A 72,089-nucleotide genomic window follows, 5' to 3' on the forward strand; every position below is an offset into this window, starting at 1 on the left:
CAGATGAGGGAGAGGAGGACGATGGACCTTCTGGACTCCCCCCGAGACCAACTGCAACGATTTTCATTGATATGGGCCCATTTCACTATGCCTCTGAGAATGAAAGCTTCAAAAGCGCAGTCAATGAAGTACATGCAATGCCTGGGGTACATTATTTAGGAGTGGGTGTCTGGGATGTTTTTCACAACACCAGCCAAGCAGTTAGTCAGAATACACCACGTGCCCCATCTGCTTCCTGAAGGTCAGTCTACGCTGTCTGCAGACGTGCTACAATTGGCACAACTTGTTCCCCCACCACCCACCTTAGCTCTTGCAGAGTCAGCGATTGAGGGGATACAGTGAACACAATCCGGTTATGTTGAGCCACCTGTATATGATGTGGGCTAGAGGTGGATTTATGAGAGATCTCCACTCCTGCTTGTATCGCTGCCGTTCTAGCCCATGTGCGCAGTCACCAGCACTATTTTTCTTTTTTTAGTGCACTTTTTTTTTCTTCAAAAAGATTTATGCTCTTGGTTGGATTCTCATAGCACCCTATGAGAATCTTTGTCATGAATACCATCACTGTTTGTTTTTTGTTGCAATTTTCTTTTTGTTCGTTTTTCTGGGTACCACTCTAAGGGGCACATTTGCTAATGTTTCATGCAGCACGGAAGATCAAGGGAACTTGCAGTGCTGTGTTGTGTGAAAGGGAGAGAACAGAAATGCACTATACTTTTCAATGGAGCACAGCGCTCTGCCTTGTGCTAAAGCAGGCATACCTGCACTACAGTGCAAGGCTGCCTGTTTTATGGGCAGCATTATTATGTGCCAGAAGGGGCACCTTCATGAACAAAACAATCTTTAAAGGCATATTTCTCATTCTAGCCACTGCACAATACAGCACTCATGGAAAGTGTAGGAAGCTGACTTTTTATCTAGTGTACCAAAATGAGGTACATTATGAAGAAAGTCCAGACGGCCATTATTGGTTTACAGGGCTTAAATTAATAATCCCAAATGCTCTCTTTTGTGGTAGTGTGGGCGAACAGTTTATGCTTATAAGTGAGTAGTGTTAAACATTTGTTGAATAAACAGAGTCAAAAAATGAAACTCATACTCAAGAAGAATCTCAAGACCAATTAAGAAAAATAACAGGTATTTTTATATAATTTTTAACACCAAGAATAATTGGGTAAGTACTTTTCAAGTTATCAATTTTCACAGTTAAGCAGACATGTCACACAAATGCGTTATTATGCCGTAATGCTTTCATATGGAGAAAGAAACATATACTGCGTACAGGTATTTGCAAACCCATTTCAGGGTCCCCTTAAAGGCTTAAGGTGCAAGAGGGTCAACATCACAAGATCTGTCAGCAGTTCATGTTTTCTGCCCTGGGCTGTCCAGGTGCAGAGGTGCTGGATGGGTTGGTAGCCTTTCCCGCTACACCCTAGGCAAAGATGGTGGGCTGCCTAGAAAGAGGCTGCAGAGGGTGACTTGGGCACAGGTTTGGGAGCTCCATGGGGGGGCTCAGTTCCTAGGGGAGGGAGGCAAAGTCAGTGACAGTGGACCCAGGTTCAGGTGAAGATGGTTTTTGGATGGCTGGGCCTGTGCATCAAAGGCACTCACAGTTCTAGGTTAGACCTGCAAAGGGGGAGAAAACAGGACAGCTGGGCCAGTCTCATTGCTGGTCCCTGCAATGCTGACATCCCTCTTCGGCTGGTCAGTCTTTTCGGCTTTGCAGTCCAGATTGGACTTCAAACAAGCGTTGGTTGCTGCAAGGGTTCAAGTACCATGGTTATTAGCCTAGGCAGGTCTTGAGGGTCCTGGCATATCCAAATTTGGTGTGGAGATGAATCTGACTTCTGGAAGCATGGCGACCACCTCCTGGCCGGCTGCTGCATGGGTAAACCCGGTGGTTAACAGTTCAGTGAACTGGACGTTGTGGTCAGTGCCTGCAGGTTTGCGAGAAGTGGCTCCTCCACTTCAAGGAAGATGCTGATGGCTTGGCTAAGTGCTGGTGGCCCTCTGAAGCTTTTGGAGGATGCAGAGGTGCAGAAAGAGTTGGGTTGTCACAATTGTCGGGACAGGAGCAGAAAGGCAGGGTATGGTGCCAAAAGTCCACAGTTCTTGCTTCTTAGTCTTTCTTCTTTTGTCAGGTGAATCTGACTTCCTGGTGTTAGGAGGGGCAACTAAATACTAGATTTAGGGGTGATAAGGTGAGTAAAGGGCAGGAGCCAACCTTGGGGCCAGTTCACCCCCTACATGACCCCTTCCTGTGGGGAGTGGGGATAACCCTGTCCCAGAGTTCCTAATTCCACCAAAATCAAGATGGTGGAATCCTTCCTTCGCAGAGCACATCAGGCAGTCCACCCTAGGGTTGTGTGATTAGCCTGTTGGTGCAACACGCCTACTTGCATATTTCATTTACCTGCTCCCCAGGTGCCAGATGGGCTTCAGGGCAGGGGTTGGCATTTCCCAGTCTGGGGGGAGCTGGGGTTGCATATCAAAGATGGCAGAGGCTTTGAAGCCTCTGACCTTGGCATGCAGATTCACTAGCCATCCTGCTGGAGGAGGTGTAAACAGCTTTTGCCAGAGCATGGCCTATAAGAGAGCCAGCTCTCACATCCAGGGGGTCAGAAATTCATCTGTGATGGATGGCTTGAAGATACCAGGCAGGCAGCACACTAAGAGGCTGATAGGTTCTCAGTGGGCCCTTCTAAAGTGCCCTCTGGGTGCATTATTTAATAACCAAGCAACACAGGTTTCAGTGAAGCCATCATGTAGCTGAGGAGCTCGTAATGACCCTGCCCAGTACACGTACTTAAGATGGCTTCCCTGTTCACTTGTATTATCTAGCAAGTGAACTACACAGCACAGGCCACGTCTGCTCATACAGATATGTGCTCGCATGTAATGCACCCTGCCATAGGCTATAAGGCCTGCTTTAGGGATGACTTACTTATATTACATGCAGTGTCTTTGGGCATGGCACCCAGGGTGTTTACCATCTCGTGCTTTCACATTTGTCTGTACAATTTCACACAGCCTGTAATAGCAGTCTTTGGGTCTCTTAGGGTTTCACAATACATGGGCAACCCTTAGGGACCCTCTTTAGTACACATGCCCTTGATACCAGGAGTACCATTTACTAGGGCATTATAGAGGTGCTAAGGGTCTTGCCAATTGAGGTAAAATTAAACAGTTACCTTGTTTTGGGGAAGGAACACTGGCACTAGGGACCTGGTTAGCAGGAACCTCATGCACTTCATGCAAAATTGCATCAAATCAAGTGCAAAAATGGGGGCGACCATGTCAAAATGGCGCCCTTTCCTACAGAAAGCAAAAGTAGCAAGGAGATATAAAAATATTTCTCCTCAGTAGACCTCTGTCGGGTAGGCGCACCTCTTTGTGCAAACCCAGATTAACAAGTCTTTTTAAATTTGGGTTTCTGTCTGTTAGTAATAGGGGTCTCTAGTTGGCAATGGTTTGCACCTTTGTCCAAGTAGAGACCCTTCTTTCTAGTCACTGTAAGGGGAATAAACTTCTAAAATAACCCCTGCTCACCCCCTTGGTAGCTTGGCATGAGCAGACAGGCTTATCTCAGAGGCAGTGTGTATAGCATTTTTACACACATACACTAATACAGTGAAAACACTACAAATGGACACCACAACAGTTTAGAAAAATAATAAAACTTTATCTAAACCAAACAAGACCAAAACCACAAAAATCAACAACACAGTAATAAAAATATGACTTTCAAAAGGTATCAACATTTCTTTCAATAGCAAACTATAGATGCGACACTTTCAACACAAAGTACCTTGGGTGCGTCAAAATCATAAACAAAAACAGCTGCAGGGAAGGTTATGTGTCGGTTCCTTATCCCAGGGGAGGTGATGCATCAGTTCCTTACTGCCACGCACGGGACGTGAGGTGTCGGTTCCTTACTAAAGGGGAGGTGATGCATCGGTGTCTTACTGTGCAAGGATGTGATGCATCAATTTCTTACTGCGGCCCCATCGTTGATGTCAACTTGGCACCCCGGTGTGATGCGTGAGGATCGGGGATGCGTCAGTTCTTGATGTGGCGGCGGCAATGGCGTTGCTTTGATTTCTTCAGCCGCGGTCTCACGATGCGTTGGTTCTTGCAGCCGCACAGCAGGGCCTGCTTCAGAATCAGGGCGGTGATCTCGGCCTTCGTAGACTGGTGCACTCAATGCGGCTTGCGGCAATTTCTCCAGCCACAGGAAGCCATTGCGTCAGTTTCTTCAGTGATGCGTCGGAAACAGGTGCAGATGTATCGTGCTTCTCCTCATTGCGTTACTTTTCCAGCTCCCAACAACAGGAACAACCTCCAGAGGCCCAGAACAAATACAGGCACCTCTTGGCAGTTCAGAACTCTCAGCTAGGGAGTTCAGAGGAGCTGGGGGTGAAGTCTTTGTGTCACTGAAACCTCAGAACAGGAGGAAAGCTCTACTTCAAGCCCTCGGAGATCTTCCTCAAGCAGGGGACACAGCACACAGTAAAGTCCTTGTCCTTTCCTTGGCAGAAACAGCAACTGCAGGCCAACCCCAGACGCCACACATCAAAGAGGTAGTATTTCTCCTCAGTTTCTCCAGCTCTTCTCCTTGCCAAAGGATCCTCTTGAATCCCAGAAGTAATCTAAAAATGTGGGTCTCAGCCCCACTTTTTATAGCACAAAAACGTTTGTTCTCTGGTGGTAGAGAAGGTCTTTGCCAAGCCAAAAACTGTTCTGTCCTCTCTGATGCAGCTTCCCGGCAGGAGGTGGAGACAGGATTTTCAAAAGCAGACCAGACCCATTCAGGTATGAAAGGAATCTCCTCCTCCTACTCTGACTCACCCTGGAAAGGGAGGACACACCTCACTCCCCGCCCAAGTGGCTGTCTTAACAGAATGCACATCCCCAGCCCCTGTTACTCTAAAGCCAGACAGTCAATACAGAAACCTAGCAGAGGCACACAGGATGGCTAAGCAAGAAAATGCCTACTTTCTAAGGGTGGTATTTTCGAACACAGAATGTAAAAATCATCCACCCTAAAAGATGCATCTTTATATTTTGAGTTTGGACATACTAAACTTTAACTTCCTATCTTGTCCCAATGGGAAGTTATATTTATCAGATGTTATAAATGAACTCCCATTCTATCCTATGGGACAGATTGCCTTTCACTAGTGAAAAACGAAATTGGCAGTGTTTCCATATCAGAACATGCCACAAACATCGGGGCATGTCCTACCATTCACATACACTGCACCCTGCCCACAGAAGTACCTTGGGCCTACCTTAGGGGTGACTCACATGTAAGGAAAGGGAAGGTTAGGGTCTGGCAAGTGGGTGCACTTGCCAGGTCGACATGGCAGCACCTAACTCTGCACAGACACTGCAGTGGGAGGTCTGAATTACATTTACAGGCTGCTTATGTGGGTGGCACAGTCAGTGCTGCAGGTTCACTAGCAGCATTTGATTTACAGGCCCTGGGCACACACAGAGTACTGTACTAGGGACTGACTAGTAATTCAAATATACCAATCATGAAATCACCTATCCATCTAGACAATTTACAGAGAGCACTTGCACTTTGGCACTGAAAAGCAGTGGCAAAGTGCCCAAAGCATCTAGACCAGCAAAAACAAAGTCCAACACAAAGCAAAATAACAGGAGGCAAAGGCATAAACACAGGGGAAACTCAGACCCATGATGCCTGGTCTAACAGTGTCAAAATGCATGGGTGGATGCATTGGAACGCCCATGTGCCACCCATGTAAAGTCTATCGGAACAAAAGTAATGCAAGGCAGCACAATTTGTTCATTTGTATTTATTTTACCCCACAAGGCTACACAAAGTGGCTTTGCATGGCTAAGTAGCTTGGTAAATGCCAAAAATAATTTTGCATTGCAAGTGACGCAACCCAACACAAAATCATAGTAAATCTGAGCCATAGTCTTTTTTTCTCTGGAATTCCAAACAGTCCTTTTCAGAGCCATGAAATCAGCTGATCTTAGCATGTTGATGCACATCTTCTTGAATCTCTTATATTTTGAAATATACTTTGTCACTTTCCTTTATTTCCTTTTCCTTCTTTCACTAACTCTGTATTTGAAAAAAAAATGTTTTACTTTCTCTAGTCGTGACGCTAAGTATCGCTGCATTTTATCGTTTGTACATCCCTGAGTATGTCTGTAAGTTTACGGGACTGTGAGTTTTATATGCAGATTGTATTATGTGCATATTACCTCTGTATACATGAAAAAGTTATGCTCTCCTTCACATACTTTACGTGAGTTGAAAAATGGTAATGCAAGACCTTGATTGTGATAATTTTTTTATATCAACGAACATGTGAGTGAAAGGCAATATGATGCTGCTGATATGTTCATCTCTAAGTTTGACACTTTTTATGCCTACATACCCTTGCCAGAAAGTTTGACTGATTGCCAAAATATTAATAAAAATACCATACTGTGACTATAAATATGTAATGTTAGATATATAAATCTGCTTATAAGTCAAAACCACTCTGTACATGATTTTCATGACAATGCCTTCATTACTCTTAAATACCTATAGTTTCTGTGAATGCATATAACTGAGTATGTCTTAGAAAGTATCCCCATATGCTTACTTTAGTGCTAGTGTAAGTCATAAGTAATATGCAGATGGTCTTCATTACTGCCTTGTCAATGGAGGTCTGCTTCTAGAACAGGAACCTATTAGGCGATGGTACAAAAGCACTGAAACACAATCACTTCATAATGTTAATTCTCTGAGACACCTACTTAATAGACAACTGTATAGTAATGGCTTGTTTAATTAGCAGCCTTATACAGGAGGCATTTTTCTTGAATTCTAATTGGTTCTTCCCTCCTAAAAATGGTTCACAAAATGATTATTATAAATATGTACTACAACTTAACTTTGAATAAACACTTACTATGTGATTGCACCAGTTGAATATGAGAACCCTTTTTGAAAAAGATCACTGTTGCTCAGCTAAATGAACGGGAAACAGTTAAAATTGAAGATACAAAAACATAAATGCATGTCTCTTTGTGTTAAAAAATGTCTTTGACTAAAAGGTGTCATCACTTGCCCTGTGATACAATTGTTGTGTGACTAGGCAAGTAACGTTCCACATTGTGACGTCTCCCAGTATGCCTCTGAAAGTGTCACTATGCAGTCACAAGCCCCTGAGAGTGCCCCAGGGTGCACCACTCTGGCTTTCACTCCATTGGTGTGTCACTGAGTCAATGAAGGTCCGATCCCTCAATGTGTGTCTGAGCCAGTGTTGATGAGAGAACTCATTGCTCTGTTTGTGACTCTATGTTTAAGAATTTAGATTATTATTTGGGGTGGGTAAATATCCAACTCATGAAATTTTCACAACCTTTGTTGAGGGGAGCCCTGAAAGTCACTACCTGAGCTCAAGCGCCTAGAAGTTAGAGTATACTTAGGGCAATGTGTAAAGTATGTATGCAGTACCAAAACAGCAAAAAACCTTAAAGCCAATCAATAAAAATCCAAAACCAAATTACAAAAAAGAGTCGAATGTAATAAACAAAAGGGCACCATGATGATTGCAATCCAATAAGGAGAACCAGAAATAAGTATTGTTAAAGTTTTAAGTAGAAATAATGCCAAAAAGCTCAAAGTGCCAATTGATGTCAATGGTCGCAGAAGACCAAGACCTAGGCACAGTTTTAGGCCAACAGTGATGGGGTGCAGGTGGGTATACCAGCCAGGTTCCTCCTGGTCAAAGAATATTAATTATTTTCAGAGCTTTATATAGCGCAAACTTGATCAGAAGGTTTCAGGTATCAGAGTGCTATACATGAGCACCAGTTGTGTCACACAAGGACACATTCATTTTTGTTAGGCACGAGGAGATTAAGTGATTTGCCCAGAATCACAGGATGTTGAGCGTCACTGCTGAGAGTCAAACCCGGTTCCCCAGCGTCGAGGTTAGCCGCTCTAGAAATGAGGCCACATACTCTCCCCAAACCTTCTGACTTAGACCTGATTTATAGTTTGGCGGATGGGTAGTGCATTTTATCCATTGGCACTTGTACTATGGTGGGCGTGATATCTGTCACCTTTATGACAAAGTAACCCATCTGCCGAACTCTTAATCAGGTCCCCAGTCTTCTAAGCCCCAAACAATCACCGGAGTACACTCCAAACACCTCCAGGATCTCAGATGAGACACTTAGTGACTCACATGGTGTCAGCAGAGGCAAACAGCAGGTTCCAGCCCAGGTCCAGATGTCAATGCTCAGCTGGATACTTCTAAGAAAAGGTCTTTTGCAGCTTGCTGTTTCCCTGTAGCCATAAAGTAGGCCAGCCAACTGACACTTGGAGTCGACATCTTTGTCCTAAGTACAAGAGGGAGCAATTCTAGTCTTCAGGGCTCCTCTCAAGTTACCAAGAGCAGATCCAGCCCTCTTCTGATCTTCTGCAGGTCCAGAGAGTGTTCTGAAGTGTTCTGAAGAGGGTGCCTGGAGATGCTACATTCATGAATGCCACTCGCTACTGGGTGGCAGTGAATTCTGTCCACTCCCAGCCAATGAGATAAAAGTTCCCGGGCCCTGCTCTACCTACTTTTGCAGTAGTCGCTGTTTGCCTTACTGCACACAGGTTCAAGTATAATTCGCTGTGGCATATCCAAGAAAGCAAAGGTCTTCAACCATACAAAATTTGGGATCTCCTGCTATGGTTGTGAGTGGGGAGTGTGTTATGGTAATCCTAGTGGCTGCCCATATCTCACAATAATATCTAGTTTGAAGAAGGCATTGTACGCTCAATACACCCAGAGACAAATGTCTGGTAGGACAAATGCAGTCTCCTTCAGCAACTTCACAGGCGATCCACATGAATTGGCATCCTGTTGTCTCCCTTTAAATGGTGCCCAAAGTGTTACATGTGGCTCGAAAGACTTGTCAAGCAGGATTTGACACATGCTGTCAAAAGGAGGGCACCAGCCGATACCCTGCATATTTTGTTGAGCTCAGAGGAGTCATATCTGCCCATTGTGTTCAGCCTATTGTTTATCCTGGGAAGCATTTCACACCTTTCAAGGCTAAACGCAGGCTGAGAGCTGGCAGATGCTAATGCAAACTAACCTTCTGACAGTTCAGGCAGCTAAAGGATATCTTTTTGAAAGTTAGTTTTCCTTCATATTTATAAAATTTCTGTTTCCATTGTTATCCTGCTTTCTGCAGTCAGACACCCTCAGAACTGGTAGTAAGTGCTTGGGTAGGACTGGTTTTATATGCAGGCAATGGGGCTAATTTCACCAACTTTCTAGTACTCTCCCTTTGCTATCAGGACAAGTAAACAAAGACTTAGACAGGCTTGATCATTTGCTCATCGGGGCCATCAATGAGAAATTACCTCTGATTATGGATAGCCAGAAGAACCAGGTGTAATCTAACCCTTGGTTTTCTCCATCATTGGACCATGAGGAGCAGGGTCAAGACTGATTTGCATATGGCTGGGTCCAAACTGGGATGGAATGGTGAGAAAAAAACAATGTATTGAGATGGGGCCTGAGTGTTTGTCAATGGCTGAGGTTAATTGAAGCATTCCATCCATCACCTTCTTGTTTTTTCATTTGCCGCCCTAAGTGCACTAGGTAAGCCCACTGACTGACTATCCTCATAACTCTTAGTATGAGCACAGTGACAGGATGGTTCTATTAAGTCGCTGAAAGGACATCCTCCCATTTTGTTCAATATGCTTTTTTTGTTGCACAAATTAAGCACTGCTCGTTAGCTCTCCTGGGGTGCCCTGATGGAGCCTGGTGCCTATAGCGGTCCTGCTGGCATCATGGGGGTGTCACTGCCCTCCCCCCCTTCTCTGCAACCATGTGTGCAGCCAGATCAACCTGCTGTGGGGAGAAATGCTGACAGAGGCCCCAATGATACAGTAACTCCATGACTTCCCCTGCCTGAACCTGACACCTATGAGGCCTTGATTTGCTGCTGGTGCAGTGCAGGGAGCGGGCAACATATTCTCAGTTGGGTTGTGACCCCACCTCCCTTGAAGTGCAGTGAGTGATGGTGAATGTTTTTGGTCCCTAGTAAGGAGTCTTTCGGACACCACTCTCTTTCTCAAACCTTCTTCCACCTGAAAAGACCGCTATTGTGGAGGGGGCCACTGGATTGAGAAGGGCGAATGCTGAAGGTAATGCCCTGGCTTCTGATGTCTTTAGTTCACCTATGGTGCTTGGACTAGGGTGATGGTGCCCTTCTAGAGGGAAAAAACAGCTTGGGTCTGGTTGAACGGGGCAGTGGGGAGCTGGTCTGGCCCCAAGACTGTCTGTCCTCCAGTGTACCCGGCACTGCAGGAGCTTAAGACCTCCTGTCTCTGGGCACAAGACACACCAGGTAGGTACAGACTGCATTGCCCTCTGCTTCCAGTGTTGAACTGGGGTACTACAAAGAGCAACCTTGAACTTCCCTCCTGCTGGACCCAACCATTGGCAAGGATAGAGCTCCCCACGGACCCCAACAAGCAAAAATGGATCAGTATACTGACATTGGCCCAATTTGGGTGCAGTCAATTGCACAAGGTGGAGATATCCAGGTACCCTAGGACCCTACTGTCACACAGATACTGGTGGCTCTGGAGACCTCCAGTGCAAACGCCCAAGCCAAAATAGACTCTGTCATCCTGGATGTGAACCTCCTGAGGGCAGACCTCCGTAAGGTTGCAAATAGATCTAAGGTGACAGAACAATAAGTTGTCGTGATCCAGGCGGAACTGTCCTTTAAGCCACAGTGGCAACTCTTAAGAGATATATGCAGAGCATGGAGGCACCTACCAAGGATGCCGAGGGTTGAGCCCAGAGATGCAACCTGCGATTTGTGGGATTCCCGAAAGAGGTGGAAGGCACTACTCCAAAATTGTTTCAGAAACAGTGGCTCAGTGAGAAGATCCCAGAGACTGCCTTGTCCTCGGTGTTTGTGGTGGACAGGGCATATTGCTCTTTGATATCACCTTCTCCAGTGGTGGTCTGCACCAGAAAAGACACAGACCTCTACTGCCTCATATATGAGTAGTAGTCCAGTTGGCATGCTTTTTTATGCTCTTGGAGGGCGGTGGGGTGGGTGGCGGGTAAGGTGTTAAATTGGAGAATTGTTTGAGGGTTCAGTTAGATTTAGTTCATCTAAGGGAGAGGGGACACACGGGTACACCACACATGGGTACACCACACAGCACCACACCTGCCTTTAGGTCGGAGGTGGCAGATGGCATTGCCATAGTATGACACAGGGTGAGATACCAGAGGCCCCACAGCACACCGTAATATCCTAGAATGCCAACAGATTTGATAAATAAGGTGAAGTGAGGCTTGGTTATACGCAACATACGACATCTGCGACCGGATGTCATACTACTTCAAGAGACCCTCCTGTGGGAAACTCAGTGTCACTTTATGGGTAGAAGGACCTACACAGTCCTCGCACACTCGGATACAACTCTGGTTCAAGGATGTTAGCGATAATTGTGAAAAAACACCCCCCGTTACAGGTGTCTAGAACGTGGACAGACCAGGGCAGAAGATATATGGGAGTTCAGGGACACTGGGGTAAGACGTCCCCAATATTGGTGAATTTCTACGCACCGGCATGCCTACAACAGCCAGTACCTGACTAGGTGGCAGAGATAGTTTTAGAGGCTGAATCGACTTTCCATGTGGTGGAAGGGGATTTTAACGATGGCATGATCCCAACAATGGATTGCTTATGTGTGGCAACTGCCCCGATGCGAGTCACACCTTTGGGGAAATCGGTACACTCCCTAGCCTTTGTGATTTATGGAGACAATAGCATCCTGGTGTCAGCGACTACTCCTACTTTTCCGGGGTGCACAATGTTTTCTCCAGACTGGACAACATTTTTCTGCCAATGGGAGAGGCACTGCCTGTCGTCCGAACGGAATATGTAGCCCGAGGCTTGTTGGACCACCACCCTCCATGGATTACAACTATGGGCAGAGGCTGTCCTTGGAGAATGGAGTGGCTGTTAAATGTGAGGGGTCTACGTGACTTGTAGGTTGTCAATGAGCTGAGAATAGACACTGAGCTTTTTGGAGTCAGCGGTGGTCCTATGGGAGGCCTATAAGGCTGTGCTGTGAGTCAAGGCCAAATATATCCTGGCCCTTAAAAAACTGAGGAAAGTCACAGAAATAGAGCGCCTTGAAAATGAAAAGTGGGTCCTGGCCCTTGAGGGCTCCCCATAAGCTAGTACTGATCCCCAGGCCTTGCTCTTCCTTGCGATACTTCGGCAAGAGTACCAAGACTTGTCTGAGAGTGAGGTCCGGTGTCAACTATTGGCAACACAACATCACCTTTACAATAGAGGAGACAAAGCGGGCATTTTGCTGGCATGGCTTGGTAAGTGAGAAGTGGCGTGCAGATGGATTCACACGATCATAAATGGTGGGTGGCCTCCTACTCAACCGACATTGAAATCGTGGAGGCATTTGTTAGCCGTTACACCTCAGTTTACAAGGCCTTCCAGTTGCCCCTTATATAGCAGAACACCTAGCTGTGGTGGACCTGCCGGTGGTACACTCCATGGTTCGAGTAGCACTCAATACTGACATTACCGTAGAAGGAGACACAGCCGCCATTGCCAAACTGAAAACGGGAAAGATAACGGGATGAAATGGCCTACCGGCAGAGTTCTTTGAAAGATACTCAAACTTACTGGCCCCCCCATAGCTTAACCTGTTTAGAGAGGCGGGGGACAGTGGAGCACTGCCTCCAGATTTACAATGTGCAACCACTGTTGTGATTTACAAGCAGGGTAAGCCTGAAATTGACTGAGGCTCCTATTGGTCCATCACACTCCTAAACATTGAGGTGAAGGTATTGGCCACTATTCTTGCCACATGACTTCTGACAGTGATTATCCTGCTTATCCACTGAGACCAGCCTGGCTTTATACCAGGTAGGTCTACGAGGCTCAACCTTCGATGCCTCCACAACTGGATCTCAGAAGTGGCTCTGAGGGTAGGATATTTTCCTACTATTGGACGCAGAAAAGGCATTTGATGCCATACATTGGCCTTTTCTCCACCAAATGCGTTGCAGGTTTGACTTCGACCCCCGCTTTTGACAATGGATCACCCTATTGTACCAGGCCCCCATTGTCATGGTCCGAGTGAATAGTGGTCAGTCCTTGGCATTTTCCATAGAACGTGGCACCCGACAGGGATGCCCTCTGTCCCCCATGTTGTTTGCATTCACCATCGAGCATTTGGTAGTGATGTTTCTGTCCCACCTGGCTATCCGGGGATTGAAGATCACAGCGTTGGCTAGGGAGGAGGATAAGATCTCTATCTAAGCCAATGACATTCTATCGTATGCCACTGAACCTGAGACCAACATACCTATGATCCTTACCACCTTTGAGAATTACAGGTTTCATTCGGGCTATCAAATTATTTGGAAGAAGGGAGTGCTCTGCCATCTGTATACCCCCTTTGACCCCACAAGTGCTTCATTTGTATGTGACGCCACACCATGAGCAATGTTTCAGCAGAAATCTCAGGAGAGTGATTGGTGCCTTCTAGGAGGATGTGGACAAGTGGCGTGCGCTCCCCCTCACATTATTGGGAAGAGTTGCAATGTTCAAAATGGCTACACTCCCAAAGCTGTTGCACACCCTGAACAATACATATTACCCACTTGCAGAGTTCTTGTTTGTCAAGCTGGAAGGCGATCTATGCTCCCTGCTGTGGAGTGGTAAGCACCCTAAAATAGCCCTTCCCACTCTCCAACGCAACCCCTATAATGGGGGTAAAACACTCCCAGAAGCTAGGGCCTACTACTGAGCAGCGCAACTAGTGGCATAAATGACTGGGCGTTTGCCCCTCAAGATCATTCCACTTATAAGTTGGAATGCGTCCAGTTTACTAACTGCTACTATCTTTACTTTCTGTATGGAGTAAGGGACTCCGATGACTGCTGCTGGCCACCCAGATGGCAATAGAGGCTTGACGGAGAGACACCGGCTGTTTGGGCTGGGCAGGCAAGTTGACACATGAAACACTGCTTTGTGAGGAGTTGTTGTTGAAAGAGATCGGGAAAATGAGGGGCTTTGGAGCCTGGTACTTACTTGGGACCTTTCATGTGGGAGATCGCTTGACATTAGGCGTTGGTGTTGTTTCCATCTCTCCGATGACAGTAGTCTATGCACAAGAATCCAATTCTTGAATATGCCCAGCTGTGACATGCCTGGTGGACAGAGGGCATAGAGACGTTGGACTTATCCGAGTACGCACCTTTGGAGGGTCGGACACTGCAGGGAAAAATTGTCGTCCAAGGCAATATCCCTCATATAAAAAACACTTAACAACAATATCCCTGATCAGCTGTCCAGATTGAGGGAATGGTAGTGCCTCGAGATGGGGGACCTAGAGGACATGGACTGGGAACTTAACTTTGAAATATTTTATTAAGACATTCAAGTCCATTAAAGTGCCCCGTGGAAAATATGAAGGAGTGTACAAACATAAAAGATTTTTGGGGTGTAAAATTTGCACTAATAAACAACAACACGTTGTGCACAGCAGTCAATGCATATCAGACATAAGATAAAGCGAGCTCATAACATAATATCATTAAAATTCAACAAGCTAGTGCCAAAGTTTAGCATTTAGATTGCAACAAAAGCTAGTAACAGGCTTTACCCCTTAAATGTATGTATATATACATCAAAGACTTTGATGTACTCATAGAAATGATATGTCCTAAAATAATCCAGTCGGTTTACGCTATTTATCTGGGTTGCAATTTACAAAGATTTAGAGCTTCTTGAGTAAAACTTAATGGCCTAGCATGACCAACGCTACATCTACATAGATGACATACAAGTGTACCCGAGGGTATGAGCTAAAGTGCTAAGAAATTTGAAAATGCCAAATGCAATAAATATTTGAACACCAATTGATTGCTAAAAGTACTATGCAGATTATATCTTAGATTGTGTATCAAAATTGAGAAGATAGATAATGGTTCGTGCAGATCCGAATAATCACATGCTGACCAAAATTAAAATATCTGCGTTTACCTAGCGCCTCCTATTTATCCCTGTGAATTGGACTGGGAGGCAGCCCTGATGCCCCTGAGGGATGTGGCAATAGAATCTCGCCTGCGCTTGATACAACTAAAAGTCCTCCACCCGAGACGAGAGAGGTTCCAACATACATATGCCTTGGAGCTGCCTGATTATACAGCAGTACAGGGCACAGGTGACGTGTGAGTTGGGCAGGATGGTGGGTGTAAACATTACGCTTGACCCCAAGTGTGTCCTGCTGAGAGTGGGGGGAGATCTTTATGACCCCAGGGCACAACTTCTTTTTTGTAACTACAGGTTGTGGTATGACATTGGGGAGCACCTAAAGCCCAGACATTGCTGGAATAGAGGAGAGGACTGGACCTGCATACAGCTGCTCAACCACTCAGACACAAAAGCAGGGGTTGTCTGCGCAAATTCCAAAAAGTGTGTTTGAAATATGATATCCATCTTTCAGCGAGATCTGCGCCTCCCTTGAATAATTTATCTAAGGTGTTCTATGTGGGAGCGGAACTGTGTCCCTCATTGTTATTTCTTCAGTATATGAAACTGACATGCAATTGCCCCTTGTGCCAGTTGGTCTGGGTGTCTGCATGTCTACTGCTTTGGTTTTTTTGGTACCTTACTTTTAAGGTACATGGTCTGCGCCTTATAGCATTGTTTGTTGTGATATTATGAAATGCTGAACAACCACAAAACCTAATAAAGATATTTTTAAAAAGAAAGACTGATTTGCGTATGGCTGGTTCCACACTGAGGTGGGCAAAGAAATTATGACTTGGGATTTGGTCCAAGCAATTGCCAGTGGCTGTGATTAATTCAAGGATTCCATCCATCACTTTGTTGTTTTTGCATTTGCTGCCCTAAGTGAGCCGGGTATGCCCAGATGTGGGTCCCGGGCTCACTGTGCCACTGGAACCAAGGTATACCTTGCTGAAAAGCCTTAACTAGGGTGAAACAGGTGCTTGTGTTTCGGCTCAGGAGGGACCTAGTCCGGAAGTTAGTGCTGGACTGTTTCCATGAGGAGCAGGGTCAAGGCTGATTTGCATATGGCAGGGTCCAAACTAGGGTTGTATGGTTAGCAAAAGATAATGGACCGGGATCCGTCCCTGAGCAATTGCCAGAGATTAATTCAAGCATTCCATCCTTCACCTTGTTGTTTTTGTATTTACTCTATTTGAGTCATTGAGTGCGCCCTTCATTGTCCATTTGAGTGTTTTTATCTGAGGTAATTAACAGTGTACAGACACATGTCTCCGACTGTTGCTCTGTGTATGTCCCTTTGGAATGGACATCTAATAGTGTGTCAATAAGTTAACAATAGAATGTAAACTCAGGTTCCTCAGTGTACCTATTGAGTCTGCTTTACTATGGCAGTGGCAGTGTGTGGACTAATGTTCATGAGTGTGTGTATGGCTGCCTGATTTTTCCTTAACCCAATTGGTTTATCACTTAGTCAATGGTGTGTGTAGTGACTATTTTGTGTTTGAGTCAGTGTCAATGTCAGACACAAGTCTCACAGTGCATCTAACTGCATCAATTTGTATTTGACTCCATTGGTATGTCACTATGACAGCAACTGTGTGCATTATCTTGTCCATCCTATGTGCACACACTCAGGATTTCTTGTCATGTATTACATCAGTGAGTGCTGACTTATGATTTTTCAAACATGGAAGCTGTTTTTTCTGTAAGAAACTATCTCTTGTGGAACTACAATCTCTTTGTGGCTTGCAAGTCATGCACTGGTTTCTGTGCTTTTTTCAGTATGGGTCTGAAGTAAACCACACCCTGGGGCACTCCTCGGCATTTCCCTGAGGTGGGTCACCTCTGAAGGAGGCCACTCCATGGTTGTTGACTTTTTGTTACCACAGCGCAAAACACATGAGTCTGAGCTGACTCGTGAGTTTCAAGATGGGTAAAAAAAATGTTTAGAACCCTTCACCAGCCAATAGAATTTGTCAAAAAATTCAAAATATGACTGACAGGTGTTGTGACTAATGACTCATGAGGTAAAAGTGCAGACATATAAACTTTTTCGATCTACCCCACCCTTCATTTTTTTCCCTTGCTCAAATCTGTGTGAAAATTAACATGCTGGTTGACTTAGTGATGTGGCAAGTTTCTTGCAAACATGTTTAGGGGATCAGAGGTTACAGGCACAAAACCTGTCACATATATTACTTAGTCGCGACTGGTAGCTATAGTTAGGTCTGCTTTTCCATAGACCAAGTCTTTTTTGGAAATAACTTTGGCCCAGTTTGACGAATTTTCACTAAACTTTCCCAAACAAGTTCCTCTACCTCAGCCCCTTCCTGACATTTTTTGGGGTGATCTGTCAAGTGGGGACTTAGAAGAAAGGGGTCACAAAACATAAAATCACCATGCATTTTACCATTACAGCAAAAACTGATGAATGGAATGATATAAAATTTGGCAGGAAGTTAGATACTGGTACGCAGATTGTGCTTTTTGTGATTTGGTGAAAATCTGTTCAGTAATTTATTTAATTTAATAAGCTAAAAAATTATTTTATATTTTGACGGGCTCATGAGAGCCTTGTGGGTGTCCCGCAAGAGCCCAAAATCAAAAATGGAAACCTGTGATTTTTGGAGAAGCCCATTTTTCCGGTGAGTCTTCATGCTCTTGCGGGAGTGAGAGGCTCCCGCGAAAGAAAAATTGGCGGTGTTGTGAAAATGAAGTAAAAAAACTATAAAAGGGGCTGAGAGAAAGGTATGCTGTCCACCTAGATTTAGAGAAAAGGTGTCTAAGGGATAAATACTGTGCAGAAAATGAATGTATGTTGTTTTTAACTAATTTTAGCGATGTTTCAGGACTCTTGGGGATAGTGAATAGTAAAAGATAGTAGATAAGGTCTCAATACACTCTACTAGTAGGAATCCATACAGTGGTCCTTATTTTTTAGAGGAAATGTGTAGGAGGTAAGTAGTGTGATGAGTAGAAGGTTATTTCTTCATGAATTCTTTTTACAAACTTGTGAAACTCTTGCAAGATTTTTAAAAATAGAAAGAAGTAGGTGATCTTTGAATATACTCTGGTATGCACACTTGTTACTTTAGGAAGGAGTCTTTGTGAAGATGGTGTTTACCATAGTCTACTATTTGCGCCCATTGGCTTAGGAAGAGTTGTGAGTGGAGTTAAGCTTCTTCTCACACACATGATATTACACACACCCATCCTCTGAGAGAGAGGTCTGAGAGGAGAGGTCTGTCGCTCCCCAGACACCCTACTACACACACCCCTACACACACCCGTCATCTGAGAAGGAGATCTGAAAGGAGAGGCCAGTCCATGCACACACCCTGCTATGCACACCCGTCATCTGAGAGAGAAGTCAGAGGAGAGGTCTGTTGCTCCCCATACACCCTCCTAGGCACTGCCATCATCTGAGAGAGGTGTCTGACAGGAGAGGCCAGTCCATTCACACATCCTACTATGCACGCTGTCATGTGAGAGAGAAATCTGACAGGAGAGGGCAGTGCCTCCCCACTTATTACAACGCACAAAAGACATGTAAAATGGAGGTCTGAATGGAGAGGCCAGATCATCCACACGCCCTACTATGCACACCCATCATCTGAGAAAGCGGTTTGAAAATAGAGACGAGTCCATCATTTCATTGTACTATGTGCACCTGTCATCTGAAAGAGAGGTTTGAATGGAGAGGCCAGTCTCTACACACAAATACACTACTACGCACATCCATCATCCAAGAGAGAGGTCTCAAGGGAGAGGCTGGCCCCTCCACACACCCTACTATGCACACTTGTTATCTGAGAGAGAGGTCTGAAATAAAAGGCCTGTCTCTACCCAAATCATACTACTCACACACCTCATCTGAAAGAGGAGTCTGAAAAGAGAGGCCAATCCATCTACACACCCTACTATGCACACCCATCATCTGAGACAGAAGTCTGACAGGAGAAGTCTGTTGCTCTCCATACACTCTACTACACAGACCCATTATGTGAGAGAGAAGTCTGACAGTAGAGGGCAGTCCCTCCCCACTCATTACCACACACACACTCGCCATTTGAGAGAGATGTCTCAAAGGAGAAGCTAGTCCCTCCTCACACCCTACTATGCACATTCATCATGTGAGAGCGAGGTCTGGAAGGAGAGGCCAGTTCATCCAAATACTCTATTACGCACACCTGTCATCTGAGAAAGAGGTCTGAAAAGAGAGGTCTGTCCCGCCAAACACACTACTACACACATCCGTCATCTGAGAGAGGGGTCTCCCCAATCACTACTGTTCACACCCATCATTTGAGAGAGATGTCTCAAAGGAGAGGCCGGGCCCTCCCCACACCCTGCTAAGCACACCCGATAGCCAGAAGAGATGTCTGAGCATACAAGCCAGTCCCTCGCCATACCCTACTATGTACACCCATCATTCAAGAGAGGGATCTCAGCGGAGAGGCCATTCCATCCTCACATCCTACTATGCACACCCACCATGTGAGAAAGGTTCTGAAATGAGATGCCAGTCCCTCACCTCACTCTACTATGCACACCGATCCTGTGAGAGAGGGGTCTACAAGGAGAAGCTAGTCCCTCCCCACAACCTAATTCGCAAGCCTGAAATCTAAGAGAGAGGTCTCATAGGATATGCCAGCCCCTACCCATACGCTACTATACACACCCATCATCTGAGAGAGAGGTCTGAAAGGTGAGGCTAGTCCCTTCCCAAACCCTATGTATGCCTGTCATTCAAGAGAGAGGTGTCAGCATGTGGGGGATTGGCTGAAGGGCCTAACTATAGCAGCAGGGGTGGATATACACATTATAATTAAATATTGCTTTACATTAAAAAGCACCTATACATTCACAGAAAAAAAAATCAGGGCTTAACCCCTTTGCTCAAGGCCTCCACCCTCTGTGTCATGCCTTTTTTTGGCTATTTGCGGTAGTTCACTCTTAGGCCCCCAATAACTTTTTGTCCTCATAAGGAATCCACATGTCCTTTTTTCCAACATCCTGAGGATTCTGAAAATAACCCAGGTTTGTGGATTCCTATGAAGGGGACCGAGAAATTAGCCAAAATACAGCTACTTTTTGGGTTGTTGTGGAAAAAATGGGGGAAAAGTGCTGCAGAAGAAAGCGTCTGTTTTTTTCCTTGCAAATGGTATCAATGGAGAGTTTGTGTTGCTAAAATCCTTATCTGCCCACCTTTCTGGAACAGACAGATTTTTATAAGAAAAATAAAATTTTCTACACCATTTCGCCATTTTACTGGGATATAGTGTACTTTCTCTCTTTTTTTGCATTCAGCCTCCTTTCAGTTAGTGGTAAAAATGGGTGTGAAACCAATAGTGGATCCTGGAAAGCTATACATTTCTAAAAGGTAGACAAAATTCAAAATTAAGCAAGGGTTCATTTGTGTATATCTCTCAAGGTTTTACTATAAAAAGTAACACTTGAAATAAACAAATATTGAAATTGAGTTGAAAAAACAGCCATTTGTTTCTACATTTTCACCTGGTACTTCTTCTAACTGTAGCAGATTTTTTAAGGCAATATACTGTAACATCTGCTCTTCCGTTCTGGTTGTGGGCATATATAGGGCTTGTAGGTTTACCAGGAACCCGTGGTACCCAAAGCCAATAACTGAGCTGCAGCTTGTAATGGTTTTTCATTATGTACCAGGTATACAGCAATTCATTTGGTAAAATATAAATAGTGAGAAATAGGTATCAAGGAAACCTACGTATTTCTGAAATAGAAACAAGATATGGAGTTTAGAAGCAGGGGTTGTTTGCACATCTCCATATTTGTTGTTACCCATACTAGCATGTGAATTAGAAGGCATTTTTCAAAATGACTTCTTTTAAACATACTGTCTTACATTTGGAAGTCAGAAAAGCATAGAAAGGCATTTGGTAATAACCCTTGTTCTACTATTCTGTGGTTCCCTAAGACTAAAAATGGTATCTAACTTGTGTAGGTAGGCCTCATGCCCACGGCAAGAAAACACCCCAAAATGAGGTATGGACACATCACATTACTCCACTGAAAACTGGCCCTTTTTTGCAATGTGCCTTGCTGTGTTTTTTGGCCGTAGCTCAGCTGGCACCTAGGGAATCCTAGCAAAACTATATATTTTTTTAATACTAGACACCCAAGGAAATCCAGGATGGTGTGACTTGTGTGGCTCTCAATAGGGTCTGTTACCCGGAATCCCTTGCAAACTTCAAATTGTGTCTGAAAAACACATTTTGATCACATTTCTGTGATGGAAAGCTTTGGAATCTGAGGGAAGCCACAAACTTCCTTCCATCCAACATTTCCCCAAATCTCCTGATAAAAATGGTACCTTACTTGTGTGAGTAGGCCTAGTGCCCGTGACAGGAAACAGCCCAAAACACAATGTGGACACATCACATTTTTTCACTGAAAACTGACTCTGTTTTTTACAACGTGCCTAGCTGTGGATTTTGGGCCCTAGGTCAGCCGGCACCTAGGAAAACCTAGTAAACCTGTCAGCCGGCACCTAGGAAAACCTAGTAAACCTGTATATATTTAAAAATTAGACTCCAAGAGGAATCTAGGATGGGAGACTTGTGTGGCTCTCACAAGGTTCTATTATACAGAATCCCTTGCAAACTTCAAAATTTGTCTAAAGAAACACATTTTCCTCACATCTCTGTGTTGGAAAGCTCTGGAATCTGAGGGTTGCCACAAACTTCCTTCTATCTAGCATTCTTTCAAGTCTCCTGATAAAAACAGTGCCTCACATGTGGGTATACCTAGTGCCTGCGCCATGAAACGGCCCAAAATGCAACATGGACACTGTCACCTACCCAATGACCACGGACGACTGTTCTACTTTGGATAGCGGTGTTTATTTGGTTAAAGTACAGAAAGGGTATGGGTTTCTCAGGAGGGTTAGACGTGTTGGTCCATCGCAACTTCCTCTGTTGCCATAGAGGCTGGGTCATCTCTTCCTTCCCATTCCTCTTCTTTCCTGGCAGTGGTCGTCCCCTCGGTAAAGAAGAGAGAGGCTGTTAGTAAGGGGTTCCCTTTTTCTAACAGATGGCTTCCAATTTGCCCGCGCTCCCTCTCCCCTCTTCTGTCTTTCACACTCCCCTGGTTGCTGCACCCACCCTGGTGGTTTTCCAGCCTCACAAGCACCGAGGAGCCTCTTGCTTCAGGTGCTTGCCTGGGTCCTGGTACCCTATTTGCACCTGCTTGGTGGCTGGTGCCTTGGACTGTCTGGTCTTTCCCTCCCCAGCAGTTACCAAAGGAAAGAGTCCCAAACTGAAAAAAGAAAAGTAAGCAAAGTGTCTAACTCGATTGGGAACCGGGAAGAGAAAGGCCTCTCTACTCTCTCCCCTGTCCTTCGCTTCTCCGCTACTCTCTACAGCACTGTTAAGAGTGCCTGCATGTGCATCCACCTGCCCAGCCGGTGCCCGGTTCCCCCGAGGACTTGCCTCAGGCCGTGACCTGCTGACAGGGTCACGGCCACCTTGTCCAGCACGACTTCCACGCGGGACGCCTCTGCTTCATGGTGTTTGGTGTTTCTGCCGACCTCCGGTCCTCTCGTGCTTCTGTCTTATCCCCCTGCGATCTCCAGGTCCTCCTCTGTAGTCGTCCAACTGTTGTCCTCGCGTCGGGCTCCTCCGTCTCTCGGTCCGCCATCGCCAATCTCCTCGGCGTCTTCCGGGACTTTTATTCCCGGCATGCCTGTCCTCCCTGGTTTCCCTGGAGACGGTGCAGGTCCTCCCTCCCTGGTGCTCCTGGGGTATTCTCTGCTGTCCCCCTGGGGCTCCCTGCCACAGACACATCACACTTTTCCACTCAAAACTGGCCCTTTTTCGCAATCTGCCAAGCTGTGGATTTTGGGCCTTAACTCAGCCGGCATCTGGGGAAAACTAGCAAACCTATATATTTTTGAAAACTAAACACCCATGGGAATCCAGGATGGGGTGACCTGTGTTGCTATCACCAGAGTCTGTTTCTGAGAATCCCTTGCAAACCTCAAAATTTGAATAAAGAAATACATTTTCCTCACATTTCTGTGATGGAAAGAGCTGTAATCTGAGGGGATCTACCAAATCCCTTTCACCTAGCATTTCCCCAAGTTTCCTGATAGAAATAGTACCTCACTTGTGTGGGTAGGCCTAGTGCCTGCAACAGGAAACGGCCCAAAACGCAACCTGAACACATCACATTTGCTACTTATAACCGACCCTTTTTTTGCAATGTGCCTAGCTCGGGATTTTGGGAGTTAGCTCAGCCAGCGCCTAAGAAAAACTAGCAAGCCATTATATTTTTTTCAAATAAACACCCAGGTAAATACAGGATGGGGTGACTTGTGTGGCTCTTACCAGGTTCTGTTACCCATAATTTCTTGCAAACCTCAAACTTTGCTTAAAAAAACACATTTCCCTCAGATTTCTGTGATGAAAAGTTAAGTTCTGGAATTTGTTGGAAGCCACAAACTTCTATCCACCCAGAATTCCCCCAAGTCTCCTGATTAAAATGGTATCTCACTTCTGTGGGTAGGTGTAGTGCCCATGACGGGAAATGGCCCAAAACGCAACATGAATACATCACATTCTTTTACTGAAAACTGACCCTTTCTTTTGCAATGTGCCTAGCTGTGAATTTTGGGACCTTGCTCAGCCGGCACTTAGGGAAGCCTAGCAAACCTGTATATTTTTGAAAACTAGACAACTAGAGGTCTTGTGTGACTTGTGTGCTTCTCACAGGTTCTGTTACCCAGAATCCCTTGCAAACACAAACATACACACAAATAAATTAGCTAAACTTACAGCAACATTTCAGTCTGAGTTTAGTTAATATTAGGCCTGGGCTAAAATTCCGTTTCGCTCGCGGAAATTGCGATAATTTGCCATTTTCGCGTTCCGCGGAGTGCGCGAAAATGTTGAAATTGGCGCAATCCGCATTTTACCGGACATTTTTTGCTTGCTCGCGCTATAGAATAATACATTCTCGCGTGCGTGCGATCGCCTTACCTGAATCCCCGCGTTCACCGACAAGATTTCCCGATCCGGTCGCGTTCTCCACGAGATGTTGGATTGTTGGTAGCCATTTGCGCTGCCTCGCGACAGTTCGCGCCCGCAGTAACGTCATTCGTCGCGCGATCATGTCTTTCTTCTCGCGATCATGCACCGTGAGACAAGTGAAAACAAGATGGCCGCGCCCATGAGCAACCGCATTGGTAAGTTGGCGAGCGGCGTCCACGCAGAAAATACCGCAAACGGGCGGGAAAAAAACCTCTGCGTCTTCGCGATATTTCCGCGTGTTTGCGGAGATTTTTAACATTTTCGTGATAATTTGCGAAAGTGAATTTCGCAAATTCCGCCCACCCCTAGTTAATATGACTTAAATCTAGATATATTACCTAACTTATACATACATACCTTCCACGTACTTATGCATCTTTATATTTATCATTTTACTCCTAATTCAGCATCTCCAATGAACTACCCTAAAATTCACCCCATACTTCTCTCAATATGTTCTCTACCTCAACTTTCTGGCTCATCCCAAGTCTCAATCTAGTACTCTCTCCAATGCACTACTCTATTTCTAACATTGACCTCTCTAAATGTGTCCTCTACCTCCACTCTGACTACTATGACCCCCAAATAACCTTTTCTAGACGTTTCCCTACTCTACCTCTACTAAGATCCTCAAAAGAACCCTTTCCAACCTCTTCCCTCCTCTTCCCCTCCCTTGCATCATCCCAAACCTCTTTTACTATTCAGATCTCCCAAACAAGCCTCACTAAACCCTTCCTTCTGACTCTTCCCCCCTACGTTTCCCAAACCTGCTCCTGCTGCTATGATCTCCAAATAAATACTTTATTGAAATACTAATGCAGGGTTTTAGGTTTTACGGAATGCGATGGCGCCCACAATAATTACGTAAATGTTTGAAACTGAAAAGTAAAAAGACGGTGCAAAAAGGACGAGGGGAAAACAAACCCTAAACCCCTCCAATAGACCGAAGTCTAGAACAGGAAACAACAAAGAATGTCCATGCACACGTTATGAGTAAGTACTGTGTCAATACAGAAAGTAATGGCAAGAACAGTAGTGTAGACCAAATTACAGTAATCCAACACGATTCTTTTTCTTTGTTTAATATGATTCCGTTGCCCAGCCAACACGTGTTTCGTCCGGGTGTAAGACCCACGACTTCTTCAGGGCATAAGGCGCAACGTGAGTATTAAATGAATCTCTCCGCCGGTTATAATTCCGTCCCGGCTGACCGGGAAAAGAAACCAATAAAGGTCACTCATAGGACGAGTTACACAAGGGTGAGTAGCCCGAGTGAGTCAGGACCTGCAAGACGAGTGCGTCAGGAACTTGACTCCACTGACACTTCCTGACGCACTCGTCTTGCAGGTCCTGACTCACTCGGGCTACTCACCCTTGTGTAACTCGTCCTATGAGTGACCTTTATTGGTTTCTTTTCCCGGTCAGCCGGGACGGAATTATAACCGGCGGAGAGATTCATTTAATACTCACGTTGCGCCTTATGCCCTGAAGAAGTCGTGGGTCTTACACCCGGACGAAACACGTGTTGGCTGGGCAACGGAATCATATTAAACAAAGAAAAAGAATCGTGTTGGATTACTGTAATTTGGTCTACACTACTGTTCTTGCCATTACTTTCTGTATTGACACAGCACTTACTCATAACGTGTGCATGGACATTCTTTGTTAAATACTTTATTGGTTTAGTGGGTGGTTGTCATTACTGCCATCATGGATGCTGAGACTGTTAGGAGCCTTGTTGCCAACTATTGTGGTATTACTATTATTATATTGTGTTGTGTAGACCAAGGTTTAGATCAAGTAGCTGAAATATCAACTAGAGGGGGGAATGTTATGGTAAAAAAATGTAAAACACAAAATATAGCGCAACAACAAACATGAGTAGAAAGCACACAGCTGTAGTTGGTTAAAAAACAGTGTAGGCCCAAATCTTGTGCTGACGAGAAGTTTTAAGAGTTCACTTGATGATACAATGGAATGGGTAATTAAAAGGATTGCAGTTAAAGGCCAACTCATGTTTAGCAAGCTTAAAAATATTTATGGTTTTAACACACGGGTTCACCGGAACACGCTTTGTGCTTCCAAATAGATTGTAACCTGATTAAACAATGGGTGCAAAAAAATCAATTCGCTTAAAGCACACTGAGGTCTTTGGTGCGCAATGATAAAAGTACATACTTCATGAAATTGTACTTATCACGAATACACATGCACTCACATACAAGAATGGCAAGGTTTGTTAACCATTCTTAGAAACTTCAATAAAGGCTATGTATTGAATTAGCCTAAAGTCAATGGTCACAGGTGAGTTCATGATTCTCAAGCTCAGCATGTATTATTTGTAACTGATGTAATGATCTACTGATGAACTTCTGTAATACTCATTGTTAAGTTTTGTATAAAAGAAGCTGTTTGTGATGTGTCAAAGTGTGACAGGCTACCTGCTTGTGTGTGGGAGGAGGGTCTGTCTCCCTGTCCCGACAGTAAAGCACTGTCTTAGCATTGCCAAGATGAGTCTGTGTCTTTTTCATTTCTTAAAGGTTTTGGTAACCCTGCAACAGTCAGAGAGAGCATCCTGTCAATAGAAGGCAGATGGGAGGGGATGGGTGAGCACAGGGATAATAAAAATCACATGGAAGGGGCTGCTTTATCTTACTGACAAAGAAGGGAGGGCTGTCAAGGCAGTGAGTGCAAGCTGACAAGGGAGGAAGGGTAAAAGGTGATGGGACGGCAAGCTGACAACAGATGGTTGGTTGGAGGGGCTCTGGAAGCAAACTGACAACAGACTGAGCAGAAAGCTGACAACAGAGGGTGAACGGTTGACTGCTCAGCTGCCAACAGTGGGGTTGGGAGGAGGATGTGGCCGGAAGCCCGAGCCAATGACAACAAACCAGTGTGCAAGGCCATAGCCCATGGCAGCGGGGGCTTTCGCTGACTGTTAGGGGTTTGGTGAAGGGCCAGGGTGGGGGCCAGTCTGGAGGCCAGTCCCTGCAGTCAAACCCCCTGCAGTGCACAGCTGAAGTCTGAGTGCAGTTGGGGATTGGATGCCCGTCTCAAGAATGCGTGCAGTGGATTTTATGTAACTACAGAGTGTTGTCCATAGGGTCTAGCAGAAACTGTCTTCTTTGCAGTGGCAAATGCATACATGTCAACCTCTTGATTTAAAATTGCAGATCATGTGAAGCTTTTCAAAGGGTGATTCTGTTAAGGTAAATACTCATAATGACTGGATAATGTAATCAGTGAAATCTTCAACAATGTTAATTGAGATGCTATCAAAATGCAATTGTATAAAAATCTGTATATCACAAGGAACTGTGAAATATGCAAAATAATTCATGGTTCCCTTTGAAATACTGATTTCATCACCAGAATAACAGCCCCCAAACCACTCAGCAGACCTCTAATATTGTTAGGGTTACTATTGTTATGCAACATAGAGGACCAAACTATACACGAAGGTAATGTAAATTCTGCAGCAAAAAATGCAAATTATTTGGCACATTCTTCAATGGTATGATTTTCACTATTTGAACTAAAAAAGAATTGTCAGCTCTGCAGATTTTTAAAATTAAATGGCAAATTATATGGCAAGTATGATAAACTAAATAGTATGCCGTAAGCACGGTATGCATAGAATAGCCTGAATCCACTGACAGTCATCATAGCCAATTGTTTTATTTGCAATTACCCTCAGGCCTTTGATCTTATGATTTATGATGTCACCAGAACTCTGCAAATACAATATTACCCAGTTATCCGTTATCTTCTCTCTACTTTTCTGGCATAGTTATAGTTATGACCTAGTTTACATAGCATAATTTTTTTTTTTGCCCAATAACTTTGGTGCCATTTGATGAATGTTCATGAAATTTTCAAAACAAGTTTGCCACTCTCTTCAGCTGCTGTCTTGAGGTTTTTAGGTTGATCAGTCAAGAGGGGGCCGACAAAAAGAGGGGTTCCCAAAAAGCATTTTACCCGTGTTGTTTCCCATAGGGGTTTAGACATGACTATAGCCCGAATCGCTGGATAGAATTATTAGATTTGGCAGAAAGCTAGCTACCGGTCCAGAAAGCGTGCTTTTTGTGATATGGTCTAAATCTGTTCAGTAGTCTCAGAGATATCAAAGGAAAAATAAATATAGAAATCTAGGGATGTGGATTCTCAGCGGATCCAACAGATCTCAAGCTGAGATCTGATTGGCTACCAAAACTTCAACCACGAAGTGTTGGCAGCCATTTTGGGACTCGGACTCAGCCGAGTCCCCCAAAAAAGTGAAAGATAAAGAAAAAGTGCAGTGTAGGAATACCCTGACCCCTTAAGCCTGGTGCTGGGGTTCCCCAGTGACCCTTCTGGTCCAAAAAGCATTTTTTGTGGCAAAAATCATGGCAGATCCGCAAATTCATGTGAATTAATTTTTTTAAAACAAGCTCTGTCTCCTGCGGTTGTCTGTATTTTAGCCCTTGGGCGTGCCAGGCCCTGGGGGCATATTTAAATATATATTATGTGTAGGGACGCATGTGGCCCTTCTTCTCATGGCCAATATAGGCCCTGGAGACTGCCACTTCTCTGGGACCAGGCCAATATGCCATTATAGGGAGGTGGCAGCGCACCCCCTCCAAAAGCCCTTTATGGCTCTGGGGACCACCACCTCCCCAAGGTCAGGTCGATTAAAGATAAAGGGGAGGATGGCTGTGTGCGCCCCCTCCCAGGCCATTTACTGCTCTGGGGACCACCGCCTTTCTGGGGTTTTCCCATATTTTGATAGGGGAGGGGGCTGCAAGTCCCCAGGGCTGTTTTTGGCTCTGGGGACCACTCCATCCACAGGGCAGGCCCTAGAATAACAAAAGATGGGGCCCACATGGCCCCTCACCTGGAGCAATTAAGGGCCCTTACCACCACCACCCCCAGGGCTGGCTCCCTATGTCTCAAGGTGACCACCCTCAGGCCACAGATATTTGCTTTTGCTTGGTGGGAGCTTTAATCTCTAAATCCACTCCCACTGGGCAGGAGCAGGAAAACTGCTCCCGCCCGCTCGGAGTGGACTTCTCATCTGTTTTCCTGCCCGCTATTGAGTGGACAGGAAAACAGATGAAAGAATTTCTCCTACATACAGGGAGCAGCATTTTTGCCTGGTCCCTGCCTGGTAGAGCAATGCCGGTTCCTGCTGGAGTTGGGGAGCCAGCAGGAACCACAGGGGCTTTGGGGTTCCCCTTGCGGTCCATGAGCTTAAGTCCTTGGGCTTGGTGAAGGCAAAGCATGTGAGTTTTATCAGCAATTCCACATCAAAAAATAATCTGAAGTCCTTGGTGGAGGTGAATGCATTGTTAATCTATCAGAACACAATCTGTAGTGACTGCAACAAATAGGTTCCTTCTTGTCCTCTCCTGGTGAGAGCAGAGTCCATGGTTCTCCCTTTAAGTTACTATGAGTATGCAAATGTGCAAAATCCCCTGTAAGCTCGCCCATTTGGGCCCGCCCCATCTCCACCTCAGTAGTATGCAAAGGTCTACCTGCCTTTTGCCAGGATGATGGACAGCTTACCAAAACGCCCCCCAGTGCGGTTCCCGCTAATTTTGGAGACGCGTTCTTGATGCTGAGGAATATGAGGACATCTCCACCAAATAAAGAAGCACACAAAGAAGCACTTGCTTTATATAGTTAAGAGGAAGTACCCTTGTTTGTTGGAGAATCACCTCTTTGTAGTCCCGGCATCTTCTCTATGGGAGAATTCATGTCATCACAGATTTCTGAAAGAAGATGCTTGAGTCATAATCACATTGTCAAAATTAAATGCACAGAAGGTCACTGGAGACATTTCCTCATGGTCCATTGCACAGCTGTAGTATAGAATATGCACTAGACACTTACCCAACAAGTTAGCACTTACTAATTAACCAGTAGAAAATATTAGAGTTGGGTAGACATTTTGTGCAAAACTGTGGACTCTTGTTGGATAAACGGGCAGGTGAGGTTCCGTTCTAACCTTGAAGCTCCTTTCACAGAAATTAAAAGTCAATGGGAAGCACTTACAAATATAAACATAGCAGGTACCTTAGTTGAAGCTCTGCTTCTGTAAGGACAAATCCTCCCAACTTATTGAACATATCTAAGATAAAATGAGGGTGTTTTCTCTGGAATTCCAAGTTGAAAAACACCTGTGGCCAACACCTGCCACACGGCCAAAAGCCGTGCTTGGTGTGGGCTTGGGTACCCACGCAGTGACGGCTCCTCCTCAATGGCAGAGGAGCGTCACCCCACTGCCTGGCACAGAGCCAGCAAGCGAAAAATAAAATGATGCTCTAGCATCATTTTATTTTTAATTTGCCAGTTCTGAGCCAGCTTGTGCAGTGAGGGGTGAGGCATGGGGAGGAAGAGTGCTAATGCACTCCCTAAGTACGCATATGTGTGTTGGCCAGCCATCTCAGGCCGACCATAACACACATGCACACTTAGGTTTCTCCAGCTCTGCTCTGAAGAACACCACAGAATCCATGACCTGAGCGAAGTGTCTTTCCTGCCCACTCAGGCCAAACCCATCGCTGCTCTGCATCAAAGGGGTTGGATGAGAATCTGTCCCAGGGGCTGCTTGGACCAACAGAAGCAACGCGACGCAGGAGGCGGCCAGCAGCTTCAGGTAAGTTTTTTAAAATTATTATTATTAACATGCCCCCACACAATCTCCCCTCCCGCCCTCCCCCCACTCACCCCACCACCTTTTCTTAGAGGCAGCTGCCACTGTACCTACGGGGTGTTGGTTGCAGGAAGTGGCTGCAGGCGGTCCCTCTCCCCATGGCCGAAGGTCATGCGTAGCCCGGGGTTGGGTGCTCATGGTGTGTTTGCGGCAGGGTCAGGTTAGATGCCTATGGGGGTTTTGGCCGCAGGCCAGGCCTTTCAGACAACCCCCGTCATGTACGTCCTTTGGATTAGCATATGGTGATTTAATATTACTTAATATTAAAAAGCCTTAGAAATTCACTGAAAAAACAAAGGTTACAGGGACGTTATAGTTAGGTTCAGATTTCACACAGACAAAACGATGGAAATTCAACAGCTTTTGTTATACATATCTCAAGACACTATATCTCGTGCTCTGAGATAACTATAACTCACGCCCTCACCATGCAATGCTACTTACCCCACATATTACATCAATAATTGCATCTTCTATGACATCATTGATAATATCACTGCAACATTTGCAATATAATTATTGTGTAAATCTCTCTAAAGCAAAATTTCTTACACATTAAACTATGTTTAGGGATCCAGATTTTATTTCTCTTTTCTGTCGCATTTCTTTATTGTTTTTACTGCTTCCTCTAGCCTAAGGGCTGTGCGTTTTCTCCCTGGAGGGCCCCCTTTCCCTCCCTCCCACCTCCTCTCTCTCTCTTTCACACACACCTACACAGAGCACGCTAGAGAAAGCCTGCAGGGGAAGTTTGATGGGACTGGCTTCCTGACGCTGCGCTTTTGTCCGAAAGACAATACCCATGAAAAGCCCAGGAATAAGCAAAAGATAAAAATAAAAATGTCCATTTTCTTCCGCGGATTTCATCGGAATGGCGCGCTGTGTGATTATGCCACAAATAAAGGTCCATAGGTACAGATCCTGACATGTTCTGCTTCCCAGATACCCCTTTAATGCTGTCTGTACCAGTGATCAGCTTGGGCGGAGATTCTGATGTTGGCGGAGGCGTGACTAGAAAAGATGAAAAGTAATCTGGAGTCCTCAGTTCATGTTGGCCAGCCCGCCAATATCTAGAATGTATGCAAGCCATCAACACGTCAGAGGTCGCAAGTCCAAACCTCTGCAAGGACAGTTTTCCTTCCTCCCTCAGTTAAATGTGCGTCATTGGTATTTTAACCACGGAGCATACTGTGACTTATGCAAAACACAAGCAGGTCCAAACAGAAGGCATCTTGCCACTCACCGGGGACTTCACTCCCAGCGTACACACTTCTGCACTGTATGACTTTGGACAGGAGACGTGAGAGACTGACTTCGGAGCTGCTCGGCACTAAGTGAGCGATAGCCACATGCCGTCGGCTCCGTGCTGGGCATTGTGTACATTCATTTCCTTGGCGCAGCAAGACTGCCCTGTCAGTGCTCCGTAATAAATAACAACCGCACTAATAATTAACATTAAATTATTAAAGGCAGTGGGTTGTCCCATGGCATTCTAATTACGTTAAATGTCAATGCAGCCCTCGACTACCATTATTTCAAAATGATTATTCCAGGCGTTAGTCTGAATATGTCTTCTTTCCGCCATGGTATCTGAGTCACAGTTGGAGGAAGGACATTAAGGAAGCATAGGGCTGGTTCTACGTGGGTTGCAGAGATACATATCCGCCATGCCCCGGTCGTTACTGTTGATTCGCTCTCAATCCGTTTTGGCCCCATGGGATTGCCGTCAGCAGACGCTGAGACAAAAGACACGAGGAAACCCATGAGACTGGAGGAAACTGATGACATCACAAAGAAATACGCAGCTCAGACTCAGCGATGCCAAGACACACAGGCCTGAGTTATGGATTAAGGTCACACGTACAAGTGCGCACTTTCAAAGTAAGTTAACATAACAGACGTTTTTGCACAGTGCAAACTCACACTTAAGGCCTCTTCCTGATATCGACAAATAGCAAAGGTTTATTGATACCTGTATCAATGCACTCGTTTATCAACGCCAGAGAGGTGACAGGCTGAGTCGATCGTCCTAGATTTTCAGCTATGGCATGTGGTCGAACACAGATCTCTGCAGTGAGCGCAAAAGACGAATGTGTGACGAGGTTTATTCACTAAGGCGCATCATTTATGAGAAGTTTGCGCCGTGCTTGCAGCACGCAATGTGGTACATGCGTGACGCAAACCACTAAGGCAGATTTATGAAGCCACCCAAAGGTACTGTCATGGCTTTAAATTACTTCATAAATCTAGAGTAATGCAACGCAGCGCAAATTGCTGCGTTGCACTACTCAGCGCCAGAGGCATTCCGTGGGCGTTGCTCCATGGTTTTTGACACATTTCCAAACTTGGTAAACCTGGGAATGCGCTAAAAAGATGCGCCTCTCCAGGAGAAGCGTAACAAGGAAGAATATGTTTATTGCATTCTGCAGCATACATAGAACGAGGAAAATGCCTCTGCGGATTGTAATTGTGCAGGAAGGTTCCTGCAAAAACAACCCTGCCTACAACACAGACACCCTTGTGCCAGGTAGTCCGCGCTAACGCTAGACTGCCATAAATATGTCCTTTTGGAAATTACTGGAGATTTTTTTAACACATACTTCAAAAGGGATTGCATGCTCTTGTCCCTCTCAACTGCCGTCTAGAACTATCCTCCACCAACCTGAGCATGTGCAGATCCAACCTATGGTGGACTCTATGGTGGGCCAGTATTTTTAATCAAGACAACTGCATTTTCAATCCTTAAATGTGTTTGACAGTGTCCTGAACTCAACAACTCCATTTGCAACATTGCTCAGTTATAATCCTTAGTCTTGCTGGCGCCAGGTAAGTGAGACAACAGCTTTCTGTCAAACCTTTAGCAGTCTAAAGCACAGATTTGATAAACAAAGGGGCTTATTTAGAACCCCCTTGCGCCCCCGGTACGCCACATTGTCCATTATTAAAAGTGGCGCACTGTTGCGCAAGGGGCTTGTATATAAGCCCCAGATTACTTTGACATCTGATGGGGCCCTCTACATGGCACCTAAACCTGGGTCATCAAAAAAGGCAGAGGAGGAAACTGGGTACAAACCTTTCGATTCTGGTAAGGAGAGAGCTGTAAGATATATAAATAAGGGTATTATAGGAAGTGACCGGTGAGTTAGCTCGCTGACTACTGAGATAGCTCATTACGTATTGGGACAGCTAGTTCCGTGGTGCATATATTAGTACATAGTAAAATACTTGGTAACTCAGCGATCCTAGTAATGGGAAAGATAAATCAGTGACAGCTGGAATGGATTAATAACATACAGGCAAGCACAGTAACTGATGAGAAAGGGCAGGAACTGGTGAAGGAGCGCAATACCTGGGGCGATAGTTCAGTCATGCAGAATGAACCTATTGACTGGTGAGCCAGATCTGTAAGTGAGACGATAACTTAGTAACTATTGAGGTAGCTCTGTAACCCTCAAACAGGGCCGCCATACAGATCTTGCTGCTTTAGGTGGAAAAGCCCAAATAGGCCATAACACTTCTTTCCCTTCCAAGCAAGTGTGGACACACTCAAGTAAACACACATCACGAACGAGCAAATCAAGTCCACTTTTCGCACAATTATTCTCATTAGCACATTTAAAGCATACACTTTTCACTGTCGCTGTGTAAACAAAAGTGCTTCTTGTATTTTCGAAAGGTTATTATTTTGTTTTGTAGGAGGCAGGGGTGTCAAACAAAACCACTCTTTTTTTAAAACAAGCTTTGGGAAAGGCAGTAGATTTTACTTTAATGTACTAACTTGCACAAAGAGCAATTGTGCCTTCCTGGGCTTGCATGTATTGGCCTACTGAAGATGCCATGGGACTACCCTGCTGCTTAAGGCCTTCTCTGCTGCCTGAGAAGGAAGACTGGACCCGCACCCTTCATTTCTGGCTAAAATGACTCCATTCCTCATCTGACTGACCTCCAGTTCTGAGCTAGAAGGACTCAACAAGCTGCAGAGGTCTGCCTGAACCCTGCTGGCCTCTACTGGAGTGAATTTCTGATCCCCAAGAAGTGCCTCGCAGGTCCAACACTATTTGTATGGCCACAGTTGAAATCCTAAAGTGTGGGGCTTTTTGTGATCATAAACGGGCTAGTTCACACTGGGATCTTGCCGCCCGCAACTCTATTTTTCTAAACTGGTGTGGGATTTTCCATGTATTGTGTTTCCCTTTATTAGTATGTGTGTGCTGCATACATAATTTACACATTGCCTCTAGGTTAAGGCAAACTGCTTTTGTGTCAAGCTCCCAAAAGTTTAATCACGAGTTAATTTAGTGACTTTTTGTGGTTCACCCTGACATGAATTACAACTGTTGCTTGAGTAGTGTTTCACCCCTCTAAACCAACACCCCTATGTCTCACAGAAACACACATAAAAACACAAATAACACAAGATACAAAATGAAACAAATACATGAAGCTATGTGGTGCATTTCCATGCAAGCATTTTATGTTTAGTTTTTAATGCAAGATTTGTTTTGCAGAAAAAAACCTGAAACCTCCAGCCTGACCAGTATTATGATGTATTTACATACCTTTGTAGGTCATTTGTCAAGTAGGTATTTGGATAACATGCACCATGTGCAGCTTCTAGTGGGGGAAGCCTTCTTTTCAAGACAGCTTCCACGTTCATTAAATAGTCCTTGCCACATGCGGAAGACAATGCACTGTCCTGAATTACACTGAAAGCACTAAGAGGTGGAATAAAACACTTAAAAGCCAATAGCATATTGTGAGATAGAAATACTCCTCTGAATGCCCCTGTAAGTACATTTTAGAAAAGTAATCACAGTAGCTGTGGCAGACAGATGAAGTGATTTATATCATGAGCTAAAAATATAAGCAGCAACTTTTATTTACAAGTGTTTCAAAAGAAAGCAGCACTCACAAGCTCTTTGACATACAGACAGTCGGCCAATAAGTCAGCCAAGCTGGAATTAAATGATTCCTTTGTGTAACCGATTTTGCTGCACCTTATCGTATGTTGCCACAAGCCTAGCAAATGTCTGGATAGGTACAGTCATATGGCTTATCCTTCTTGTAACTAATATTGTTATGGATCGGCTGTAAAATCTGTGCATATCTCATGGTCATAGGAACATCACAAATCTTTTCCTACCTCAATGGTTATCGTGTACATAATTTAGCCCCACTTTCCTCACTCGGCTCCACATTCCCCACTATCTCATTCCTAAAGAGATCCACTGATTCCTTTAGAGCTCATTGGTCTCTGATCCAGTCTTGCCAGATATGTCGCTCACCATATTGAGAGAGCCATTGGATGAAGTCCAATGTAGCATCTGCTTCCAACAGACAGGATTGCGAGTATGACTCATCATCAGGTAGACCCACACCAGGATCTAGATTGGTAGGACAAGCCTCTGAGAAATTAAAGTAGTACCAGAGTGACGTGCAGAGAAGTCTATTTGGTATGTTTGTACGCTGAGTGTGGACAAAGTCTCATTACCGCACATCACGGAGCATGGTTAACAGTTTGCCGAATAGTACAAAGTATCCGTGTCATGAGAAGGTTCTAGAATGTGAGTTCCTGAGAGGCTGCCCAGCACACACAGGGCTTCAGTTAAGCTGTCCAGTGAAGGTGCAGGAGGGAATATTGGCTTCAATGAGGTTCCTGATAGAGAAGCGGGTATCTTTGTGGTGGTGCCGAAACTCGTGGAGCCAGATGCTGGATAGTACATTCGAATGACTCAATCTGCAGCTGGACTGATTCCTCAAATCAACCTTGGCAAGTGTTACAATTAATAGGACAATGTGCTTTTAATAGTGATGGAAACACAGATTTATTAGTTAGTTATTGTTTTTCTGCAAGGAGCCCTTTCAATCCCTGCAAGGATCCCCTTTCTATATATGGGGACCCAAATCATTTTAACTGGAAATCATTAAAGTTTAATCATATAAACATTATGTGTGTTCTGCTATCAATGTAACGTCACCACTTGGCGTTTCTCATGCATTTGCTCATTTCTCTAGGACCCAATTAGCCTTTTTTGTGTTTTTTAGTAGAACTCTGGAAATAATACTATTTGCTTGCATAATATGTGGCGCTTGCCTGTAAAAGTGCTATTACCCAGCTTAATGGTATGCTTTTTATCAACTTCAGAAGGAAGAAAAGTTGGAGATGGTCATGGTGGGTTTTAAAAATGTAACTTGCCTGATACACACAGATTTCAACACCATTCACACTAAGCTGTCATACTGACTTGTCAGTAATTGTTTACTGCAGCAAACAAACTTTATGTCTCTAAGTTATCTATTGCAGCTCGCTTCTGCCTTAAAAGCTGTGCACCAGTCCTCCTGTTTAGCCGAGCAATCTTGTTTGTCAGTAGAATGAGAAGTAGGAGCAGTCCCTCTTGTAGTGTGTCCTATATGTCTGCTCTTGCAGCTCCCTGTGATCACCCTGGCTCTCTGCAAGAAGCTCTTCTGTATCATATTTGGCTCAAGCCATCTCTTATGCAGGGACAGCTGTTGTCATTAATATTCCTAGCAGGAAGGGGCGATGGGGGTGAGGAAGATAAAACTTTACATCAACTTTGTGAACCCTCACACTTAAACTGCTCACTAGTGGTGCCTCTATAGAATAGTAATAGTACTCCAAGGAAACTGAACATTGCTCCTTAATGGGTGGAATGCTTTTATGAGGGCACCTTGGAAAAACTGCCTACGTGAAACTATCTCTTCGAAACATGTCGGTAATCCACCACTGAGATAGTACTGTTGGTTAATGCATCTGCTTTAATGATATGCTTGCAATGTGCAGATGACAGGTGCGAATCCTGGATAAGTCAATTCATCCTTGTGGGAGAGGTACAATGAGACATTTGGGAACACAATATTTCTGCATACACACTCCAATGCTAGAAATATCTTGATTTCTTAATGTACTTATATTATTCTGATTTTTCAGTCTTCATCCTAGCCCTTACATATGAGATGGACATGTATGTAGGGGAGAAAGAGAATGAAAGGCTTTGACCAACGGTTCACCCCAAAACGCTTCTCTCCATCAGTCCCCTCCGTGTAACCCTTCTTGCAGGTCCTTCATACACCTTGTAAGCTGAACACTGATGACAACAATCCTGTAGGTGCCGGAATCTAGGTAAGTCCTTCTGAGGTATGTATACACATTGACTGGACTGTGTATTCTGCCACAGTCCACAATGGGCTATAGGGTGCACAAGGCATATCTCCACATATGTTATGCATTTGTGTACATAACACATGTTTTTGTGAGTCTTGGACCCATTTACATCAACATATTCAGGGATATGTGCTCTTCCATAGCTGCAACCGTTGCTACTGCGGGTAAGCTTCCCGGCCTTGGTGGTCAGAAGGGCTCTCGAAGACGTAGGATTGATGGTCAGTCCGACTGGCGACATAATGATGCCTTAATTACTTAAAAAATGAAAAACGTTGCAAGACCATTGAAGAAGAGAAATATGCATCATAGCAAGTACATAACCAAGCAAGTATCACTTAAATTTTAACTAAAATATGACTGCTGACAAACGTAAAAATATAAAATAGCAAATAAATATTAACACACTTTCCAACTATCTTTTTTTTATACAGATCTCCTAAAAGAAAACATCTACAACTTGAAAACCAATAAACTACCAGAAAATATCAACTATCACAAACTGGCAAAAAGAAATAAAAAATCTAGTATATATCAATAAATAACTAATGAAAAACTCAACTAAATAGCCAACGAAAACAAACCTAATGACATAAACCTCTACAAACTGTCAACAAAGTACAATTTAAAATGTAACTTATTCAAGCAATAGAAATTTAAGCACTTGCTACACTTTAGAACACCTCCAAGGGAAAAGCTGCAAAACCGGGTAAAACTTCTCACCAGACCATATATGTAAGTGTACAAAATAGAAGTAAATGCATTTTTAACCTGGTATTAACAAATGTGCCAGTGTTTAAATATATTATATATTTGCACTGTTACGATACTTACAAGATACAATGACAGAGGTCACCAAATTTATCACTCACAGAAAGGAAAGCAGTAATTAAATCACGTGGGCTACACCTACAGTCAAGAAAGTGCATCTTCAGAAAATTATAAGCTGGAAATATATTAGTCATAATACATGCCATGGAAGGGCAACTACAAAAGATGATCTAGTAATTCATGTAAGAGAACATAACCACTCTCCAAATAAGACAGAAATAGTATCAGAAATATTGCAAGATATAAGAGAGGCAAGCATTAGCTCCCAGAAACCCACAAGCAAAATCTGAAAGGCTTTTTTACCTAGAGTCCTCAAATACATAACAAGACAACTGCCACCTATCCCACTTTAAAAAGATTAATTGCACAAACTAAAAAAAAACACCAGTAATACCCTACCTGCCCCATGAAGATACAAAGACACGGACATACCTGCTCAATTAACAACTATGCATAGTGTGGAACCTTCCTTTTAAATGACAGCCTAAATAATGAAAAACAAATTCTATTATTCTCTACAGCAAACAGCTTAATTAAACTTAGCCAATGTCAAACCTGGATGATGGGTGGGAAAATGTGTCCCAAACCATTTACTCATATATACACCTTTCATGGTGAATATCAAAACACTAACTACTACCAAATAAACAAAGCAGCACTTGTTATGAGCTTTAACCCCTTCGACGCGCTTGATGGAACGGTTCCGTCCTGCACGTCGGTTGGGCTGTGCTTATGACGGAACCGTTCCGTCATGGCCCCGCCCGCGCACGGAATCTTCAGCGTGGCGTGGAAATCCGCGCCGCGCTGAAGGGGTTAAAACCATATAAAGCATGCAACAAATAACTACTACCCCCAAAAAATAATCATAGACTTTGGACAAGCTACAATTCAAACAATTCTAAAAATATGCCACCACAAAGCTTTACAAGGCTGTTAATATAATTTCAAATAAAGTATATGGAGACATATCCAAAAATCTGCAGTAAGTGTAGAAGAATTCCACAAACAACCAATTTGCCTTTGAAATAAAAACAATTTAAAGCACTAGCCAATGTCCCTGTCACAGAGGTAGCCAACCACTACAATCTACTAATAGAAAGCCCTTTCCACCATCAACATGAAGACAAACTCTATCTGTGAATGGACTATTTTAAAGACACTTGGGTTGGCAGACTGCATCGCTCCAGACATAGATGCCAACCCAAATTCCAAATACCAGGGTGGAAAGTGCATGAAAGCATCTTGGCACAGGAAGCCAATGCAAACAATGAAGTGTAAGGATGGAACAATGCTTTCCAATCCACATTAGGCAGAACTCAACCTACACTATACAAATGTATAGAAGCATTACAAAAAGAGCAAAGCTACCAAGAACTAAGAATTGAGCAATTGCTTAGCCAAATTGGCCCTAAACTTAGCAAACAAACCAAAGAATGTACATGTTTCAAGTTAAAGTTAAACTCTTCACAAATAACAAAGGCTACATTACTTAGAAATGATAGCCAAAAGCATACTATGAAATACATCTTAACCTACCAAAGTCCTCAAAAAGCACAACAATCTGTAAACCAACAAACCAAATAATTTAAAAAAGGCAAGATGGCCGCTGACTGACCTCACTGAGAGCAGTGCCGGCTCTCGCTCCTCCTGAGACATCAAACAACGAATGGCATAACATGGTTTAACATGGTTTTTGGAGCTCACCTCAGTTGCTGGAATACACTCGGAGTTGGGAAACACGGATACCTGTTACTGCTGCGATGGAAGGGGTCTGGGCTGACTCTCCGGCCGCTTTCCTGGCCGCAACGAAAGCTGGGCGCGCGAGCCATGGCTCCCAGGACACACAAAACAACTAAGGAAGTTAAGGAAGGTAAAGTAGCGAAAGAAGCGAAAGAAGCTAAGGAGACTGTAAGGGAACCTAAAAATTCCGCTGAGCGAGGCTGAGAGTGAAGGCAAAAGGAGCAGGAGTGGCGGGAGACACCCGCCTTCAAGATGCGGCAGCCGTCGGGGAAGGGGGTCTTCGGCAACCGACGCTAGCTGAGGCATTTAGAACCACTACGACAACGGTCTCCCACAGCATGTCAGTTCATGCTCAAAAAACTTCCAGTGTTATGGAGGATTTGACTGGGGGCAGGAAACATGTTTCAGCGGATAATTCAGCAATCGAGGCAGCATCTGTGGATGCAAGCCTAGCTCCCTGTACACCCTCACCTCAGTCTCTGGGCGGGTTGGCTGCAAAATATGGAGTGGAGTCCAATGATACAGGGTGCTTGGACACAGAAAAGAGTGTGCCCGAAAATGCTGAGATGCTGACGGTGGGTGGTCAATCACCGCAATCCACAGAGAAGCTGGCAGGGACTTTGAGTGGGGAAAGGAGACTAACTGGGATTGGGGGATCTGCTGTCCTGGGCGGGAGGACTTAGACAGAGAGCGGATGAAGGCATTAGTAGAAACTGATGCCCAGATTAGCACTGGTACCGTGACACGACCCGACACTGCATTGGACGCTTCACCGGATGCACCGGAGGCACAGTCAGAAGCACAGCTTAAGGTATACCCCATATTGGTGAATAACCCGGGGCGCAGTGACACCCGCAACCCAACTGGGATTCCTGATCATACCTCGGTGGTAACGTGGTCTAGTGTACCTTTATTGTCCCCAGATGGAGGTAAGTTTTATTCATTAAACGATGATTCTGATTCATCGGGGCTCAGTCAGCTTGATACATCAGATGAGACCGTCTCAGGGGAGTCATCGGATACGCAAAAAACGCAGCGTAGCAGATCCTCCAATTCAAAGCGACAGGCAAGGGCTAAAGCTAGATCCTCAAAATCAGATTCGGCCATAGCTCGCAAACTTGAATGGGACTATTCTGCAACTACAACTACTTGCATGGTTTATGGGCCTAACCCAGCGAGTGCTGTGATAGATGGATCTAGTGGCCCTAATAACTCGGAAACTGCAACTGCCGTACCTAAAGTAGAGCTTCTTTATGCTACCCTGAAGCAGATGCAGGGGGAGGCTAGAAAAGAGAGCAGAAGATCGCTCCAGGCTACTAAAAAACTGCAGGGGGCTATCCGAAAGGTTAATAAACTGTGTACTGATATGACTGAATGGGTAACACAAGTGGAAGAAAGAACTGCTGCCTTGGAGGTAGAAGTCGATAAATTCCAGTCATTTAAAGTAATGCAAGAAAAGCAGTCTATGGATATGTGCTGGAGCTTGAAGACTTTGAAAACCGGCAGCACTGAAATAATGTACGATTACTTGGTCTTGCAGAAAATGTGGAGGGGGAGAACATCATGGCCTTCACCGTGTCTTTGTTAAAAGGTGCTTGCCCTGATATCGCCCAGTGGAACTGGGAGACGGAGGTTCAGCGTGCTCACCGCTTCCTGATCCCTAGGCGGACTAATGCTAATAACCAGGGAGAACGACCCAGGGCAATTTTGATTTTAGTTGGGAATTTTCTTTTAAGACAGGCCATAATAGATCGGGCCAGACCAGATTCGAAACGATCTTATGAAGGCCACACCTTCTTCGCTCAGCCTGATTTTTGCCATATCACGGTCGAGCGGAGGTGGAGACTCCGCCAGATGACAACCCCCTTCTAGGGGCTGGGCTGCGAGGCTTTTTTGTTATTCCCCGCCCGGCTTAAAGTTATCTCGAATGGGAGGGTGAGAATGTTCTTCTCCGAAATTAAGGCACAGGAATATTTGTCTGAGCTTAAGGAGGCAAGGGGGAGGCACGTAACAGAACGGATTACGTAAGGGAGGCTAACTGTTGTATAACTACTGATTTTGATGAAGTTCTCTGTGGACCCGATGTATTTGAAGTGTATATTTGCTTTGGGTCTAATCTACCGTTTTGTTACTTTTTTGATTTGGTTATTGGTTTAGTTTTTTGATTAGTTAGGCTGGCACATGGGGATGAGCTCACACTGGATATGGGGTGTCTCGGGGGGTTGGGAGGATCGGCGCGGCTCGAGAGGGGAGATCAGTTGCCGTAGGTAAGTCATGCTTAACCTATCTGCCTGTAGAGGGCACAGGAGGGGCTGGGGCGGGCTCTGTTCCCACCGGGGGGGCAAGAGGGGGGATGGGCAAGGGCAAAGCACAACAGCGCACAGCACAACACGTGAGGGAAGATATCAAGGCGAACTTTGAGAATCAAAAGTGGAGGTGATTGAGCCTTGTAAGATTAAGACTAAGATTAAGATATGATGCATTTAAAAGGGAAAGTATGATGTGGAGGGGGTTTCTGGGCTGGTCGTATGTAGGAACTTGCAAAATATAATGTAATGAGTCTGCGAATAGCATCAGTTAATGTTTGTGGTTTAAATGATCAAAGCAAGCGACAAAGGGCGGCTATCCTGCTTAAATCTTTATGAATTGATATACTATGCGCCCAAGAAACCCATATAGTAGGCACAAGAGGTAGTCTTCTGGAACAGCTAGGCTTTAAGCTTATGGTGAACACTAAACATGGTACCCGCACAAGAGGGATAGCAATCCTCACTCGTAGGAATGATATAATGGTTAAGAGAAAGTTGGCGGATCAATGGGGTCGCTGGGCTCTGGCTGAATGCTTGGTGGGTGGTGAAACATTCACTATCTGTTCAGTCTATGGATCGACTGGCGATGACCCCGAGGTTTTTGAATTTCTAGATGCAGAACTTGCAATGTGGCTAGTGCCGGTGATTGTCTGCGGGGACTTCAATATTAATGGCCTGGGGGTGCACTGGGGTACCTCAGGAGGTGTATATTGTGGTAGGAAAAGAAGGGTCTCTGTAGCTCTCACCAATCTAGTTAGGAATAACAGTCTTATTGATGTATGGGCTCATCTAAATCCCGAAGACCCCGGTAGCACTTTTTTCTCAGATCCGCATAGGGTTATTTCACGACTTGATTATATTTTTGTGTCGCACCATTTTATTTCTAAATTTAGGATTGAGAAGGACCCCTGGATATTACCGGACCATAATCCACTTGTTATCACTGCTATTTTTAATGAGTGGGCAAGGCAAGAACGGGTTTGGACCTTCGAACGGGGCCTTCTGTATGATCCAGATTATGTATCTCATATGAAGGAGTGGATTAAGGAATTTGGGGATTTTAATAGGGGAAGCACAGGTATAGGGATCGTTTGGGATGCTTTCAATGCAGGGGTCAGAGGGGAAACGATGAGTTATAGCCTCTACCGTCAAAAGAAAGTGACACTACAAGAGGAAGCAAGTAGGGAAATCTTGTCTAAAATAGAAAAGGATCTTGCTAGCACCATCAATTCGGGCAGCCCAATAGAGGATATATTATCACAGTTGGCTGCAAAAAAGGCTGAGGCTGGAGAGCGGATCGCTATTAAAGCTGCAGAAACCTACATGGCAAAATGAGAACATTGCTACGAATTTAGTGAGCGGGTTGGGCATACCATTGCGGTGAGGCTTAGACAAAAGACTAGTTTAGGAGAGATAGCCGAAGTTCTGGATATTAGTGGGAGCATAGCAGATGACGCCTCAGGTATTAGAGTTGCTTTCCGGCAATTCTTACCACAGCTTTATAGCCATGAACCTTCTAGAGAGCCGGATATAATTCAAGAGTATCTAGGAGAGATTCCTCTATATCGGGTTGATTCAGTAGACAAGGAGGCATTAGAGGCGGTCTTGACACAAGAGGAGGTAATGGCTGCTCTGCCAAGTTTACAATCTAGCAAAGCTGCTGGCCCAGACCAGATCCCATTGGAGTTTTATAAAACCTTCGTAGACATAATAGGACCGGATTTGCTGGAGGTTAGTCGGCAAGCTCAAAGGGGTGGATCTGCTCTGGAGTCATGGGCAGGGGCAGATATTTTTTTTTTTTTTAAAAAGACAAACCACCGAAGGAGCTTGGCTCATATCGCCCAATAACTCTCCTAAACAGTGATGTAAAAATGTATTCTAAAGCCCTGGCAACGAGGTTAAACCTTATTTTGAGGAAATCTATACATCCCTTCCAACATGGATTTATAACTGGTCGCGGTACAACGCAGCATGTTTGCCGATTAATAGCATTGTTCGATGCAGCGGAGATCTCAGGGGACCCTATGGCTGCTTTGCTTTTGGATGCTAAGAAGGCATTCAATAGGGTCTCCTGGGACTTCCTGTGTGCGACTCTGAAATGGTTTGGTTTAGGTGAAGGATTTACTAAAGCCATTCAGGTTCTGTATAGGGTACCCACTGCTCGCTTAAGATTGAATGGCGGCTATACTGCACCTTTTATTATTGAGCGTGGAACTAGGCAGGGGTGCGCCCATGCTCACCCCTCCTATTTGCTAAATATATAGATCCCCTAATACGTTTATTGGCGGCCAATAATGGAATCAAGCCTATAGTTTGTTAGGGGCTGGAATCTAAAGTTCTTGCATACGCAGACGATGTCGCCATTATTACTGCAAATCCGGCAACTTCGCTTATAGTGGTCGAGGCGGTAGCTCAGGATTTTGGTAGATACTAAGAGTATGCTCTAAATAAAGCAAAAACTCAGATTGTTAAGAATAGATATGTCAGCATGACTGACTCACGAGCAGCCGCGGCCCATGGAGGGAGTTCTGTGGGGCGGAAAGGCGGGGCGGGGGAGGGGCAGGGTGGGGGGTGCTTAAAACTGGAATATGGATAATTGGAGGTAAGTAAACAATTGAATAAATAAAACAAATTTTGTTGCGCGCCCTGCATCGCAAAATGTGATGCAGCGCGCGCTACGAAATTTGTTTTATTTATTTAATTGTTTACTTACCCCCAATTATCCATATTCCGTTTTTTAGTACCCCCACCCTGCCCCTCCCCCACCCCACCTTTCCGCCCCACGGAACTCCCTCCACGGGCCGCGGCTGCCCAAGAGTATCTGAGTCAGCACTGTACTTAGGCATTACTTTTATGTCGGAGCTGGGGAGCTTAGTCACCAGGAATATTCAGCCAGTAATAAGGAAGGCGAGGACTGACTTTGACAGATTTAACCACCTACATATGTCACTAGTCGGCCGCTGTAATGTGGTTAAAGTAATGTTTTTGCCAAAAATACTGCACCTATTCAGGGCAATACCGCTAGAATTTGAAAAACATTGGTTCTTAACATTGAAGAGTATAGTTAACCGCTTCATCTGGGCACAGGGGAAAACCAGGAGGGCCCTTAGGTTCATGTCACGTCCAAGGAAAAGAGGGGGCTTTGCCGTCCCTGATTTAAAAAGGTATTACTGGGCAGCGGCCCTCCAGTATATGAGTATACTGTTTGGTGCTTCCCCTGGTGATCCTGCTGAAAAAGCTGGGTTCCCTGATGTATATAAGCTTTTGCTCGGGGATCAAGCCGAGAACTGCTATATAAAATTTAGCGAGCCCAGTTATTATAAGAGGGCAAAATTCAAGACATTATCGTCCGCCTTTAAAATCTGGGCGGCACTTAAGAAAAAGACCGGTTTGGGAAGGATCAATTACTACACCCAACTTTATAAAAATCCTATGTTTCCTGAAATATTTTTTGATGGGATTATGGCAGACTGGGTAGAGCGGGTGGTCCTAATTGTTGGGGATGTAATACAGAGGGAGGGTTTTCGCCAGTTCAGGGATAACCAGATGGAGTTTGGCGTGGATCGAAGCAACTTTTTTAAATACCTGCAGTTGCGTAGCTTTCTCAGTAAGAAGGCCGGGGGGGCTTAATGGGTTTAGTAAAATCATTGATGTCATCAGAGATAATAGGCAGTCTACTATCAGGCTAACATACGTTGAACTAACTGCACTTAAGCAAGATGATTTAGTTAAACATGCAACCAAATGGGTGGAGCGGGTGGGTGTTGAACCGGAGAGGTTCTTAGATTCTTTAGAATTGGGTCAGATGGTTGTATGTTCTGCCGGTTTTCAAGCACAGCATTTTAAAACTCTTTTTGCACTTTATTATACTCCGGCAAGGATTGCACAGTGGGGCAGGCAGGCAGGATCTAGCTGCTCGCGGTGCAACACACCAAAGGCTGATTTGGTACACATGTTTGCATCCTGCCCACGCCTTGGGAGCCTGATAGATTCAATAATGAAGTTCCTTGACTTGACATTAGGACTGAAAATTACGCTAACCCCTGCCCTGATACTTCTCGGAGTTAGCAACAACGAGGTACAAGATCTCTCTTATCAATTTCCTTTTCTGGCTATGGCTGTGCTACGGATTAGTATTGCCTCTGCCTGGCTCAATCCGCTGTCTCCAGCATTTCAGCAGTGGTGGTCACGGTTACTCGCAATCTTCACTCTTGAAAGAGCTTTATATGAGAGAAAGGGTAAAAATGCGAGAAGGATGGGATGACGTATCTGGAACCCTTTAATACGATGGAAGGAGACACAGCTTGTTAATGATTCTTGAATACTATGCTGAAAGGGATAGGAGAAATTATATGGTGTAATATATATCAGTATATGCTATACATTTTAATGTTTGATATATGATTTGTTATATATTTGAGCTCTTCCCTAGCATTAATCGTATTAACTGTATCTGAGCTATTGACCGTCTGATTGAATGATGAATTAACGTTTAATCTTCCTTTTTTTTGTTTGTTAAAATAGGTATCGATATCACCTCACGGTTGAATATGCTATATAAAATATGTGCTGTTCATTTAATTGTCAAATTTGAATAAAAAGATTTTTTTTAAAAAGAATAATATATATAATCTTTTATTTGGTCAGTCAAACAACTATTTAAAATAGCAATATTAATAAAGACTGGTATAATAAACCTATATATAAATAATTGTTTTTAAATGTAACTCTCACCAAATAAAATAGAGTAAATACAAAACAATCTATCACATAAAATAATAACTACACATAATGCAACCAATTCAAAATAACAAACACATGTGTTTAATATAAACAATGTAATATCACATTTCCAATCGAAAATAAATGAAAGAATTCAAACTTACACTTTTGTAGCTGCAGATCTTTCTCTGCTTCCTTGTAAAAAGAATTAGTAATCCACCAAAAATAAGATAAATTAATCCAAAAATCTCCCCCAAAATACAAAAATATAATTATTCAAATAGAAATCCCTTTGAGGTGATCTAGAGTATCAAGGTCCCACAAAAACCCCAAAAACTGTTCAAAAAAATGAACTGCTTTAGTAAACCCCCTAAAAAGGTAGTAACAGTAAAAACCATTTGTTTATAAAAAAAGAGTGCATTCGTTGACAAAAATCTGTAAAAGAGATTGATAAAACCCACCTGCGTAACACATTTCATTCACAAAAGCACATATACATAACAGGTAATCATCAATATATAACAAACAGTGCACAGCTCTACATAACATCGTAATATATTAAATAAAACAGTGTAAAAAATGCAAGTGAAAAACTAGCATAAAATACTACGTATTGTAAAATATTAACAATACATCTCAATATACCAAAAGCCAAACATACAACACTAAAACTAACTTTTAAACTTCCCTCCTAAATACCCCTCTACCCTCAAAACCTTTAACAAAATCGTGAAAAATGACTTTCTTGTTGTGATTAGCATCAGCACCTTTCTTTGACAGTAAAGGGTTAACATTTACTATTCCAATCTAAACCATTTTGGAAGGTGTTGGACACTAAAGGGGTGACATTTACTGTTCCCACTCTAATCTAAACCATATTGTGGAAGGTGTTGGACATTACAGGGGTAGAATTTGCTATTCCCACTCCAATCCTAAACAATTTGGGAAAGGAGTTAGATACTAAAGATGTTACATTTACTGTTTTCAATCCAATCTAACATAATTCAAGAAAGGTGTTGGACACTAAAGGGGAGACATTAATATTCCCATTCCAATCTAAACCAATTTGAAAAAGGTGTTGGACACTAAAGGGGTGACATTTATTATTCTCACTCAAATCTAAAGCAATTTGTGGAAGTTGTTGGGCACTAAAAGAGGGACATTTAATATTACCACTCAAATTTAACCATACTTGGAAAATGTAGGACACTAAAGGGGTTAAATTTACTATTCACACTGCAATCTAAACTAATTTGGGGAAGGTGTTCAACACTAACGGGGTTACATTTACTATTCAAATGGCAATCTAAATCAATTCAAGGAAGGTGTTTGACACTAAGGCCCTGATTACGAGTCTGGTGGTTCGAGTACCGCTGGACTAGAGGGGGCTGACCGCCCTATTTGGACTTTGGCGGTCGGACCTCCATTGCACTGCTGCATTCGCCAGGAAACTGCATTCCCTGGCGGTCCCGCAGTGGTCTGAGGGCTGCAATATTCTTGGTGGTGCCCTGAGGCACTGGCAACCATATTACAACTTTCCTCACCACCAGTGGTGTCATGGAGGTTATTCCTCCATGTAATTGCTCATGGGGAGTAAAGAAAGGAGGCTCAACAGGATCACCTCTTGTCCCTCTGCACCGGTGTACATGCAGCAGGCACATGTTGGGCCCCCTGTAGTTTTGCACCCCCAGTTCCTGCACAGTAAGGAATGCATGACATAGTGCCTTTCTTCCCATGCAGGAACGTGCACTGGCAGTCCCACTGCGTTGCTGTTTAAGGTTCACAATGAGCATTTAAAAAGCTCCGCCATGGGACCACCATGCCACCTACCCGCTAGACCACAAGATTACTTGTAATTTGGCGGGCAGGCGGCGATGAGTGTCTGCAGTCCTGGAATGGGGCGGTGGAATTCCACCCACTCCAGGACCACCAAAACTTATAATCAGACCCTTAAGTGGAGGCATTTGCTATTCCCACTCCAATCTAAACCATATAGGAGAAGATGATGTACACTACTGGGGTAACCTTTATCATTCCCACTCCAATCTAAACCATATTGGGTATGGTAATGTACATTAGTGGGGTATCATTTACTATTCTGAAACCAATCTAAACCATATTGGGGAAGGTGTGGATACTCAAGGGGTATCATTTACTATTCCCACTCCAATATAAACCATATTGGGCAAGATGTTAGACACTAAAGGGTTAACATTTACTATTCCCACTCCAATCTAAACCATTTTGTGGAAGGTGATGGACACTAAAGGGCATTACCTATTTCCACTCCAATCTAAACCAATTTTGGGAAGGTGTTAGACACTAAAAGGGTGACATTTACTATTCCCACTCCAATCTAACCATACATGCTGGACACCTAACAGTTTAAAATTACACTTTACTTAACATATAAGAAAATACAAATATTACAAAGATAATTAATACTACATATTCTCATATTTTGGTGTAGTGTAAAATTCAGAAAAATATTTGGTAAAAGCACACTAATTTAAATGCAAACCTTTATGTTCATTGTTATATTTTAAAATTTAAAATTATTATTTGAATTACTATAAACAAATAAAAACATAAAACAGTTATTCATATTCATAAATTAAAACACAAAACTAACAATTTAAAGTCTGAATAAAATTCATATGAATTTCATATTCTGTTACATTTATAATTTCTAAGTATTCTACTTATTAAAAAATACATTTATGTTTTTAATATTTAATATATTTTCTAAATAGATATATAATATCATTAACACATATCTTAATTAAAATCAATTTAAAAAATGCTAAATTATTAATATGATAATAACCAAAATTGCAAAATAAAGATGAACAATTCTAAATTTGCATATCATTAAAATATTTACCTTGCATATTAAAATTTCCATATAAAATATTTTCAAAATGTCATACCCTTATCTCCTAACAACCCAATATCCCCTACTTTAAAAAATAAGTATTATATACAGTATTATAACAATTAATACAAACATTTTCATTAAAAATACATTACTAAAAAAAAAAAACATACAATCAACCACACTACAATATGTTACTTACTAATGAACACTTACAAACAATGTTACGTACGAAATTTTCAAAAAAATATACAACACTATTAAAAACAACATAAAAACAATATTTTTACCTTCGATATTCCAGTCAACAATATTTTTGATGCCCCGTTATTCATGACACAGTATATAGGAATGGCAATATTTTCTTTCAATATTCTGTGAAAAACACCAAACACTCTGTGACAGAGTAACCCGTCCGCGAAACTATAAATCAGGCACATACGATGTTGGTGGGACTGACACTGACTGCTCGTCAGTGTGGGACTCACCGACATCTGCCCCTGCGGACTGCCTGCTGCATTTTGATGCGGTGGGCAGACGCATCGGACAGAGGGACCGTCCGCTGTGCTTTTGACTGGCTCAAGGAGCACGTTGGTGGGTGGAAGGTCAGTAATCCCTAAAATAACTATGGTGCCTGCTCAAGCACTGCTGTAGGGAAGGCCCCCTTCTCCTATGGCCCTCTGCTATGGGGCCTTGGGGGTTATGGGGCCTTGGGGGCACCTCTGGTGCCCCCCTAACCATCCGTGCACCATGTTTTCAGGCACCGCATGGTGCCTGCCACATGGTGCAGGGATGTTTTTAAACTGTTTTTCTTTTGGGGCATGTGCTGCAGTCTGCAGCACACACCACAATAGAAAATATACACATTGCGACCGCCATGAAGGTGGTTGCATTGTAATCAGGGCAGCGGGGCCGCCGACTTCTAGACAGGCGGTCTTACTTCTACCACGGAGTCTGGCATCATAATCAGGCCCTTTGTCAGCTTTGTGAATGGAAAGCTTCAGAAGATAATACCATCAAGCAGGTGGTGATATTCTTTTTGCAGCATAATCAGGTACGGGAAGAATTGCGAGTCGTTTTTTTACGATTGATTTTAAACTTTGTGAGCTTTGAGAAGGACAAGCGTAAAAGGAAAAAAGAAGTGTATTGGTGAAAGCAGAAAGGTTTCCCTACTCAGGGTCTTGAGTAGGTTACTGTCGCTCTGCGGGAAAGCTGCACACTGGCAAGTCTCCATGTCCGGAAGTCATCACCGGTGTGGAATCGCCATTATGTTGCTGCTGAGCCGCGTATGTTTTGCTGCTGCTACTCCAGCTGCTGGGGAGTACGGCCCTGAGTAATATTGAGTAAAACACCCACGCTGCCAGCGAAAGTTCTGATTCCCGGCAGAGGATGTCGTGTCCTGGTTCAGTGCCACATTCAACTGCAGTGACTTGGAGGTGAAGTGGAATTCAGCCGCGGGCAAAGACCAGAAACGTCCATCTTCACAAAGGGAAAATGTTCTGACTTCGTGGTGAAGATTATAACTTTGTCAACCACTATTAGTGAGCAGGAAAGTATTAACATTAGATTTGCCTAATTTGTTCTTCAGTTATCTACCATATTACTATTGAGTGTTTTTTTTATAAATATTTTTACGATGGCGAGTTATAGACATAATTGAACAATGGTGAAAACTGCATGATATTGTGATATTGTTATTCATAAATATGTTGCCAATGATATTTGCAGTACATACAAGCCATTCAGTGGATATTTGCTTGGGCATGTTTCCAGTTCCTAATCCACTCTTCCAGTGAGTATCCATTGTCACTTCTTTGTGGTCTAAACTCAGCAACAAAAGGCAAATGATTGGCATGTGACTATTGAGAGCTCCAAAGGGCTCACCTTGTATCCTTAGAGGAGAAAAGTGTTTTTTGTGAGGTTACAAATTGCATGATTCTCAAGTGCAATGTCACTATTCCTGATCAGGAAAGTTGGTTTTGCACTCAGAAATGTATTAATCTATTTACTAACTAAGGGGCTTATCAACAAGCAGGCGATAAAAAATTATCGCCGCTTTTGCGGCCGTTTTCGGCCGAAAAGCGGCGATAATTTTATCGCCTAATCAGCAAGGTCACGCTAACGCGTGAAACCTTGCTTTAGCGTCAGGATTTCTAACGCCCAGCTTTGCATCTCTAATGAGATGCAATGTGGGCGTTCCTGACCTGGCACGACAGGAGAAATGTCGCTAAGCGACATTTCTCATATCAGCAAGCCTAACGCTATGAAGCATAGCGGCAAGAAAAGTAGCGATAACACCTGTTATCGCTACTTTCCTAACACCTGCTTCAGGACTGACTTAGCCATGATATCCTATGGAAGGAGGATATCATGGCTAAGTTTGTGAGTCCCTATCAACAAGCTAACGTGAGATTATCGCTGGGTTTCCAGCGATAATCTCACGTTAGCCAGTTAGCGCCAGGATTTTTATCGCTGAGGAGATAAGCGTTGCTAATAGCACGCTATCTCAGCGATAAAAATCGGCGCTAGCCGGCGATAATTATTCTGGCGCTAAATGCGCTCAGCGATGTTATCGCCGGTTGTTGTTGATATGCCCCATGGAGTTTTCTGTGTGAGTAAATCTGCCCCTCTGGGTGCATTGTGGATACCGAAGGCCAAGGATGTCCTGGAAGTTTCAGCTCCTTCAGAATTCTACACAGTTATTGGTAAACACAAATCATTTTCTGTCCCCTTGAAAGAAGTCACAGACAAAACTGCTAAGCTATGTTGTTCCATTACAAATCCAGCATTACATAGATATGGGTGTGTATCGGTGGCAATGTGTGTGCTTTTGTGTGATTTTGTGCGTTTCCTTTTAGACGCTGTAGAACACCCTACACCCAGATCAGAGTGTTGTATGTGTTATGTTTAATTCTCTAATCTATAACTTACTCCTTTTCCATGAAAAATTAATGAATGCTCTCTGCTGCTCACTTTATTGCTAATATTTTATGCTGTGTTCTTTTCACTCTGTACAACATCCAATACAGAGGTCTCTATTGCTCCAGGCTATTCTGCGCACTATAGAAAGCACTCAGCAAACAAACACACACAAACAAATAAAAATATAAATGCAAAGAGGAACCACAAAGCAGAGATTGTAGCGATCAAAACAACAGGGTTTATAAATGAGCAAGCACTCTTAAGAGGGACGGCAAAGACACAGACCATGCAAACATTCATGAATGAAAGATGCTCTTATAACTGAATAAATAAATAGAAAAGAAAAGGTATGCAGAAGGATCCCGATGCAGGACCTTCATCAGAGTCTTTCTGCAGGTTACTGATCACATGAGGTCTGCTGAGCAAAGTTGTCACACCAGGAACAATATAAGGAACCTAAAAATGGCCTGAGTTGATTAGTGTAACTCACTAGAACATGCCACGAAATCTTGGTTTAATGGTTTTGGTGGTTTTTAGAGGATCTTATATATTAACTATGCAACCTTGTATCAGTAAACACAACAATTGAGTGTACCCTAAAGATCCACATGGAATTGGACTGAGAATTGGAGCGGGGTTTTGTGGTCTAGACAGGCACACTATGTGCATCTCTCCTTTTCTGAGCATGGGGACAGTTGTAATGCATTATAGTATTATGCACGAGCTGTACCTAGCGCGTGACAGCAGATGCCCACGAGCTCTCCTGCGCAAGAGCACCCTTTGCTCTCCTCTCCTTCCCATTGGTTCCCCGACATTCTATGTTCCCAACTGCTATGCTGTCCAACTCCCAACTGTCATTAATGAGGTCCTAACCCTGACTGATGTACCGCACTCTGTGTGGGGCTGTATGGAATAAATCTTAAGAACCCTGCTTACGAGTTGGCTTAATTTCCATTTCCACAAGTGGCGACGAGCGGACTACCTCTACAGCCCCTCACTGCGGTGTATGCTGGCGCATATGCACAATAGCCATGTACAGCAGCATCTTAAATTGCGACCTCCCCTCCATGGATACCTCCAGGATTGCAGAGAGAGGTAGAGTGCCAGTTTTTTTGGAAAGAAACATGTTGACCTTTACTCAAGTTGATCCCTTGAGATACGAAGAAACATTCTTTCCTTTATAGTTTCACTTTTTTTCAGACATGAGAAGATCCATCATCATAATAAAGTAGCCATTAGGTGGTAATTTTTAACACTGCACTCTTTTTTTCCAATCTACACATTCATCACTCTCTCATCATAGCTCATTATGGCAAATCACTTTAAGAAATCTCTGGTAAAGGGCCCCTTCGAGGGCCACTTTGGGCAATGCAGCGCCAGTCTAATGAGGAGCTACCCTATCATGAAGTATGCCACCCAGCTGGCTGGGTGAAGGCTCTGTCTACTGAATATTCATATTCCACTGACCGTTCTTGGCATGGGTATGACACTAATGGTGTTCCCCCATGAGATGAATATAGGAACTGCATACTCTATGTACATTGCCTCCCAGATGTATGCCAGTGCCTAGGTGGGAGATCACGGATAATGATCTAGTGCTCATAGGATCATGATTTGTGAGCAATGCACTTGGTAGGCTTTTAAGCAGTCGCGGCCTTTGGCACAACACATGTGGACTACATGCAGCCCTGTGGGGTCATGCAGGTGAACTCTTTTCTTCTGCACTTGTGGCCCTGAAGATCAACACAGTGATGGCCCTATCTTCATTAGATTCACCCTGGTGGCTGATGCAGGCAGAAAATTATCTTCAGCTTTTGTAACCCTGGAGACCAATGCACTAGCTCCTTTCAGGAGGACACCAATATGTGGCAGCAGCTCAGGGTTGATGGGATTGATGCTGATCCTTATGGTAACAACTTGGCAAATTCCTCTCCACACAGCCCATGACATCAGTTGCAGCGGTAGACCAAGGAACCTTGCAGACTTCAGGTCAGGACTTACTTTCTCCATCTTGACAGTCAGCTACACTGGAAAAATACTAGGCTTCTCCTCCGGAACAGTTTCTCCTTCTTCAGGACTGAATACTCTCCTTTCTTCTTTGAGCAAGCAGATGGACTTCTTGGCACTTAGGTCGACGATCTGCTTCTCCAGCAAGCTGTAAACTTCAGGTGATCTCCCTTCACCATTGGGAAACTGGCTATCCTTACTCTCCGCCCTATGCCAGGCCAAGCCAGGGGCATAAAAAATGGATCTTACTGGCCCCAGTATTCAGATTCATACAACAGAGAGAGCCCTATCACTGTTTATGTGTTACACATGCATTGCAGATACACACACAGTTGACCTATAGACAGGATGCCAGCATAAGTTTCAAGATTTTTCATTACAGTGGAGCTTTACACAGGAGACATAAGTAGTTTGTTCGTTTACCGACATAGAGAAAAAGATCTGGGGGCATATTATCAAGCACGGCGTTAAAATTATCGCCGCTTTAGCGGAAGAAAACTGCCGCTAAAGCTGCGATAATGGGCTTGATAATATGCTGCAGAGAATTGCAATAGAAGCCCAGGTTCACACCAGAACATGGGCTTCTATGGGAATTCTCACGGGCATATTATCAAGCTCATTATCGCCGCTTTAGCGGCAGTTTTCTGCCGCTAAAGCGGCGATAATTTTAACGACGTTTCTTGATAATATGCCCCCTGGTCACTCATAAATTCACAAAGCATGGAATGCTGTCCCAACTGCTTTATTTGATGTAACCGAGGAAAGGACAGTAGTCCATTGTCTAACATGAGAGCAAGTTTGGTGCGCCCCTCAGGTCATAGGACTGGTCCTGGACCTTGCCTTGGGAGATGCATCCTTGCGTCATTAACTGACTTGAGGCTAAAATATAGCACTGAATGACAGATCTGCATTTCATTTCGCATACTTTAGCGTAATTCTTCAGACATGTTTCATAATTATGTGAAAGCAAATAATGCAAATTTTGCTAGTTTCATCCTTCATAAAAGTTCAAATAGTTGGGCTTTGTTGCTGTACTTTAGGCTCATGCAGTTCCTCCCCATGCCCAGTATATCTATATGTGGTCTTTGATAGATCACAACCTTGCAACTTTGATGTCAAAACAGCATCCTCAAGGTCTGGCGCTGGTAGATGCTATCCAAACTGATGTATTATTTATTTTCCAGAAGCTGAAGCAAATATAAAGAGAGCACATAGTTCTCTGGTTCAAAATGGCATCAGCAGGAAGCCAAGAACATTTAAAGATTGACAGAATGTGCATTTATATTTCTTAAATCCTCTCATATGGGCTTCCGGGCATTGGAAAGGATGCCACATACCGAAATACAACACAATGGGATGCATTCAAGTTGTGTTACAGTACACATATCCTTGCAGAAAGACATCACCCTCGCAGCACATGGGCCTTTAGGTATGGAACATACAGTCAGAATCATATTACATGTACTCTGAATGACACTCACCTCATACATACGATAAAATGAAGGTGCCCAGTTATAAGGCCCTGAACAGATTTTGAAGGTTAATTGACCCTCTCAAAGGGGCACAGATAACATGGTCCATGATTTCATCCGAGTATCAGCTCTTCTTACAAAGCCTTCAGTCTTTCTTCTGTCGGTGAGATTCTCGTTAGATGTGGCCTAACCGGAGCAGAAACGTGTGTTTTTCTAGAAGAGTAACAAAAAAATTAACATCCACAGTGGCTTTGCGAGCTATTGAGTCCATGAGGGGAGAACAGATCAGTTTAAAAATAGAATAAGGTCCTAGCTGCATAGGATGGTGAAATTGTCTTGATAGAAGTTTCCTGCAGTACAAGTGTCAGAAATGTGAGTCTCTTATTGGCAATGGTTTGCACCTTTGACCAAGTAGGGACCCTTCTTCCTAGTCAGGGTAAGGGGAATACACTTCTAAAATAACCCCTGCTCACCCCCTTGGTATCTTGGCACGAGCAGACAGGCTTATCTCAGAGGCATTGCGTAAAACATTTGTGCACACATACAGTAATACAGTGAAAACACTACAAATGGACACCACACTAGTTTAGAAAAATAAATAATCTTTATCTAAACTGAACAGGACCAAAACGACAAAAATCCACAATACAGTAATCAAAATATGACTTTTAAAAGGTAAAACTAGTTCTGTTCATAGAAAATGGTGGATGCAACACTTTCAACACATAGTACCTTGGATGCGTCAAAAACACAAGCAAAACATGTTGCAGGGAAGGTGATGTGTTGGTTCCTTACACACAGGGAAGGTGACGTGTCAGTTCTTTGCTCTGGGGGAGGTGATGCGTTGGTTCATTAGTGCTGCGCAGGTGAGGTGATGCGTCGGTTCCTTACCAGAGAGGAGGTGATGCATTGGTTTCTTACTGCTTTGGGAGGTGATGTGTCGGTTTCTTGTTGCATTCCCCAGCAATGCGACAGACTTGGCATCTCGATACGATGCGTGATGATCAAGGACAATGCGATGGTGAAGATCCGGGATGCGCTGCGACGATTCCAGCCACGTCCCCTCAATGCATCAGTTCTTACACAGTAGGGCCTGCGTCAGAGACATTGTGGTGATCTCGGATGTCGGAGATCAGTGCACAGGACTCATCGCATGGCAGACACTTCAGCTGCGGGCAGGCACTGCGTCGGTTTTTTGACTGCGGCAATGCCTCGGAAATTCTTCATGCACCTCTGCGATGCGTTGGAGCCATGCATTGATTTTCACAGTTCTTTAATCTTTTGCAGTTCCCAGCCTCAGAAGCAACCTCCAGAGGCCCAGAACACAGATGTATGACATTACAACGCGTGTCATTACAACGCGTGCAGTTACATCGCATGCGTTACAACGCATGCGATGTTACAACGCATGCGATGTTACAACGCTATGCCATTACAACGCAAGTCTTTACATCGACTTGCGCTAGATGGCGTGCTAACATTAGAAAAGTGTAATTTACTATTCCAACTCCAGTCCACTTAACAGTAGGGAAGGTGTTGGGATAGTAAACTACACTATTTGTAATGTTAGCACGCCATCTAGCGCAAGTCGATGTAAAGACTTGCGTTGTAATGGCATTGCGTTGTAACATCGCATGCGTTGTAACGCATGCGATGTAAAAGCTGCGCGTGGTAAAAACCGCGTTGTAATGGCTGTTCCCCCCAGAACACTGGCAGGCACCTCTTGGCAGGTCAGAACTCCCAGTAAAGGAGTTCACGGGGGACTGGGGATGAAGTCTTTGTGTCCCTGAGACTTCAAAACAGGAGGCAAGCTCTACTTCAAGCCCTTGGAGATCTTCTTTAAGCAGGGGACACAGCACACTTTTTATAGCAGAAATTCCTTTGTTCTCTGGTGGCAGAAAAGTTCTTTGTCCATCCAAAACCGGTTCTGTCTTCTCTGGTGCAGCTGCCTGGCAGGAGGTGGAGACAGCATTGTCCAAGGCAGACCAAGCCCATTTGGGTGTGAAAAAATCTCTTCCCCCTACTCTGAATGCAACCCAGGTCTATTCAGACCAGCCCTGACTCACCCTGGAAAGGCAGGACAAACCTCACCCCCAAGTGCCTGTCTGAACAGAATGCACATCCCCAGCCCCTGTAACTCCAAAGCCAGACAGTCAATACACAAACCTAGCAGACGCACACTGCATGGCTAAGGAAGAAAATATCCACTTTCTAAAAGTGGTATTTTCAAACACAGGATTCAAAAAACATCCTTACTAAAAGATGCATCTTTATATTCTTAATTCAGGCATGCCAAACTCAACTTTCCAACTTGTTACCATGGGCAGTTGTACTTGTAAGATGTTATAAGCAAACTCCCCATTCAATCCTATGGAACAGATAGCCTTTCAATAGTAAAAAACAGAATTGGCAGTATTTCACTATCAGGACATGCCACACACATCAGGGCATGTCCTACCTTTCACATACATTCCACCCTGCTCACAGGGCTACCTTGGGCCTACCTTACGGGTGACTCACATGTAGGAAAAGGGAAGGTTAGGGTCTGGCATGTGGGTGCACTTGCCAGGTCAATATGGCAGTACTAGACTACACACAGACACTGCAATGGCAGGCCTGAGACCTTTTGCAAGGCTGCTTGTGGGGTGGCACAATCAGTGCTGCAAGCCCACTAGCATCATTTAGTTTACAGGCCCTGGGCACACACAGTGCACTGTAGTGCGTACTTAACAGTAAACCAAATAAGCCAATAATAGAACCACTAATCCATGACAACAATTTACAGAGGGAGCACTTGCACTTTAACACTGAACAGCTGTGGCAAAGTGCCCAAAGCATCTAGACAAGCAAAACCAAAGTCCAACACACAGTAAAAACACAGGAGACAAAGGCAAAAATACAGGGAAAACCCACGTCAAAGATGTTAGGTTTAACAATAAGCCTTATGAATGAAGTGTGCTTCCTGTGTTTTACTGATACCTAAAAAAAAGCTCTGACAGCTCTTTTTCTACCTCAAGCATAACTTTTTCTATAATGGAATTCACAAGCCTTGCTTGCATGTTTGCTCTTTGTGTCTTCTGCTTCTTTTTTACCACCTTCCACTTTGGTCTTTTCCTGGGCCACTGAACTTTTCATTCTTCAGTGGTCTTCACTTTCCTCACAGATCTCTTTCCTGATCAAAAGTATCATATAATTGCACCAGTCTTTTCCGGCATCATTGTCCTCATCTTTCGTCAATATTCTCTTCTTCTGTCATTAGTCTTCTTGGTGCACATTAGTCATATTGTTCATGAAAAAACTCCTTACTGCTTATCATTCGTTTCCGGTTTCTTTTGACACCTGGACCCACATTGCTTTCTTCATCCCTGAATGACATTGCATCATCTGACGGGTTGCTACATTTCTCATACGACCGCCTCATTCCTCATTGATTTCCTTATCTTATTGGGATCTCCCTCCTCATTGTTCTTTCTGCCTCAGTGGTAGGAATCTCTGCACTGTTCCCTCATTTCCTGGCACTTCTTTGCCCAATAGTTTGTCTCTTTCCTTTCTGTAGGCCACTTAATTTTTTCTTAATTCTGTCCTATGCCATTGAAGTTATCGCATTTCGATAGCCCCATACTACTTATACATTCTCCTTTCTCAGCCGTCTCGGTTGTCATTCCCTCTTCCCTACCGCGTTCCAATGTGCCTCCCTCTGTGCGCCATCTGCATTCAGGACTGCTCCCTTGGCAAGCAGCGATCTTGCTAATTTGAGCCACCGATCACAGGGCTCATTACAGTTTTATGTCTAGCGCAGGTGAGGTAGCAGCTGGTGGTTCACCAAAGGCACACCGCCTTGAGGCTGGGATCTTCCTTCCCTGCCAAGTGGCTCTTGGAATGGAGCCAACATATCCATGGACACAGACGTTTGGGCAACGCGCCCCATTCCCACCTGCATCGCTGATGGAATCCCTCCCTAGCTCTTCCAGTTGTAGATGAGTCCCATACCTTCAAAGTAGAGGCTTTACTGCAAACCCTTCTTCCAAGCCAGGATAGCATCTTTATCTTTTTTTGATTTATGCAGATTTTTTAGGATTGCTTCTTACCTGGAAAATTGCTAGTCATTGATATTGGATAGAAAGGCAGTGTATGGCGAGAATCATGAAATAGAAAGGTTTGTTAAAGTTTAGGAAACACTCTCCATAGGATGATTTCTTCTATGCATGCCTAAAAGGAAGGAGGCACTGAATAGCATGTAGGTGCAGCGGAGTGTAGTCCCGAGATCTGTATTCGTGGAATGTACAATGAAAAGGTAAATGTTTGTGGCACATTTCATAGACGTGGGCGATCACATGTCCCTTGTCACCCAAACCTCATTCAGTATTTGCAATGAGAGTCGATGAGCTTTTTCTGGATACAGCTTGTAGGTATGTTCCAAAATCTATAGTTACCAGTTACTGGTTTTTTTAGGTTTATATTTCCAGTCTTCACTGAAACTTTGCCCGTGGATACATGCCTATATTTATTTCTATCACCACGAGGACTCTGGTGCTGACCAGGCAGTAATCACCTCTGCAGGATGGGTGACACATGCAAATATTCTTAAAATTGTGAGATCTCTAGGTGCCCTGTGTCGCTAGTTCATAGTAGAGGCACAGAACACTTGTCTCTCCATATCTGATTTGTTGTCCTCTTTCCCTTCTGTCCCTCTGGCTATTATTGCTTCATTGTCCATAAGGGTGGCTAGAACTATTTCAAACCTCATATGAAATTCTTCACTATGGTTTTGTAAAAATCCTCATAAGTCAATGCAGCCGAAAAGGAAAACAGTGTAGAACTAATACTGAAGTTTGTTCATTGCACTACTGTGACCTTGAAAAAGAGGCATACGGAGGTCAAAAATGTATGCCAGATTGTATTGTATCTGACCTCTTTACAGAACAATGTAATTGGCTAAAAATAATATTTTGCTTTAGCATACAGACCTGTAAATACATTTTGCTGCTGCAGATATTTAGGACCTTATGTATCCATCTGAAGCAATGTTTCGTAAAAAAAACGTAAAACCTGTTTTTTTCAGTCATCCCCGGGGGATTGGTGTTAAGCGCTCCGGTTGCAAAGTTATCACGTTTGCTGGGGCCAGAGGCCCTTTGGGGGGGGGGGGATAGGGCTCTGTTGCCATGTATTGCAATGTCTTAGCGCGGGGACACTGCATTGGAGTAACCATGCGCTTTATAAGCTTTAAAATAATAATAATTACGAGTTTGGCGGTCCGACCGCCATAGGGCTGCGTCTGCCAGCAGCCCACGATGCTAATGGTCCAAAGACCACCATATTTTGACTTGACCACAGAGCTGCCGGTGTGGAGGTGGGGATCTTGCAGGGGTGGTGAGTAATTTTCACAAATATATATTGATGCCTGTGCATGCATTTCGACTGCAGGTGTGTCAGATATACACATATGCATGAAATATATGTAAAAATACCATATACCCATTACCGGGGTTCAGCCCATATGTGGACAGTCCTGGCAATGTGGTATGTAGTTCGAAACAGACTCATCTGAAGATCGCAGCAAACAGGGTTGCAATCCTCAGGGTGAAGCTCCTGCTGTGAAAGGGGGACCTGGAGAATTGGCCCATGTCAGAATCTGCCTGGAGAAAGAAGAAAGGGGTGAGTACGCACCCCAAATCCTTCATGACCGCCACCTTGAAGCAAGCAGTCGGATAGCCGCGGTCTGCTCGTGGATTAAGCAACTCATAATACACACGTCGGTGCAGCTCCCCTGTACCGCCCTATGGTGGCCACCTTTCCCTGAATGCAAACTTGTCAGTCAGTGGTTTGCTGGCCATCTCGGCACCTGTGGCGCAATGGTCTTGGCCGTATTTACAAGGCTATGTAAAGTCGCCCTGTGTGACTTTTCATGGCCTTGTACACATGACCCCTTCGACGCATCACTCTGGGTGAAGGGGTCATTCCATGGGTGTTGCTGTGGGTGTTCCCACGCAACATACATGGAACTTGACGCATTCCCAGATTTACAACATTTTGTAAAACTGGGTATGAGTCAGAATCCTACGCCTACCCAGTGCGTGCTTTGTGTGCTGCAGTTTGCAGCACTCATAGAAAGAGGAAAATGCCATTAATTATTGTTTTTGCGCAGGAAGGTGTCCCTTCCTTCACAAAAACAATCATCCCCGCAGCGGAGGCACCCTTGCAAAATGACAAAAGGGTGCTTGTGCTGGTGCAGTCAGACAATTGTGCACCAGCGCAGGTGTGCGTTGTATTGTTGTTAATATGACGCATTCCTGTGCTTTGAGAATGATACAGCACGATGCAGCAAAATGGCTTGCAGCGTCATACTGCGTAAATATACTTGTAGATGAGATCCTGAGTTTCTGCATTGTCCCATGTGCACTTGTTGATAAATAAAAAACACAGGCAAAAAGAAATCCTGAACTGCAGCTTGAATCAAATGGAATCTCTCTTCAATAGCTCGGTAGTTTCCCCCAAGTAGCTATTGCCAGATATTGAGACTAAAGTGGAAATCACTCTTTAACATGTTAACTGTAACTCTTAGAAGTTAAAAGTGATCTGAGACATCCAGTATTTGAATTGCCGTCCATTTCTTGGTGCTGGTCCCATACGGGGTAGAGGGGGAAGGGGTAAAAAAATAATATTTGCCACTATCTCCAGCGGCGGTGGCATGGTTCGTGGGTGGCTGGGGGGCGTGGGGGATTGTGGGGGATCGCGATTGTGGGAGTGATTGTGGAAAAAATAAATATAAAAATAACTTACCTTGGTCCCGCGTCTCTGCTCCTGCTCTCCTGCCTCCTACTTCAGAAACAGGAAGCAGGCAGCCAGGCTCCCTCCACTGAGCCAAACAAAGCACTGCAATGCAGCGTTGTGATTGGTCTGAGCTCAGCCAGGGGCTGGAGGAGTGGGCATGTTCTCCATGCAGGCTGTAATGCAGCCTGCATGGAGAAGGGGGAAAGTGTGCATGACTGGTTTGGATGGCCCAAGAGGCCGACCATACAGTCATTGCGCACTTAGGAGTGGGCAAACCACGCCTCCACTATCCTGCTCGCCCATCCGCAAAGCAGCACAAACATAAAATGATAATAACTAGAAGTTATTATCATTTTATGTTGTTGCTTCTTGCACTGCTTGAAAGCAGGGGGCGAGCCGCCATTGACTATCTCTGTACTTCAGTAAGAGTCGTCAATGCAACCAGTCTGTACCCAGCGAAAAAAGAAAAAAATACCTTCCCTGATCCAAATGTTGCACCGCGTGTGCCTCATAAACCACCAGACAGAAAGCTAGCACTCTATGAATACAGGTTCATGAGCCTAAGGGTTGATATTCGTATAGCATGTGCATTATCCAACTGAGTAACCATGCTTGCTTAGTTGTCCTATACAAGTGGTCTGCAAAGTAAAGCACAATATGAACTTTTTGTTATGTTTTCCTGGTTGCAGTACACGATAACAAGGGGGCAAAGAGCACGCGGGTTTTGTTAATCTATTTGTTCTGTTCTATTTATTCGCCCGATCCAAAATGGGAAGGTTCTGAAATTTGATGGAGGTCACTGCTGTATCTCATTAAAACCTGTGTCCATGCGCTTCTTTTTTATACCCCACTGGTTACACTGTCTTCACTTCTTGAGTTGGTTAGTGATAGATGTCCTCTGCCAAGGCACGCGTCAGCTGCTGGGTAATGCCCCTGATCTAACCTCCTTGTTTGTTTGTTGTGGCCTTGTATGTAAGCACTGTTATGGCCCACTTCCTTGTCCAGGCTTCAGTCTCAGAGCCAGGGCTCTCCATTGTACTCCATTATGAACACCCTCCCACAACCAGAATTCATTTGAATACCCAATGCGACTCAGCTCACATGTACCAAACAAGCATGGGGAAAACAATAGCTCCGCCTTTTGAAGCAAAGAACTCTTGACTTTGCCAATGCTTAAAAAAAAGTTATAATTACAATGCAAAAGTGAACAAGAGCAAAGGGAGTTTACAAATGTTAAGAAAGTCAAAGTCTTCCCTTACGTATAAAATGCAATGTTTGCACAGTCACATTGCAAAATCCATTGGCAAAGGCAGTAGGTTCCAAAAGTGAGACATATTGCCTTTGTCAATGCTTGTTTTTGCTTTTCTGCTTCTTTTCAAGCTGCTCTTTGTATCTTTATCGGCTAGACTTCTCCCTCTCACACTTTGAAAGGCGCCACTTCCTATTTTGTAGATGCCATCATCTGTGCAGGAGTAAAATTAGGACAAACAAGGGCACATACTTTGGGCATGATGAGCACCGGTGGGGAGAAAGACTGCGGGTGCCGCCCACCGACAGAGACCGCTAGCATTAAGTACTGCTCTCTCCTGACCACATATTTGAGCATAGCTGCACCAAAGAGCGCTGGGCTCGGGGTGCAGGTCCGGACAGGCCTTTTATTGCACTGGGCAACCATGGGGGTTTGGCGCCTCTGTCACTTCCCCCTGCCCCCTAATGTGAATTGAAGCAGGCAAAGGAAGGCTTCGAAAGAGAAAGGGAGGGAAGGGGGAGGTAGAGAGAAAGCGATGAGAGAGGAAGAAAGAGAGAGGGATGGATAGACGGACGGACGGACAGACAGAGAGACAGACAGAGGGGCAGGCAGGTGGATGGATGGATGGATGGATGGATGGATGGATGGATGGATGGATGGATGGATGGATGGATGGATGGATGGATGGATGGATGGATGGATGGATGGATGGATGGATGGATGGATGGATGGATGGATGGATGGATGGATGGATGGATGGATGATTGGACAGTGTCACTTCTACATCTCCCCCAAAACCTAACTTTCGAATATCCACATTTAACTTAAGCATTGTTTTTTTTAAGAGTTTGGGAGGATTCTTTTTGTAGGGAGTTTCATTTTAGAATTCACCTTATCTATATTGAAACCGTGTTAAATATTGTCTTAGTGGTTTTTTTTTTATTTGCTATGGGGGTTTTGATGCGTGACTATTGCCACCTCTCCTGCTGAAATATTTCCACTGTGGCTATTTCTTCGGTTTTCCAACTGTGCCGCACTCAAGCTCCTAGAAGCAGTGCTTTGCACTCAGCCTGCTGCCAAAGGGAGAACTGTGGCGTTCTTTCAGTCAACGTTTATCGCTTGGAACGGGATTACTTGGTCCAGGTTTGACAGGGGGAGTAATCTACTACTTGCAAAGCATACTCTTTAAACGACCCTCCCGCTTACTCAGGGCTGACAACAAGGAACGCACAGAGTGAACGATGCCCCCCCCCCCCTGCCGAATGTGATGAGGGGCCCCTGGGTCTCCAATATCTCACAGATATTCACTGGCCTCTGGCTGAATAAGAGGCCCCCTGAAGTGTTGCCCCCGCCCCCTCAAGAGTTGGAGAGAAAGAAGACCCCGACTTCCCTCGTGGTCCTCCCCTACTGTGATAGGATGTGAAGATGCGCCGCTGTAACTGGTAGTGGATTATCTGTCTAAAAGTGTCCCTACTGCTTTAAATCCGCCCTGCCGAAGAGTGCGGAGCACTGACGATAAGGGTCTAAGGATCTTTTCGAGTGCATTTATGTGACCGCAATCAAAGTGGCTTGCAGCATTCATGTCAAGGCAGGTGTCCCATGGATCCTAAGGAAAATTCAAATTGGTCACAAAGGCAATTCCAGGATATGCAATATTTCCAAACGAGTTTTTCCTCTGCAGGCACAGAGCAAAGGCCCGGGCACCCTTTAGCATCTTATATTTTTTTCTTTTTCTATATATATATTCCTTTTTGTGACAGCCTTGAGCGCTGCAGGGAGGTGGTGGTTGGAATGTTTAAACTGTAGCCCTGCAAACCGCAGTTCTGGTTCACACACGCACAGAGCGCTTGCCGTCTACAGTGACCTGCTATGCACTCAACAATATTAATAAATAAATGTGAAACAGTTGTCACCATCGCTTGGAGCACAAAGCATACCCACTGCCTTCACGCGCACGCATGGGACGTTGGAACAAGAGACTCCGGGCCCGCACGTCACTCTCTGACCACACCGAGGCCTACTTATTCAGTCTTAGTTGTAAGAGCGACATGCACGTCATGGACTCCCACAGCAGCCGGTGGGACGCGAAACAATGACGGATCCGAGCCGAGCTTGTGATATGAGGAGAAAGAGATGAGCGCGCGCTCCCCGCGGGAAGGCCCGGGCCGGCATCGACAATGCTAATGCAGAGCGGCAGCTCGCACCGCGGCTGCCGCCTGGGCTCATTGCTTTGGCCCTCAATGGTTAGCTGCGCAACTGGAATTTTTCAACTAGAATGATGGTGGAAATACAAAAGAGGAGGAGTAGGGGTGATAAGCAGTGAGAAAAGAGAAAGAAAAGTAAACAGAGCATAGAAAATGGGAGAATTGAACACAATTCGCGAACATAAGTGGTAGCGGTGAGTTAAAGGAAAAATGGAAAGCTAAGAAAGGGAGGATATTGTAAATAACTAAAAAAAGAAGCATTGTCAATGCCAATAGGTCGTACTGTTGGAAATTATTGGCTTGCGAATGGCATTAAGCGCTGCAGTGCTGCATGACTAGAGAGGTGGCCGAAACATAGAGGTGCTATGATGCAGCCGCAGTGAACGTGTCATTTTGTAGGCGCATGCGCCATGCATGCAAACACCTATGAAATGCACAGAGGATTTTTCCTTCTTATTTAATGATCCAAGTTAGATTCATAAAAAAAAAAAGTGGCAAAGTATGTTTTTTTTAAAAAGTTGATGAAAGGAAGAAACAAGGTGAGCAGAGGTGGAATCAAGACGCAGGGTGCAGGTTGGGGGAGGGATCATGGAGGACATGGTCAGAAGCAAAAGCAAATGACAAAACACGGGCAAGAGAGAGCAACGTGGAGCGGAAGCAAGCACACGTGTGAGGAATCACTGCAGGGGAGAAGCATATTAGGGCAAACCCAACGCGGAGGGGCATAGGTGAGAAGAACAGTGGTGAGAGCAATACTTCGGAACATGGTGTAAGGGGGAAATGAAGTACACAAGGAAGATAGCTGGAAAACACATGCACTTTCATTGATTTGTTAACCAAAAAGAAAAAGTACGGTGAAAAGTAAGCAGTGGAAGGACACAAGTAGAGAGGGCATGCTACAGGGAAGGGAAAAACACAAGATCAGGAAGAAAAAGCCACACAACCATTCTTCGAAGCAGGATTGACTGTATTTGTAAGTTGTTTTATTAAAAGCATGCTGTGGGATGAGATGACCACTGTTTTTTCTTGTTCCCATTTCCCAGCAAATAAAATGTATAAGGAAATCAAATATGAACTTTATACAGATGTGAATCTGTCCAACAAGCACTTGCCCTAGGCTACATAGCAACACACTACCGTAGAGTACCTTCACGATGTTCACATATTGATTTCCATCGATAAGGCCAATGGGTTGATAGATAGGCTATCTTTGCTATATCGATAGGCTATCTTTACTATATACTTAAATGCATAGTTTCAGGTGAAACCAAGTTACTTGAGAGTTAACAAACACAAACGTAGGCCACAACCTTTCATGAAAACATCAATCTAGTAAGGAGTTGAAAATGGCTGTAGAAAGAAGGAAGAGCTTCAATGGCAATTGAGTGCCATGTTGAGTGAAAGGGTGATGGCGGTTGTTAGGGTAAAGAGGTTAGGTGGGCGGTGGTTGTAGTGGTGGTAAGGGTGGTGAATTTGTTGCTAGTGGTGAGGGTGGTGAGAGTTTTGATGGTGCTTAAGGTGGTGGATAGGATGGTGGTGGTAAGTTATGTTGGTGGTGACAGTGCTGGTGCTGTGAGTGGAGGTGGTGAGAGTGGTTATAATGGTGGTGGTTAGAGTAGTGGGTATGGTGGTAGTAGTTAGAACAGGGGGTGGTTAGGGTACGATAGGGTGGTGGTGGTTAAGGTCAGGGGTGGTAGTAATAGTTATGGTGGTGGTGATTATGGTTAGGATGTTGGTGGTTAGTGTGGAGGTGGTGGAAGTGATGGTAGGTTGGTGGGTAGAGTGGTGGCAGGGTGATGGTGGTAGAGAGTGGTGGTGGTAGGATGGTTAGAGTGCAGGTGTTTAGGTTGGTGGTGGTTAAGGTGGAAATGGTAGGGTGGGTGTTATGTTTAGGATGGTGGTTAGAGTGTTTGTTATGGTCGTGGTATGGGTGGTGATCTGTATGTGGGTGGTGGTTTCAGTGGTGGTAATGGTTAAGGTGGTGGTGGTTAAGTTGGTAGTAATGATTAGGGTGATGGTGGTTAGGGTGGGGAGGAGGTGGTGGTTAGGGTGGTGGTGGTGGTTAGGATAAGAGTGTTGGTGGTGAAGGTAGTGGTGGTGATGATGATGGTTAGGGTGAGGGTGGTTAGGGTGGAGTGGTTAGGATGGCGGTGTTAGTTGTTAGAGGGTGATGGTTGTGTTGATGGTTAGGGTGGTGGTAGGGTGGTGGTGGTTAGGGTAGTGGCAGGGTGATGGGTAGGGTGGTGGTTAGGGTTTTGGTCATGATTAGGGTGTTGGTGCTGCTGATGTTAGAGTAGTGGTGGCTAGGATGGTTGTCGTGATGGTGGAAGTGTGATGGGGTGGTGATATGGAGGTGGTAGGGTAGTGGTGGTTTAGGGTAGTGGTTAGGGAGGTGGTAAGGTGTTGGTAGGGTTGTGGTATGAGGGATAGGGAAGTGGTGCTTATGGATGGCTAGGGTTCTTGTAGTGATGGTGAGTGATGGTGGTGAGGGTGGTGGTGGTGATAGTGGAGGTAGTGAGTGTGGTAGTGGTGTGGGGGTTGGTGATGGTTGTGGGGAGGGGGCAGTTAGGGTGGTGGTGGTGGTTAGATTGGAGGTGGTAGGGAGGTGGATTTTGGATAGTGATAGTGGTGGTAGAGTGTTGTGGTGATTAGAATGGTGGAGGGTAGGGTGGTGGTGGGGATTAGGGTGGTGTTATGGTGGTTGTGGTTAGGACAGGGCAGTGGTTAGGATAGGGTAGGGTGGTAGTGACCAAGGTAGGGTGATGTGGTGTGGTGGTAGTGGTTATTACAGTGGTGATCATTGTTAGGGGGGTGTCAGTTATGGTGGAGGTGGTGATGGTAGGGTGGTGGGTAGAGTGGTAGTAGGGTGGTGGTAGTAGAGATGTGGTGAAGGTAAATTGGTAGTAAGATGGTTGGAGTGGTGGTGTTTAAGATGGTAATGGTTAAGGTGGTAGTGGTAGGATGATGTTTATGGTTAGGATGGTGGTTATGGTGATGGTAGAGTGGTGGTGGTTTCAGTGATGGTTAGGGTAGTAGTAGGGTGATGGTTAGAATGGTGGTGGTAGGGTGATGGTTAGGTGGTGGTTGTGGTTAAGGTGTTGATAGTTGTTAATTTTTAGGCTAAAGTGGTGGTGGTTAGTATGGTGGTGCTGGTGGAAGAGTGATGGGATGGTGGGGTGGTGATAGGGTAAGGTGGTGGTGGTGTTGGATGGTTGTTAGGGTGGTGGTAGGATGGTGGTGGTAGGGGTAGGGAACTATGTTTAGGGTAGTGTAGGGAAGTGGTTGGTATAGTTGTAGTTAGGGAAGTGGTGGGTAGGGAGTTTGTGGTGAATAAGGTGGTGGCAAGTTGGTGGTTAGTGTTCTGGTAGGGGTGGTGGTGGTAGGGTACTTGTACGCTGCTGGAGGTAAGGTGGAGGTGATAGGCTGGATGTAGTGGTGTTGTTTAGGGTGGGGTTACTGGTAGGGTGATGATATGTTGGTGACAATAGTGGTGGAAGGGTCGTGTTTGTGGTGGGAGGGTGGTCGTTAATGTGGTGGTAGGATGCTGGTGATATGGGTGATGGTGGTTAGGTTGGTGGTGGTGAGGTTGATTACAGTTAGGGTGGTGGTGACTAGGGTGATGATGGTTAGAGTGTTACTGATGGTTAGGGTAGAGTAGTATGTTTTAGGGTGGTAGTGGTTAAGATGGTGGTGGAAAGGGTAGGGTTGTGATATTGTTTTGGGTACATTGGTGGTGATGTTTAAGGCAGTGTGGTGGTGATTAGGGTGGTGGTTAGAGTTGTGGTAGTTAGGGTGATGTTAGGGTGGTGGTGATTAGAGTGATGATTAGGGTTGTAGGGGTGGTAGGCTGGTAGCAGTGGTGATATTGGTAGGATGGTTGGGTAGTGGTGTGGTGGTAGGGTGGGATGGGATGGGTTAATGATAGGGTTGTGGTGTTAGTGGTTGGGGTGTGGAAGTGGTTAGGGAGGTGGTGGTGGAAACAGTGGGTGTTAGGGGGGTGGTAGGGTGGCAGGATTGGTGGGGGTGGTGTTGAGTTGGTGGTGGGGTGTGGTGATAGGGTGGGGTAGTGGTAGAGTGATGACAAGTTGGTGATGGTATTGGTGGAAGGGTGGTGTATGGTTGTATGCTGCTGGTAGGGTAGTGGTAGGATAAGGGTGGTAGGTTGGTAGTGGGTGTTTGGGGGTGGTGATAATGGTGGATACGGTAGTGTTAGGGTGGTGCTGGTGCGCATTCTGACAGGTGAGATTAGAAGGGGGAACAAGCAACAACAAGGACGACAGGGAAAGAAGAAAGAAACAAAGTGTACCTCAATCCCAGAGCAAGAAGCGGAAGAGCACTAATAAAAAAAAAGCGATCAGTACTTGTTCCATGCTCTATGGAAGGGAGAAACAAACAAAGACAAAGTGAGACTGTCACGTGCTGACCAATCAGGAGCCAGCAAATAAGAGTGACAATGAAGTCAATCAACTGTAAGCAATGGACAGGCTCCAATCCCCTTTTAGTTAACAAAATGTCTTGAAAGTGACTGTCTCTGGCAAGTCTTAAAAAATGGGAGCAATCTTTCTGGAGACCGTTACATGGTAAATTAATTGAAGAGCCCACAAATGGTTGAGTGTGATGCTGGCTGCCAAGTTCTGAATGGTTTCCAGGCATCTGGGGAATTGTTTGCTGATTTTGGAGTATAGGGTGTTTCTGTAGTCCAGCTTGCTGGTGAAGAGGATGTGTCTGAAGGTTTTGTAGGAGATTCTGAAAGGCAATACAAAAAATACCTCAGCTTCTTCAGGGTGTGGAAGCAGGAGGCTGTGACAGAGTTGACTTCCATGGTCAATTTGAAATTGCTTTTGATGATCCCAAGCTTCCTGGCATGGGGGTGGGTGCAGGTCCTAGTTCAGCTGGCCACCACATGCAGTTCAACAGTGAGGTTGTCTCCTGAAGATCATTACTTCTATCTTGCCCGTGTTTAGTTTGAG

This window comes from Triturus cristatus, chromosome 7 (assembly GCF_964204655.1).
Source record: "Triturus cristatus chromosome 7, aTriCri1.1, whole genome shotgun sequence".
Classification (NCBI taxonomy): Eukaryota; Metazoa; Chordata; class Amphibia; order Caudata; family Salamandridae; genus Triturus; species Triturus cristatus.